At 40.4% G+C, this 72089-nt stretch overlaps 2 protein-coding genes across 13 annotated transcripts in view; both read right to left on the bottom strand.

The window, feature by feature from the left end:
• The window catches only part of LOC131233210 (serine/threonine-protein kinase Aurora-3-like), a 14405-nt gene extending 1760 nt beyond the window's left edge, over positions 1 to 12645 (bottom strand). The window contains exons 1-14 of one of the 9 annotated variants that reach the window (XR_009165122.1): positions 12594 to 12645; positions 12403 to 12501; positions 12086 to 12328; positions 11853 to 11948; positions 10519 to 10733; positions 10370 to 10442; positions 10039 to 10282; positions 8032 to 8127; positions 6167 to 6424; positions 6021 to 6096; positions 5869 to 5938; positions 5220 to 5759; positions 5031 to 5083; positions 4672 to 4825 (exon numbers count right to left, since the gene is read on the bottom strand). Coding sequence is in view for 1 of the 9 variants with exons in the window: in XM_058229849.1 (XP_058085832.1) it covers positions 10163 to 10282; positions 10370 to 10442; positions 10519 to 10733; positions 11853 to 11948; positions 12086 to 12328; positions 12403 to 12501; positions 12594 to 12620 (873 nt within the window). In the remaining 8 variants the exon portion in view is untranslated. Of the gene's footprint in view, positions 1 to 3672; positions 4826 to 5030; positions 5084 to 5219; positions 5760 to 5868; positions 5939 to 6020; positions 6097 to 6166; positions 6425 to 8031; positions 8128 to 9468; positions 9882 to 9935; positions 10283 to 10369; positions 10443 to 10518; positions 10734 to 11852; positions 11949 to 12085; positions 12329 to 12402; positions 12502 to 12593 lie in introns of those variants that run through there. The other 8 variants (XR_009165124.1, XR_009165123.1, XR_009165125.1 and 5 more) reach the window with 8 other exon arrangements.
• Positions 12646 to 14447: 1802 nt separating this feature from the next.
• Positions 14448 to 57788, bottom strand: LOC131232528 (uncharacterized). Of its 4 annotated transcripts, none has more exons than XM_058228823.1 (28): positions 57484 to 57787; positions 56772 to 56864; positions 45600 to 45775; positions 43749 to 43998; positions 43603 to 43670; positions 43449 to 43518; positions 42971 to 43336; positions 42795 to 42874; positions 42607 to 42658; positions 42271 to 42424; positions 41934 to 42021; positions 41482 to 41584; positions 40729 to 40819; positions 39028 to 39125; positions 36943 to 37140; positions 34615 to 34866; positions 27936 to 28031; positions 27736 to 27787; positions 27555 to 27613; positions 27358 to 27448; positions 27187 to 27263; positions 20400 to 20490; positions 20181 to 20248; positions 19950 to 20023; positions 19180 to 19286; positions 16647 to 16765; positions 16487 to 16564; positions 14508 to 15060 (listed from the first exon to the last, which is right to left on the bottom strand). In XM_058228823.1, exons 1-28 carry the CDS (start codon positions 57667 to 57669, stop codon positions 14818 to 14820), a joined length of 3480 nt encoding a protein of 1159 aa, XP_058084806.1. In that variant the 5' UTR covers positions 57670 to 57787; the 3' UTR covers positions 14508 to 14817. The 4 variants fall into 4 exon arrangements, with proteins under 4 accessions (XP_058084808.1, XP_058084806.1, XP_058084804.1 ...); XM_058228821.1 differs by having other exon boundaries at positions 27555 to 27618; positions 27736 to 27830; positions 57484 to 57786; XM_058228822.1 differs by having other exon boundaries at positions 27187 to 27260; positions 27555 to 27618; positions 27736 to 27830; positions 57484 to 57786.
• Positions 57789 to 72089: the final 14301 nt, after the last annotated feature.

The following is a 72089-nucleotide window of genomic DNA, read 5'->3' as shown; positions in this document are numbered from 1 at the left end:
AGCCATAGATTGTAATCCGAGGCCATCTATACTGTGGAATCAGAGGGGTGATTAGACCCATTTGCTCCAGTAGTGCTTAGGCGGACTGCTAGATCTGGACCGTTCATCTTCGGCTTTGTGGAGGTTCCATATTGTGTAGACTGTCAGATCTTGAGGGCTCACTCTTCCGCACAGATTTTCAGTAGTATCAGAGCAACTCAATGACAGATCTCCGATTTATTGTTTTCATCACGAAAGGTCCGTGACCCTTTTTATTATATTATATATTTTATTTTAATTATACATCGATCACTTATATATTCGTTTATTATTATTATTAATTATTTACTTCAATAGGTATAAGAATTAAATAATGATAATAATAATAATCATAATATCAAATATACGATATCTGGATTTACTTCCTATTGACCTGAGGAGAATATATATATATATATATAGGGAAAAGGTACTATGCGCTCGACCTCACAAGTCCGTCCCATGAGGTCGAGCTGTGTGGGCCCCACCGTGATGCGTTTCGAACATCTACCCCATCAGTCAGATGCACCATTCCATTATGGGCCTAGGTCTTAAAAATCAAGTCAATCCGTGACTTGTGTGGGCCACACCACATACAGAAGTGGGGAGGGGCCGTGCACCATTAAAACATTCATAATTATTTTTTGGGCCCACCAAGATGTGGTTTGCAAATCCAGCCCATCCATTATGCGTGTCCCACTTGGATGAGGGTTCAGACCAAGTTTTAGCAGCATTCAAAACTCAGGTGGGCCCCACCAAGTGCTTTTATATGTTTTAACGGTGTCTTCAAAATGATTTTAGATGGTATGGCCCACCTGAGTTCCGTATACAGCTGATTTTTGGCATAGCCCATAATTTAGAGGGGACCCATCAAATGCACGGTGTTGATAGTCGACACGCATCACGGTGGGGCCCACACAGCTCGACCTCACAGGAGCTTATCGTGAGGTCGAGCGCATAGTACCTTTTCCATATATATATATATATATATATAGGTTAATCCTAAAGATTAGTAAAATCAGACATAAGAGATTTGATAAAGCTCAAATTTAATGGGTAGCCTTTTTAACGGGTACCCTTTCTTTAACGGGTAGCCTTTCTTTAGCCTCTTTTAAAGGGAATCCTCTTTTAAAAGGAAGCCTCTTTAATAGTCACCTATATCCACTGTTTTAAATATTCACGATATCGGTCGATATATCCCACGATATATCTTGTATCCCACCAGTGCGATACGAAACGCACTAGTAGTGCGATATATCCCACATGTTCGATCTAGTAAGTATTTTCGAATTTCGATGCCCTTATTTTCTGTAAATCATGTCAAATCAGTGTCAAATTGTTACAAATTCATGATTTTTCATATTTTGCATACTTTGCATGAAAAATCATGGATTGAGAGCTACAATTTCGAGATTTGTAGGAGATGGGCCGAGTTGCGAAAAAAATAAAAATAAATCAAAATTTCCCAATTTCTCGCAAATTGTTTACTATCTTTGGGTTCAAACATCACATCAAACATGTCTATAACCTAATCTAGTGATTCTTATTTTGCTTTTGAATGTATTGATGCTTTTGTTTCCACACGTCTTTTTACATTTATAAATTATATGAATAGACATTGAATATACTTGCATCAATTCAATTAGACGATACATAAATTAGGACCTCATACAAAGAAAACATATTATGTATACTCGTTTTTTGTAATGTTTTGATTTATAAGTGTGTATTGATATCTTTTTTAACAATCTCCAAAGTTTCATCGAAAAATTTAAACAATTTCCCAATGTTTCCCCATGTTTCCAACAACAGCGATACATTACATGATACAACCGATATATCCCATGCGATAACCGATACGTAACCATATCTTAAGAATGCGATACCAATATTTCGAACACTGCCTATATCAAACATTAGAGATTTGATAAAGCTCAAATATAATGGCATACCATATATTGATTTGAGATAGAAATCAATGATAAGGGACATATTGAGAATCGAACAAAAAGAAGCCTTTTTTAATAGGCACCACCTATTAAGGGAATAATGACAGTGTGGGTTTATCATGTTCCTCTAATGAATATGTAACTGGAATATGCATTAATCTGCACTGTTATGATTGTGAGATCCTTTTTTTAATGGCCCAGAAAATTAGCTTATCAAATTGATGGATATGATATGGATGACCAAAAGTTAAATAATCAGTAATTAAGATTCATTTTTTGGTGACATTTTTAGGTCCCGTGTTTTGAATAATAAGGATTGAGGTATACATTTACTACTGTAGATAAATTACCACAAATTATTCCATAAATATTGAAAGCCTAAAATCCCATTAAGTGAAATCTATAGATAACAATTTTATCCAAATAATTGTTGTCTAAAGCCTCCTTAGACAAGTGGGCTCGTATCTGGACTAAGACAGGCATTGCAAAGCTTGAGTTATTGAGTACTAGTTAGGTGGTCACTTAGTACTTAAACACCTGTGAGAAGATTCCGGTGATCCAGCTGGTCCCACGCCTCTGATTCTTTTAATCACGATATTTGGTTTTAATTGTTATTAGGCGAGTTAAATGGACAATTTTATTTATTTTTACCTATCCCACAATGTGATTGAGTGGGAGATGTTGGACATAGGCCAGTGGGGCCCATTAGTGGGCAATCACTAGTGGATAGGTCCATGAGGTTAGGCCTCTTCCGCTAGAAGTTGGATTACAAATTCAATTTTGAATGAGGATTTAGATGAGGAGATAGTGATAAGAACGGATAATTTCTGGTCTCATCTAAACTCCTCATCCTTTTATATAAATAGGATGAGGCTCTCACGTGAAACACATATTAAGGAATAACGAGAGTAAAAAAAGGAAAGTGGTATATTGAAATTTGTCCGTTTAGCTTATCCTTAGGACGATCTAAGACATAGATCGTAATCCGAGGCCATCTATACCATAAAATCAGAGGGGTGATTAGACTCATCCGCTCTAGTATTGGTTACGCGGACCGCTAGATCTGGACCGTTCATCTACGGCTTTGTGGAGGTTCCATATCGTGTAGACCGTCAAATCATGAGGGCTCACTTTCCGCACAGACTTTCAAAAACTTGACTTGAACCAAGGTTTTTTGAGTATATGCACTAGACCTTGAACACCAGCAGAGAATGAGCTCCCATTATCTGCATTGAAAAGAAAAGGTAGCCACTCTTGTTCGGTTAGTGGGTAGGAATAAAGTATTCACAGTTGACAATTTGCGAAAAAGGAAAATGATCTTGCTTAAGGTGTGCCTTTTATGCTTACCAAGATGAGGAATCAGTAAATCACTTATTCATTAATTGTGTTTATGCAAGAAATCACTTATTCATTAATTGTGTTTATGCAAGAAAGATTTGGGAAGGTTTATTTCTCATGTTTGGTATTCGGTGGGTGTTGTCGGGTTCCATCAAAGCTTTTTTGCTGACATGGCATGGAGGGGTAAAGGGAAGATGCCTCGTGGGCCCCAAATCACATGGGTACCGCCTCACACGGGCCGCCTACCCCAAGTGTGCCCCTACATCTCACAGGCAACCTCACTCGAGCCCGGTGTGAAAATGTCCCAGCATTAATCACCCCTGGTGAGGAGTCTCAAACACAAGACCTTTCGCTCTGATACCAATTTGATGCAGGACAGTTAACCACTTGCTCTAAAAGCTTGAACTGTTAGATCATGGCGAATCAATCCCTTTATCTCATTGCACAGGCCCCGCATCTCATGGATTAGGACCTCGACTGAACCCCCCTTGTGGGCCCCAAATCACATGGGTACTGCCTCACACGAGCCACCCGCCTCACACGAGCCGCCCACCCCGAGTGTGCCCCTGCATCTCATAGGCAACCTCACTCGAGCCCGGTGTGAAAATGCCCTTGTATTACTGGGCTTTGGTCGTTATGGTTGGAAAGAAATCAATGTTGATTCAGGAATTGGAAAAGAGAGGCAGTAGAGGTGTCCATGCCAGCTAGAGATCTTGTCATAAGAAATCAATCCAATAGTAACACAAAAACCAGTCAATCATTTAAATCTCATTAAACCAATTAACAAGTAAACAAACATGTATAATGCATTCGTACATTATACATCCATGCATAAATAGTATATAAACACAATACATATGCATGATGATACAACCATCAATCCATCCATACCATGCAACCATCCATCAATCCCAAACATGAGAGGGTAACCTCTCTTCCTCTGAAAAGTGGAAATAGTGAATTTCTTTGCTGGATGTTCTTTGGAGCATATGATGGGAAAGGAACGAGAGGTGTTTCAAGGATAATAGACTCTCTTCAGCTTATGTTGTAAATAAGGTGTTTTCTTTTATTAGGATTGGACCCCTGGTCTGGGGTTGGGGTGTTGTATTTTTAGTTCTTTCCATTTTTTTCTTCGTGTTTTTCTGCTTTTGCCCCTTGGGCTTTGCTAATAAATTTCATCCTTCAAAAATAAATAAATAAATAAAGGCATTTTATTTCTATTCCTACAACTATGATGGACATATGTAAGAATCAATCTTTGATCAAGCCCATGGATCAATGAAAAGCACTTTCTGCTTCAACAATGATGACATGGGTTTGAGCCTATCTTTCCTAAAAAATCTAAAACATATTTCTTCTCATCTACCCATATGAAGCTGCAATAGAATTTCACCAAGGGAGCTCGAAAGAGTAGTAAATAATCCACATTTTATGCATTCTTTGTATTCTGATAGTTGCAGAAAAACAGACCAAGGACCATCCAACATGGCTGCTAAAGTTGATGCAGCTGCAATCCAAGTCTGCAGATGTGATGGGGGTAAGAACAGTTAAGTCTCATACAAGATACAAATAGTGGACTATGAAGATAATTAGCTGGTAAGAAAAGAACATACAAGGAAGAAGCAAAATATGTAACATGCTTTAAAGCAAGGCTGGCTAAAGAAAATATGATTTATACGTAAGGCACAAATGAAAAACATAAATAACCAAAATAAAAATCAAAACCTTTAAGATGGGATAAAAAAGCAAGCATGTCATTAGAGTTGCATGAATACTTCCTGTGGAAAGAAAATGTAGATTATAAAAAAAACTGCAAGCAAGTTATCTAAGAAGGATTTTCTTTTGAACTGATGACTAAAGGAAATAAGAACAAAAACTTCATACAAAAGATAAGATAGGATGAGGATGGTGCACCTTGGTTGTAGCACACCATTGGTTGGCAGAAGTATATTCCAATGAGAACTAAGTGATTTAGGATCAGCTGACAAGGATCCTTCTAGTTGAAATGCAGACGTCAAAATGCAGTAGTGAAAAAATATTTTGAGATCAATTACCTAAATAATAATAGCTTTTCCACATGTAGCATTACCTGCATGCAAAATAGCAGATATCCTAGCCTTCGAACACCTAAAGCGGTCTGCATCTTTTACTGATCCATTGCTATCACTGTGATCTGAATCTGATGATGCAAAACCAGGCGCAGAAGACTCACCAATCTGAACTTCTCTGAGAATCCCAGGCTTTAAATGGCTGTGTACACATCCCTTCTCTTTTGCGTAGATGTGGAGGTCTATATGGACCTTCATTGGTTTTGCAAGATTCCTCCAGTATTGAATTTAAATTCAAAGAAATAACTTCCTTCTCTTTACAGCTAGAATTTGGTAAAAGTAAAGGCCCTTTATTTGTAAGGCCATAGATGAAGAATATTTGCAATGATGCTACAAAACCTGCTACCTGCAGAAATACATATTTGAAAGAGTAAATGATTCAGCACTAGAAGTCATGCATTAACTGAAAATAAAGCTCTAAATGCTAATCTGGATGGTGGAAGTACGGAGATTACATGCTCTGATATAGAACCTTTTGGGCTGGAGAGAACCAAATGGAGACAATGCAGAAGAGAGCTATAAAACCTGCCAAATAAAAGGATGAATCTGTTTACTGTTGACACTAATTCTGGGAACTTTACAAGCAATCAAGTGATAGAAGAAGTACCTGGACATGACATTATCTTCTATAAGCAGACCCTTCGATGCCAAGACATCCGTCACTTTCCTCAAAACCCAGTTCACTGTAGGAAAATTTAATATGGATTTTTAAGAATTCACACAATATTCAAAAGAATATGCAATTACGCACACCTCAAGTGTAGATAGCCACAAATCCACTGAAACAGAAGACCCAACTCTTACGAATGCATCCCCTATCATGAGTCCATGACAAAAGCAAGGGTCTGAACCTCCCACAAATTGTTAAACATTGGGGTTCTGTTTCGATTATCAGCAGCATACCATTGATTGCCAATTGAATAAGATGAGGAAAACAGTTCAGCATGAGAGCATCAGATAATTTTGAGAAGGAGCTTGACTAGTTTTGTTCTCTCTAATTGTGAGCAGTTTCTGCACATCCGTTGACAAAAAGTTTGAAAAGAGTTACTGATTCACAGAATATCTTCCAAAAGTATTAACATAAATCATTGAAACTTGTAGTCGCCATGAACAAGAGCATTGACCGATACAAAACCATTTCAACCAAATAATACGGTGGATCTTACAATCTTAGCCATCTTTGGCATACGATAATCATTATTTCCTTCTGCTTCTAGCAATTAATAGAAGACACTCGCAATGAATCAGGGTCACCCCGTTTTCTAAAAGACAGTGCCAATCAACGCCCACATCAGACGTGTAACACAGGAAAATCCTTAATTTATCTTGTATTATTGTATCTTAGAATTATTTTTATGATATGAGGCATTTATGGTGTGAAACACAAACATAGAGTAACCGTAACCATTCTGCCAACATGGATTGAGCAGAACAAAACCTGAAAAGACAACTTAGAATAACTGAACGATTTTTAGAAGTTAGATCACCCAACCTTAGGGTGGTAAACAATACTGTTACTTCATCTGTGCTTCACACCATAGCAAAGCACATATACTATTTATGAGGAAAACTTCGACACTCTGGCAAAGTTTGATGGACGATATACAGGACTGTGAAATCATACATGGCACACAGTTAAATCAATCTGCAGTCTGCACTGGCCAAACTTCCCATTTTAGATGTATCACGCTCCGGCACTGCAAATTACAATTTTTTTTATTGGACGGTTCAAATGAAAAACCTACAACGGTCCTACTTCAACAAACAACTGCCCACTAATCAGACTTGGATAAGTTCAAATGGGATTCAGGACCCTTTTCTAATGATAATGGAATTTATGAGGAAAAGGGTCCTGAATCCCATTTGATGCCCGCAAATTACAAATTTTTTTATTGGACGGTTCAAATGAAAAAACTACAACGGTCCTACTTCAACAAACAACTGCCCACTAATCAGACTTGGATAAGTTCAAATGGGATTCAGGACCCTTTTCTAATGATAATGGAATTTTGACTTATTTACAGTGAGTTCTACAATTTAGGCAGTTTAACTTGAGTTAATGCACATCACATGTACAATTTCCGAGTGCCTTCATATGAAGTATCACACGCTGCCAAAGTATCAAATAACTCCCTACTATTTATATGGTTTGAATACAATCCATTTGTCCATGTTAGAGTGGAATGGTGGAACAGGATTTGTGTAGTTGCTTCAAATTCAACAAAAAGTTGAAAGCTGAAACAGTGAAATATCGATGCTTGGGGCAGCACAGCGAGACCCAAATGGCAGTTTTCATTTTTTCACCTTCCATCCCCAAATAACAAACAATTTCACTTCTTTCAAATATTGACGAACAGTTGAAAATTGAAACATTGAAATTTGAAAGAGCCTTCATGGAAAGAGCATTCTATTCGCTGCCAATTCCTGAGTCAGTACTGAATGTACCTAAAACAATTGCTGCTCACCTCTTGAAACGGCCCAACAATCAGACTACCATATGAGATTAACCCACATTGAAGTCTCACTATGGCCACCTCACAGCCAATATTCCCAATCTACCATTTTCTTCACAATACCAGGAATTTTCTACTTTTTGAAAGAAACATCCCTCTCATTACCTCTAAATCCAGCAACAAATTCTCAGGCTTGATGTCCCTGTGAATGACATGCTTGTCGTGACAGTAAGCCAATGGCTTGGCTAGACTCGCAATATTCTAAAGAAAAAAAAAAAAAAAAAAACCCATCAAAGCAAGAAAAGCAAACCAGACGTGTGTGTGTGTGTATTGATGGGGGCTGATTTCAGTATATAGACTATGGGAAACTAATGCCCTTATTGTGCCATCCTCTTTTAGAGGCATTGATGATCAAATCGACGATCTGAACTCTCCATCGGGTTTGCCCCACTTTTCATGGGCTGGCTAGGAAAATTCACATCAATAGTTTTTTTTTTTCTTTCCATTTGATCAATGCCATACAGAAATGGAGAGTTTGCAGTAGGGTAGGTATGGTCATTCGATAGAGTTCACGTAGTTAAGGTCTCAGAGGAACCATTTTTTTAAAATGTGAGAAACAGACACACACACACACACACACACACACAGAGGCCAATGTTTGGAAGGTTAGCAAGTTAGCATCTTCTTGTCAAGGTGATTTTTTTTTTCATGGTGGTTCATGAAAACTGGAGTCTACCACATAGGTGGTCCAGATTGATGATTCACCATCTATGTGTCATCTGTGACCATGAAACATTATGAGCTTCATTGTGTCGTGGCTGACATGAGCTTTTCCCTTTCTTCATTGCACTTTTTAGCTTGCTTTTGGGTGGATAAGTGCAGTGGTTGCCTGTTGGGTGTTTGCTCTTTCCTCAATAAATGCACTGGGGGGGGGGGGGGGTTTGATTGCCTGTTGGGTCCAGATTGATGATTCACCATAAAGAAACTAATTTCTTTCCTGCGAAATTTGGGGCACCATCCATCCAACAAGAGTATCATGGCCAAATTTTCTGAGTCATGAAAGCCTGGGCCCACTTTTGGAGACTAAGAACCCAGGAATATCCTATAATCCCTCTTGTCTCTGATCTATCAATGGATTAATAGACAAAAACTGCATGTCGTATGCATACAAACACATGCCTCATGCTTGGCTTTTGCTCAAAATTGATAATGCAACTAGATCAATGAAGAAACTAATTGCAGTAAGATTCAATGTGCCGGATTGAGGTTCACACCATGAAAGAGAAGAGAATGCAAGACTGTGAGCAAGCTCAACAGTCCTCTAGTCTTAAACTAGAGATCATGGCCATCGAACGAGACTATCATGGCAATATTTTCTGAGTCTATAATGCCTGGGCCAACTTTTGGAGACTGAGAACCCAGGAATATCCTATTATCCCTCTTGGCTCTGATCTTTCGATGGATTAATAGCCAAAAACTGCATGTGCATACAAATGCTTGATGCTCATGCTTGGCTTTTGCTCAAAATTGATAATGTAACTAGATCAATAAAGAAACTAATCCCCCCCCCCCCCCCAACAAAAAAAAAAAAAAACTACCATAGAGACGAGAATCTGCTAAAAAAGAATACCATTCAACTGTAATGAGTGCTTACAATCTTCAACGTAATCTATGAAATATAAAAATAGGATTTTTAGCTAGCTAAGATTTCCAATAGGAAAAATCTTTAAACATGAAAATCTAACAATGCTTATTACCTAACATAGAATCTCTAAAATAAGAAAGCACTTAAGCAAGAAAAATCTAAGATTACTTATTTCCTAGCATAGAGATATCAAAGAAAAAGAAATTATAAATAAGCTAAAAAAGGAAATTGGGCCTTTTCTTGTGCACGGGTGTGAAGCATGCACGTGTGGGCTGTGGACCTTCTTCATCAAATCTTGATCAATCGGCTTGTGTGGTCATTTGGTTGCATCAATTGAAATGCCAGAACCCATTTAGATTGTTTGGGTAACCTAGAGAAAAATAATAATATATACTAGTTTAATTGATGTTAGTGTTCTGCTCAATGCCTTGAAGATGATTTTCATTTCTTAAAATCTCGAGAGTTACAAAAGCCAGTCTCAGGAAAGAAAGAAGAAAAAGGAGCAGTTGCTGAGCTCTGCAGCTTACATGATACAATGGGCAGAAACTCATGGCTTGTCTACCTCAACATAAGAAGAACAAAACATTCATAATTTGACAACCTTTCTCCTCATCATACAGTCATCAGTTGTAAAATGGTGTTGCAATCTTGTCACTTTGACTCAATGCCCTTCTCAATGCAAGTACCAGAGGGGTCTGCATTCCTGATAATCCACGGATGATCTAGAATTTTCTCAAGGGAGAGTCTCTTGAAAGAATCCTTCACCAGAAGCTGCACATTTGCAACTAGAATGTTAACACATACATAGACGCTTATGCGTAATGATTTTCAATACATAGATGCTTCCGATCATCATACCCGACAGATCAGGTCCTTTGCTTCTGCAGACACATGAGCAGTGGGAGGAAAACTCAAGTCGATCTCCACAATCCTACACATAGATAGTAGTATTGTAAGCTCTGTGTAAACTTTGGGAAATGTAGAAAGGCAGATGAAGCTTTTCTAACCTTTTGAATGTATCTTCCTGGCTCTCGGCTTCAAAAGGTGGGACGCCGTAAAGGAACTCGTAGCAGAGGATGCCCAAGGTCCAGTTGTCAACTGTGTAGTCATGTGCTTTGTTTGTTACCATTTCTGGTGCTAGATAATCCAAAGTTCCACACATGGTGAGCCTCTTTGATCTGGATTGCACTGACCATCCAAAATCTGCAATTTTCAGTCGGCCCTGCAGGAGAGGTAATTGATTTATCAGCAGTGGTGGAATTCTTTGGTTTCCCTTCTTTCATGGAAGGTCAGAACAAAACCCAATAGTGGCATTCCTCTATGGTTGAATATCATCTTTGAATGATGATGGAAGTGGGCCCCACCTGCCTCCAGCACCTTTGGAGCCCCTATGAAATTTGGTCAAGCATTCGGGGCAGTGCAGTGAGACCCAAATAGAAATTATCAATTTTTTGTTTTTTATTTTTACCTTTCATCCCCAAATAAAAAACAGTTCCCCTCATTTCAAATTTCATCAAGCAGTTGAAAGTTGAAACAGCGAAACACTGATGTTTGGGGCAGGGCAGTGGGACCCAAATGGCAGTTATCATTTTTGGGGCAGGGCAGCAGGACCCAAATGGCACTTATCATTTTGGGGGCAGGGCGGCGAGACCCAAATGGCAATTATCATTTTTTCACTTTCCATCCCCAAATAACAAAAAAAGTTCACTTGTTTCAAATTTCAACAAACAGTTGAAATCTGAACAGCAAAACATTGATGCTTGAGGCAGCACAACAGGACCCAAATGGCGGTTATCATTTTTTCACCTTCTGTCCCCAAATAATAAACAATTTCACTTGTTTCAAATCTCAACGAGCAGTTGCGAGACCCAAATGGAAGTTATCATTTTTTATTTTTTTTTCCTTTTCCATCCCCAAATAACAAAAAAGTTCACTTGTTTCAAATTTCAACAAACAGTTGAAAGCTGAAACAGTGAAACATTGATGCTTGAGGCAGCGCAATGGGACCCAAATGGCAGTTATCATTTTTTCACATTCTGTCCCCAAATAATAAACAATTTCACTTGTTTCAAATCTCAACGAGCAGTTGAAATTTGAAAACGCAAAGCACTGCTACACAAAAAGAGCTTTCTGTCTGCCACCAATTCCTGAGTCAGTTATGAATGTACCTAAAAGAATTGCAGCCCACTTCTCGAAACAGCCCAACAACCAGACTGCTGTATGAGATCAACCCATAGAAGTCTCACTATGGGCATTTCACAACGGATATTTTCCCAATTTGTCATTTTCTTCACAATACCAGAAATTTTCTAGCTTTTGCAAGAAACATCCCTCTCATTACCTCCAAATCCAGCAACAAATTCTCAGGCTTGATGTCCCTGTGAATGACATGCTTCTCATGGCAGTAAGCCAATGCCTTGGCCAGACTCGCAATATACTACAGAAAAAAAAAAAAAAAGAACCCATCAAAGCAAGAAAAGCAAACCAGACCATTTTCTTTGTCATTCGTCACAGCAGAAAGATTTATTTTTATTTTTATTTTTTTAAAGAGCACAAAAGGGATTGCAGAATTACAGTGGCAGCCCGCTTTTCGGAAAGGTACTCTGACCTCCTAAGCTCTTTGAAGAGCTCTCCCCGGCCAGCATACTCAAGAATCAAGAAAATGCGGTGTTCGTCATGGAACCAACCGAAGAGGCGGAGAACGTTGGGGTGGCTGAGGCTGCTCTGGATCTCGATCTCCCGCCGCAGCTGGTGGTGGAGCCGGTACTTCGCCAGCTGTTCTTTGAATATGACCTTGAGGGCGACGATGTATTTGCTCTGGAAAAAATCGAAAAGAGTTACAATTGGAATTCGACGGATGTGATTTTTGAAATTTGCAGAGATAGGTGTACCTGTTTTTCTCGTGCGAGGTAAACTTTTCCAAATTTTCCTCGGCCTAGCGGCTTTCCAATCTCGAAATCTTGAAGGCGCCATGGTGGAAGAGCGGGGACCTGCAATTGGGAATATCAACAGTGGGAATGTATGGATCGACTGGTAAGAGACGGAAGATGGAGTGGGGTTAAAAACGGGAAGATGGACTTACGGATTTTTCTTCGGCGATTTCAACCATGGGAACTGTTCTTGGTTTTGATGGTTTGAAATGGAGGAAGGTAACGGAAGCGGACAGCGTGGTGGGGAGCGGATTGGGTGCGGCTCCGGCCTCACCCAAGAAGGTGCAGCCCTTGCCGTGGGGGCCACCTTGATGTATACATTCTATATCCACCCAGTCCAACCGTTTTTCCAGATCATCTTTACGGCATGAAAAATAAAATAAAAAATAAAAACTAATTAAAAAAAAAACTTGTTAGTGGATCCAAATCTCAGGTGAACCACACTGTAGGAAATTGGTGATTGAAGGCCTCCCCATTCAAAACTTTCTAAGGCCCACCGTCATGTCTCCGCAGTATTTATTCGACATCCAACTTGTTGATAAGGTCACCAAGAATATATATATATATATATATATATATATATATATATCAGCTTGATCCGTAACTTTTGTAGGCTATAATAAGTTTCTAATGGTCAACTTTTCCAATGGTATGGTCCAACTGAAATTTGGATCTACCTCATATTTTGTCTCATGACTGCAAATGATCTGTCAAAGCAGATAGACAACATTTATCCATAATGAATATTATCTTACTTGCTGAATCTCCAAGGGGTTGGATGCCAGTGAAGTTTTAAGTTGTAAATATATTACATCTAAACTTTACAGGTAAACAGATTGTATGTTTGGCTATCTGTTTAGCTTGTATAGTGTTTACAATGGATAAAATAAGTAGTCATACCATAGAATTGGGCAGTAAATCTTCCAAAACCTAAAATCACATAAGGACTTGGCTTTTTTTAGGAGCTCTAAAAGAGTATTAAAGCATGCACACACAAGATGGATTGGATGTCCTCCACCCATCTCAGTGGGTACCAAATGCAATTTGAAAATTTTTAACGGCAGGCATCCCATCCTTCCCTTGTGTGGTCCATTTGATAATCAACAAGCTTTTTTTTTTAAAGAACTATATAAGAGCATCAAAGGAAGCACGTGCTGGATAGATTGGATGCACTATACACATTATCGTGGGCCTCACATATCACGAGTATATATCAATCATTGTATTGTACTATATGTCATGTCTTTTTAGTTGTAAAGGCTATTTATAACATGAGGTTTCAGACTATGCCTAAAAGATGTAATATGTTTACAGCCCGTAAAGCTTTTACAGGCAAATACATAGATCTAAACAGTCCATGTAATCCCTTTACAACTTTGGACTTCACATCCATCCAAACAGCCCCTCTGAGAAACCCTAGCACTGGCGTGTGGATCGTGGAGCATATGCATCACATGTAGGATCTGCCTTGCAGTTTTCTTTTTTTTCTCCTCTTACATTACTTTTTTTTTTTTTTTTTTTGATGCCCTAAAACTTCCTCTAGAATCAGCTTATTTTATAGCAGAACCAGCCTCCCATGGAAATAATGAATATTATCTTGCTTGTTGAATCTCCCCCTTAAAAGGCGCTTGCTGGTTTTTGTGGGTTTTGGCTCCTGTTGGGTTGGTGCTGAGGAGATGGGGCTGATGGTGTTGAAGAGTTGAATGTGACTGAGACTTCATATTATGCGGAAGCTTATGGTGTTTCCATCAGCCCTCGGATGGTGAGCCTCACTCTTATTCAAGGAGCTTCTGCAAAAGGAGCTGTCTGTTTGGATGGAACACTACCTGCAATTTCTACACGCCAATGCTGCAGCTTCTCTTCAATATAAATTTACCTTCCATTAATGCTATAGAACACAACAGTTTCACGGAATGCTGTTGGATGGCCACTTGAGCCTGACATATCAGCTTGTATGGTGTGGGAATTGAATTAAGCAAGGATCCCTGAGTTTCTTGAGCCAAACAGTCCCTAAAAAACTGACTTGGTAAACATATTGAGCTACATTTGTATAGTGTGGAAGCCAATGAAATAAATAAACAGGGAAGCATAAAATTCAGTGAAGACGAGCAAACCGAAAGCAAAATCCTTTCACATATACAAGAGAGAATACAAGAGACTATGAGATAAGCCCTTTGTAACAACCTGTAGGCATTCCTGACAAGCACATCACCATCAACCAAAAAAAAAAAAGCCGACATGCCTTCCCAACCGATGCTTAAATTCAAAATCCCGAAATACTCCACAGGCCTCTGAAAATGGATGGAATCTCAAATACCCATTTGACCCAGGTTGCAGATCATTAGGTGGGCCCATGCTCGCATCCATGGCAAGTACTCATGATAAGCAGTCAACCAATTTCTCAAACCTCCGTGCAATGCTCTGGTGGTGATTGCTGCTTTCGTAGACCTGAAGTAATGATCTTATTGCTTTGGACACCATTGCTTTCTTCTGAATGGAAGATGTGGATCCACCCCTCTGATTCTCCGTGGAAGTAGCTTCCGTCTTGGGCTGATCGCAGACTTCATCGGCCAGTGACGAGCATAATGCCTTGAGCCACTCCTCTAGGAAAGATGCTTTCTACATAATACAAGATTTCTACCCATCAAATACAACATCTGACAAGCGTTTTGGCATTACCAAATTAATAAATCAAGACAAGAGCTTGTGAATCACATATTAGAAACCTTCATGCTTCCAACTTAAGATGACTTGGGACTCAAATGGGAAGTGGGCAATATGCAGAGACAGGAAAAGCACACTCCCATCTGACAGTGTCCGTTGTTGATCAAGGTTCATTCATATGGCCAGCCAGGGAGATACTAAAGCAGGAGGAAACATATAGTGGTTGATGAACTTCTGTTTGGCTCGATAAACGGTACATCTGGGGCCCAACTACCTGTGATCTGAACCATCCAAATGCTGGAGCTCACAGTTAGAGGGAGATTCAGCCAAAATATTGCCTATCAAATTATCCAAACCCCCAAGCTTGCCTTGAAGTGTTTCTTTCATCAAGCAATAATATAATGCCTCTTAAAGCAGTCGGCATTCTCAAAAGGGACTTACAGCTGAAAGGTAACATGCTATTCTTGTGATGTACATCCAGTGTTCAAAGTATCGGTATCGCTACAAGTTTCACCGGTCTGGGATACGAAAACAACATCGATATCTTCGATAACCGGAAATTTGGGGAAACATGGGGAGAACGGTGGATTTTTTTCAGTGAAACTTCAAAAGATGCTAAATACACATGCATATTTAAGAATAAAAAAATTGCAGAAGGAACACATACATAATAATTTTTCATTTAATGGAGGACTAAAAGAATGTGCTATCGAAAGAAACCAGTGCAACCATCCCTTCCATCCCATCTATTCATCCAACCTTCCATCCAAATATCTATTGATATTTCACAATATCCACAACAAACAAAATTTCACTGAGAAATCATCGATAACTAAAAAGGAAACAAAAGATTGTGGTCTCGATATCGCCCATGTTGCGATAACGATAATATTGTAATATGATCAATATTATTGTCGATAATTTTAACACGGCATATAACCATGTGCCTATACAAAAATTAAAATAAAATTTTTTTAATAAATAGATTTTTAGCTATATCGATGCATTGGGATATTATCGAAATATCACTGATGCAGTGGCTATACAAGCGATACCTGGAATTTACATAGTCGAAAATATTGGCGATATATTAGCGATATCAATACATTGGCAATACTTAGTGATACGTTGCCGATACTTGGAATTTCTGAGACTACCGGTGTTATCGGTATCGCCGAGCTGGAGAAAGGGACAATATCGGGGATATTTCAATAATATCGGGGATACTTTGAACAATGTGTACATCTAAGGTCAGATATGGCATTTTGACAATCATGTGAAGCCATATCCAAAGTCTTTCAAACATGGAACACATGATCACCTCACAAGACCAGATGATTTAGTCAATTTTCCTAAGAATCCCAAGATGAACCATCCTTACTTTAACAAGAAACTCTTTCAGAGGCTGTGGATCCTGGGATGAAGCCAGGCCGAGCACGTGCAAGGTTGTTGATGTTAACTGGGGAAAAAAAAGAAGCCTGATAAAAAACACATGAAAACTACAGAAATTCCTGGCTGCAGCTGGGTATCAGAAACCAGACCTGCTTCTCGAGTGTGGCCCTATACTTGAAACTTGATGGTGCGAAGACTTGATCTGAACCAAGGTTTTCCAGTATATGCACCAGACCTTGAACAACATCAGAGAACGAGCCCCCATAATCTGCATTGAAAAGAAAACGGTGAGAAAACAGTATGAAAGTGATATCTGAAAAAGTTATATGCTAGGGTAGATTCATAGTCTGAACAAGAACCATGTCATATAGTCTCAGATTATTCAACGATAGGTGTAACTGCTGCCAGCCTTACATTACCCTTTTCCATCAGATCAATTACATGACATTAGCTAGGGCTGTACACAAGCCAAGCTAGCTCGAAAAGCTCGCTTGGCTTGGCTCGATATAGCTCGACTTGACTCAGCTCGAACGACAACTGAGATGAGCCAAGCTTCAAATGACCCAGCTCGTTTTGAAAACAAGCCGAGTTTGATCACAGTGGATCTTGACTCGGCTCGATTCGAACTCGACTCGAAGCTCGAGCTCAAGCTCGGCTCAACTTGAATATATATTATATTATATATAATATATTATATTTAAAAATAAAAAATAAATATTTTATATATATTATTAATTGAATATTTGATTTGGGAGTTGGGTCAGTGTGGGTTGAGTTAGTTGGGTCGGATGGTTAGGTTGAATCGGGCGTCAATTGGGTCAAGTTGCTGGGTTGAGTTGGGTGCGAGTTGGGTCGGGTTGGGAGCAAGTTTGACTCGACACGACTCGAGGTAAGTTTGCCCTGACTCGATCCACTAGCTTGCCTTGAGCTCGACTCGAAAGGTTTGGCAAACAAGCCAAGCTCCAATGGTAAGCTCGAAGCCGAGCTCGAGCTCAAACTCGAACTCGAGGAGAGCATGAACGAGTCAAGCCAAGCTTGGCCCACCTCGACTCGACTTGGCTCGATGTACAACCCTAACATTAGCAAATGAACTTCATAATTAAAACAGCACAAGGAGAAAAGGGCAACATGGAATCTCAAGTAAAGGCTATTAGTGATTAAGGTGAGGCCACTAAGACATATTTCGCTGGTACTTCCATGCAGTGTGACGCTATCGAAGCGGAACCCAACCTCTTTGTGGAGAGTTAAAAAGTTCTCTTTGTCAGCTCTTTTGCCATTGAAGGAATTTCTAAGAACATTTCCCACTAGATTATTAATGTCATGACCGATCCTTGATGAGGTTGTTTCTGGATTAAACTTCTCGTTATCCATTATGCCTACAGAAGCCAACTGTTTAGCCAACTCCCTTACAAAACATGGGGCCCATCAAATCTATCTTTCTATTGGAGACTCCATCCCTTGATGTAACTTTCCGTTCCCTTATATAAAATACTTGTGATCCATAAAAATTAATTAAAAAGGGTCAGAGATAGGCAAGAGCAAAAAAAACAGCATGGTATATTATGCTACATTACCTAACTTTAGGTGCTAAGTACAGGCGTACAGCAGGGATTGGGTTTGGCGTAAAATCCAACTTGTACACTTGGGTTGTCAGAAGCATCAGTATAGTAGATATTATGAGCCTTTTTGAAGATTCCTAGACCAACAACCCAGGGTTTGAATGGAACATATCTCTCTAGGAGAGGCAAAGAACGATCGATAAAAGCAGCACCCTAGACAATATAACATATACATGTTGGCAAATTCTCCAACCGTAGTTGGTGATTCAATCAATCTGAGTCGGTGTCTTCTTTGCAACTAAATGTAGAGTTAGCTGCCATTGTCCACCCTAGCTGCCCTCTCATTATTGTTGCCCCTCATGCCTAGCCATGGGATGATCCGAATGTTCATTGAGCAGGTCCCACCATGATGGGCCCCGTGGCACGAGTTCATCTTATCACAGTCAGAGATCATCCATACAAATGACAGTTAATAAAAACAGTGCACATTTCACCACCTTTCTATTGATGGATCTCTGACCAATGGGATCTTTCTACATGGCCCATCAGCATTGCTGCTCGTGGCCTCACCCTCTCTCGCCACAATCCAGACCATCATCTAGTGCCACTGTGGATGGGCCACATGGAACAATTCCACTGATCAGAGATGTTCACATCCATCCAGAGAACAGTTAGAAACATCAGTCCACATTTGTATGAGAATGGATGGTGAGGATCTCAAGCATAGATATCTCAATGCCTACATAAGGTTTTTTATAAGCATCATGAATGAAAAACTAATTGGGAAGTCTCGGATGGTTGAACTACAATGGAATGAATCATTCCAATCATGAGATTACAAAGGATGATAATAATTGTTGGAAAGCTTTGAAGTTTAACAACGGCATATCGATACACATAGGTAGATAGACCAGTGAAATGAGCTTTAACCTAAGAAAATACATGTGGTGAAGTAGATGGTTAGCAAAAAATTGAAGCAAAGCAATTGAAACAATTCATTTTCAGCCATCAAAAGTACACACTAGAATTGGGAGTGCATGATCGATAAGGTTACCAAAATTATTATATAATATTTTAAAACATTGAATTCGAAAGAAAAAAATAAAAAATAAAAAAATCTTACCAATTCTTGATGTTGGCACAGCCAAGGCAATAGCAGCATGTATTCTGATCTTAAAATTAGTTGAATCACGAAGGAGAAGTAGAAGAATACTGTAAACAGAAGGAGCCCTGCCCAAGGAAGTAAAATGGGTCACTATTGCTTACATGAGCAACGTGAGAGAGAGAGAGAGAGAGAGAGAGAGAGAGAGAGAGAGAGAGAGAGAGAGGGAGGGAGGGAGCAAATAATAGAATATTCATTCCATGTACGAGATTTGAACTTGACATTGACTCATAAATTCATCAGATGCCTCAGGCAGTCATCTTGGCCAGCCAAATGAGGAAATAAACTCAGTTGAATGGTAAAGAATTGGTTAAAAATACTCAATGATTAGGAAAAGAAATTAAAAAAATAAATAAATAAATAAATAAATAAAAATACTCAATCAAGATAGGTGTTCTAGGACTAGAAAGAAGAGTGACAAGTTTGGAAAATGAAAGATGTAGATGTCTCAATATTTTTCAGCATACGCTGGAAATTTCCAATTTCCAGTTCAAGTATAAAACATTATTTCTTTATTTGATATCCAAAATGTTTATATGCATGACAAGTCCGTGCTTTAAATAGAAAGGTGAGGAGAAAAAGAAAAACAATCATCAAGCCATATTTCTTCACCAACACATCTTATGTTTGGGGGGGTATTATGTTTGATTGGAAACTCCAACAATTCAACTACTCTTTTCTCATTTTAAATGATCTTGAATCGAATGAGGAAGCCATTAGTATCTCCTCACCAAGCCATATCTTGCAGTCTCAATGTCTCATTCAGGAAAAGGTTGCCTAGAGCATGACAAACATTCCACTGGACCTGTCAAATCAACAAGAGCACAAAAGCACAAAAAAAAATAATAATAATAATAATAAGAGACGTTTCTCAGTAGACATGTCAATAGAAAATATAAAAGTTCACATAGCGAGTGACATCATTTATGCAAAATGTAAATTGCACATGAAAGAAAGAAGACCTTCACATTTCCAGTTGTTACACAAGAAACAAATGCTTGCACCATTCTCTCCAGCCAATTGCAATCTCCTAAGAAATCAATTTGGAAACATCATTCAAATATTCTGGATTACGATCACTTTTTGTGTCCTTAGCGAAGGAACTACTTATCAAAAAAGAAAAAGAATAAAAGAAGAAGGAAACAACGCAAAGCTGTCCGATGCCACGTGCGAATATTTACCCTCCTTTAGCCCATTTGACACAGTAGGTTGACTTGTAAATCTGACAAATCTCGCAAGATTCCCAAGAGCCCTCACTGCATTTGACTTGACCTGATAGGTGGCAGAAATCTAACTTTAGAAACATTAAATTGACATATGAAGAGTAATTTCGTGAAGACGAGATGGCTTGAGCACCATGATGCTTTTACATTTAAAACTTAAAAATACCTGAAAAAGTTCAAAATGCCAACAGACTCGCCCAAAATAAAATCAGGAAAAAAAAAACATGAGAACTAAAAAAGACCTTTTCTGGTCAGTAAGGAGACTTTGGCTTGTTTGGATAGGAAGATTTATTTATTATTACTATTTTTAATGGAAAACCCAGGTGGGATCCTATGGGTAGGGGAAACTGCAGACATGAATCCAATATATGTTGATTGTTTTGCACGTTGATTTCCATAAAAATGTTGAAAGATCAACGGTGTTAGCAGCGTCACTTATTACTGTGGAAATGGCCATGTATTAGCATTTCGGGGAGAAATCAATTCACTCATTTTCCAACGAAAAGTGTAAAAATGACAGTTGATTTTGGCAAATACTTCTTATAACACAAATGGAAGAAAACACATATTCATGGTAGATTTCATTCCCAGCCATTTCCAACTTTCCAAACAACCCCATGCCCCCTCTCATCTCTTTCAAACAATCATCTCTTTTTCTTCTTTTTCTTTTTTTGAAAGATAACGAAATTAATTATTCATTAAACTCAAAATACAGCAAACAAGAAAGAGGGACAAGGACACTGAGACAGTGACCCAGCTAAATGGCTAAGAAATCCAAATTACAGCCGATTTCAGCCCCTGAGTTTGGAGGCAGAAACAGCCCATTCACAAAACAACAATCTGGCTCTAAGGGAGATACTATCTACTGACTTTTTGGTGTTGTTGAAACACCTAGCATTCTTTTCCCCCCAAACTGCCCTCCAAATAGCGATTAAAGACATTCTCCAGAGAATCTTCTTGTGATTTGGAAGACTCATGCCATGCCAAGACAACAAGCAACGATCCACCGAACTTGGCATGATCCACTAGATTTGAAAACGGCCGAAGATATCCGTCCAGATCAGATTCAGAAAGGGGCAATGCAAAAATAGGTGATCCATAGACTCCCCATCTTGCATGCACATTCAACAAACGTTCGGGATAACCATAGCCCTGTTTCTCAAGTTATCAATAGTAAGGACTTTCCTTCTACCCACCAGCCACCCGAATGTGGCTATCTTCGGGGGAACGGAATAGGACCAGATAAATCTAGTGCAACCCTCCTCAACGGGATGCACTGACCTGCCCAAAAAGGTGAATAAGGATTTCACCGAGAAATGACCAGAACTATCAACTTTCCATACCCATTTGTTTGCTTCGGTTTCATTAGGGACGCAAAATTGGATACACTCCAAGAGGGCAGCATCGTCTTCCACTTCCTCATCTCGGCGAAAAACACCTTCAAGGAGGTTCCCATAATATTGCCCCTCCAATGTGAGAGAAACAATTTGCCACAAAAACAGACGGATCCTGTGCCAAGTTAAGGAGGGAAATTCACTTTTTAATGCGTAAGAGCCCACCACTCATCCTCCCAAAATCTAATTGTTTTCACCATTTGCCTAAATAGAACCCAACTCCTTGCAAGAAAGCCTCCATGATTGACGAAACACCTTTCCACAATGCAAAAGTCCTATAAAGCAACGATTCTCGTCCCCCATCCCCACCTTGAGAGGCCGTATTTGCAAATAAGAACCTCTTTTCTAAGGACCCTGTCCTCCTTCCCAAACCTCCAAAGCCATTTCCCGAGTAATGCAGTATTTCATGGACCTAAGGTCCTTAATTCCGACCACTCCCGCCTCATATGGTTTGCAAATTTCGTCCCACCTAAGAAGATGAAACTTCTTCTTATCCTCTACACCTTGCCAAAAAAACATTTGCCTAAGCTTCTCGAGTGTTGAAATCACTAACGTCAGGCATCTAAAAAGCGACATGAAGTAAATAGGGAAATTGGACAAAGCCGCTTCAATCAAAGTGATGTGACCGCCAAGGGATAGATATCTACTTCTCCATCTAGCTAGCATCCACTCAACTCTTTCCACCACCTTATCCCACAAGTGCTTTGGCAGTTTACCCACACAAAGCAGAAGCCTCACATAAGTAGTCGGAAGCGTGCTGGTTGCGCACCTGAAGATCTCAGCCAACCGCTCAACTTCAGACGACTCCATCCGAACACCAAACATCTTGCTTTTGGACAAATTAACTTTTAAGGCTCGACACAACTTCGAAGCACTTAAACAATTATGCACAAGTTTTCCACCATGTTGGATGAAGCATCGCAGAATAGAAGGGTATCATCCGCAAATTGAAGGTAAGATATGGGAGAGGGCATACCTTCAATCAAGAAACCTCTAGTAAAGCCTTCCTCTTGGCCCTTCCAATGCATAGTACTTAACGCCTCCACTATCATGAGGAATAGGAAAGGAGACAAAGGGTCTCCTTGTCGCAGACCTTGAAAACTTCTAAAGAAACCTTTTGAGGAGACATCAATAAGAATCGAAAAGCGAGCCGAGCTTACACATTCCCAAATCTAGCGCCTCCATTTCAATCCACATCCCAACCGAAGCATCATGTAATCAAGGATTGAAGCTGACCATGGCTTTGGTCGATCAAACCATTAGCACCTAGTTGATTGAAGTCCAATAGCTGCTAGCGTGAATTTGGGATCTATTTCTGCCACATCAACATATGAAACAGAGACCATAGGACTTCTAAACACATCTTTGATGGGATGCCAAACATGCGTACCCATACAATCTCAAACTCCATACCACTCATACTAACATTGGATATTGCTTATCAGGCCCATCCACAGGGAGGATCCATCCTCTGAGAGCCCATCCGTCGGGATCTTAGGGTGCACTGGAAGCGATTTGATGGGGACATCACGCGCACGCACACGCACGCACGCCGCCCCACTACGCATGTAGGCAAGGAAAAGGAGGGCCCCACCATCGATTTGGCTCGATGACGACGTCTAGGGAGGGCCTCCTAGTTAGAAAACAAAGTTTTCATTCAAAAGAATGAGCCCGATAGTCAAGAAAAGCCCATCATGGGATCTCATGATCGTGGTCCACTAGTCAGATTAAGTTCATACTTTAGGTTTTGCTTATTTATATTAGTTAGAACATCATGAACGCTTTAGATTTCTTTGATTAGTTTTTATTTTAGTTTACTTCATCGGCGAGTAATAGGTTGCGCACATGACGCGAGTTTTGGGGTATAAGGTTTTCCCTATAAATAGGCACCCCTTGTAGTTCTTTTGATTCATTTAAGTTTAATAAAAATTCCTGCTTTATTTTTTTCTGTTCTCTTCGTGAGTTGTGGAAGAATTCAAAAGTGGGTGCGAAGTCCTCCTTTTTCAAAGGGTTAACTATCGTGGTGCGAAGCCACATCAATCCCGATTCACCACATCTTTCATCATCTCTTTTTTCCCATCTTCTACCACCATCCGTGGTTTGAATTCATCCTTTGTTGCATCAGTTTTCTTTGTTACAGCAAATTTCCAAATTTCGGCCCTGCAGGAGGTCAGAAACTTTGACGGAGTACTACGCACAAACCGCCACTCGGATCGACTCGAAACTTCGAGGTTTTGAAGCCTACCCCTAGCCGATCAGTGCCAAGGAGGGCTTTCTCGAAATCGACACCCCCTTGCACGTGCGGCCAGGCACCTACGCACGTACAAGCGCCCCAGGCCCGCTGTCCACACACGGGAATCGTCTTTAGTTCAGGTTTTATTCATCTTTGCCTCCTCATACATGTTTTCTTCATAAACCCTAAACCTAGATTGCGTTTTCCCTAATTTGTTTGCTGTTTTCATCACCCTAGGGTTCCGTGAATTGAAATTAGGGAATCCCTTGGATTAGGGACTGATTTTTATGCATGTGTGATTGATTTCTATTTCCTTTTGACATCGTTTGGTTTATAATTTTTATTGGTCCAGTCCTAGCCTGTGTCGGCTTGGACCCGCATAGATTCCCCTTTTAATTGAATGATTTGGACTGTCATGTGGGATGTGGAATTTGTGTAACTATTTTTGAATTGGTATGATCTAAGCCTGAATTCTTGTATCTCATCCTTAAATTTCATGTCCTGCATCACGATTGATACCGCCTATGAAGAGAATAGATATAAAAATCACTGAGCTGCAACTCCCGTCTAAGCCCAATCCATTCAACCACTTCATTTTTCGAACATCTCTGATCTGACCTTGAGGTCGAAATACACCAAGAATCTTCCTATCGAGAACTACCACTGATGGATTCACCAATACTACCTTCAACTCACCTTATCAGCATCAACTAAGCATGAACCAGAGGCTCTTCCTTGCCTTGATTCAAGTCCAAAACCATAACAACATTGTGGAAAGATCTTCCTCATTTCTGTTTCTAAGTTGCATCCGCCAAATATGCCTCTTCCTGATCAGCCTATTGGGAGCGATTGGGAACTTTGCCTTCTCATTACCTATGGATGTTGTATAATTGTATTTGACTTTGCAAAACTCTTAGGTTTATACGTGAAAACCTTCATGCACATACTTGGCCACTTTTACCATCATCTTTTTTTGCGACGATACATCCATCCAGCCCAGCACTAGTATCGTCTGCCTCCTTTTTGCTTGCAAACTTGACAGAAGCAAACCCTCTAGCTTTCCCTGTCTTTCGATCCATTGGCATCACTACATTTACCAACTCCCCATACTTTCCAAACTGGTACCTAAGCTCCCGGGGGGTTCAAGTCGATAGGGAAGTAATAGATGAATATCATCACCATCAAAGTGTGTTCGGTGCCTCACTTGAAGGTCTCCATTGCACCATTATCCCCTCTCCTTATTCCATCCTTTAGGTAATTAAAATGAAATCTTGTTTTTAGCTTTCCAGCAAGCTAAATTCAATGAAATTGTTAATGTGTACAAAATTTATACAGTAAAGCTTTTAACACCATGCCTTTCTAGGCCTATATGGATTGATGGAAACTAGAACAAAAACATGGATATGGAAAACCAAACCTCACATCAAAGGAAAGGGAATTGTGTAGAAAAGAATCCATATTAACCTGTTTGTTTTAGTACACCTGATTTGCATGGAAATGTGAAAAAGTCAATGGTCAAAACGTGAGAGATGTATCTCCTAATCATGGAATCTAGATTTATAAGTTTTAAAGTGGAATTGGAAAACATATTTTTTTATGAAATCGTAATTTTTTAGGAAATGGAAATCAATTTCAACACCTAAATTTGTTTTGGCAACCAAGGGAAAAACATGACATCTGTGGAAAATGGAAATCTATATCATTTACACAGTTTCCCAGAGGATTCCAGCAATCAAACAGCTTTATACAACAAACCCATTGCAACAACCTTAGTTAAAACCCATAATATATGTGTCCTATGAATATCCGGTATTAGTACTAGCATCCTTTCATGTAGAGCACATATAAATATATGGCATCTTAGGTCAAGCAGGCCTCAATGAATTCTAGACAAAATGGCAAAGAATTACGTGGCATCAACAATGTTCCGAGATTCTAATGAGGACGCGGATTGTCTAATGTTGATAATTGGCCTAATGTACTTGCCGAGGAGTTTTGGGATGGATTAGAGCATGGAAAGAGGCACAAATATCTTAAATAATGGACCAAATCCATATACACATCAATGGACCATGCACTGTGGCACTTGTGGTACACTTTTGGGTCCACAAAATGGTCGTTTGGTGGCATTTTCTTTAAGTTACAAATTTTTGTTTATTTTTGGACGAATTTTATTTTATTTTTTTGCTCGTAGATAGGGGTATTTTAGTCTTTTCCTATTAAAAAAAAAAAGATTGTAGGGTTGTGATTAAAACATCTAGCCCATACTTATGATTGATGGAAGGCCCAAATAAGTGCTAGGGCTTCTCTTTTGTTTTCCTTCGTATAAAAACTCAATAAACAGAAAATGTGTAGCAGCTTTTGGTAAAAAAAATTATTATTCTCTACAAGCCTTAGGCTAGGATTTGTGCAATTGCTTGTTTTCACATGTGAGGCATATGCTCTAGGCCATTAAAACTAGTGGGAGCTTTGATTATTCGTTGGCTTTGCATTGTTTTTACCTTTCTTTACAAGTGGAAGAATCTCTATTCTTCAATTGGGTGTGTTTGGGCATGATTTGGTACCATGGTTTAATATAACTGTGTGCGGTTAATGATTCTCATTCGTTAGCTACACCAAATTCTTTTAGTTAACAGGACTTGAAAAGCATCATTGAAGGAAGATTATTGGCCATTTTACTCCAAGATAATTTGGGAATCCAACTTCACCTTCCGTTATTCAATCCAAAGAGGACAGCAATCATAGAATATCGCTGAGCTTTAGCGAGGGGCTAGTGTTCAAAGGGGTTGGCATTTTTGATGATATTTAAGAAAATGCATGATTACTTAGAATCCAAATTTTTGACATGTTTGGGTTTTACAATCCTAAAGGGTCTCCTCAAAGAAAACTATCCTATAAACTAAGCTTCACAGTGATGGCAGTCCTCTACCAATGGTACCACTGCTTCCTCTCGAAGCTGCTCATTAGATGCATAGAGGGAGATATCAAATTATAGGGGTCTTGCACCACTTCAAAAATAAAAAGTATAGCGAAAGTGAAACGAACATATAGAATCACAAGCTCCTAACGATTTTTGCCATGACAGAACCTGGACCTTGAGGGAAATCAATCTCTTTACCTTGTCACCATCTTTTGTTAACCGCAGAGCGCATTCAGCTAAAAGGGATACTGGGCTGTTACCAGACTTTGGAGCTACTGTTGAGAACATTAAATGAAGTAAGCAACCAACCAAGGTTGAACAAAACAAACTAATTACAAACAAAATCATGCTCAAGACCACTAAATATACCTGCAGAAAACATTTCCAAAGGCAAATTGCTTGCACTGTGACGAATAGAATCACATATATTTGCTATAGCCCAGGAGGCCGTTATTCTCACCTGGACACAGAATTACTCATGAGAAATGTGTATATTTTGGAGATCCACAGACAAATTAACTCATTGAGTAGGGCCAAAAGAATGCAATGGAAAAATAAGAACGTACCGAGACCAAGGTATCATGTGTGTTAATCTCAACAGCACGGATAAACTCATCCAGAATCTCTGCACTACAACATTGGAAATTTTTCTATGTTATTCCGTCTGAATGTATGTTAGAAATAAGTAGATATAAAAATGGAATGATGAAACTTCCTGGTATCTCATAATACGAACGATTGAATCACCTGCAAAAAATTTGTGGGAAACACGCAATGACCCCAACGGCTCGACAAGCAGCTGACCTGACAGAAGGAATCTCATCATTCAATGCTGCACTGATCTACAAAGGATGTTCACAGGAACAAATGTACAGGATAATCAGAGATTAGATGCTTTGTTTCACATATACGGACAGAGCTAAGTCAATCAATCAGACTAAACTTACAGCAGAATAAAGTACGAAGTCCTGTTTCTCCTTTGGGAGAGAAAAGAAAACAGAAGATGTTATCCCGGCAAAACAAGTAACTGATGCTGCCCTTACCTACCACAGAAACAAAGAACAAGCTTCAATAGTGGAGCAACTAATCTAGATATGCAACAAAAGGTATTGCTCATTCCACATTCAATTGCAAGTATGCAACTTCCTCTCAAGCATAAGATGGGCTACCATATTGCTTTGTTGTGGAAGCAATTGCGAATGATGACATATAACGACACATACACTCAATTGTCTACTATACTGCTATTGTGGAAACTTAGTATGGACATTTTTTCGGAAGGTACAATTTTTCGGAATGCTTTTGTTTTCTTTTTTTTACCCTTTTATTTATTTTACTTTTGCGGGCAATAATATAATGAGACACATGCGCAGTTGTCTGACAAAGATGGAAAAGTTAGGTTTTGTATACAGGTTAGTGTTTTTTTTTTTCCGTCTTTAAAGGAAATTAGGGGAAAAAAAAAGATACTAGTAACCTCTCAAAAAAGGAAAATAAAAAAGAAAAGAAACTTACATCAGGTCAGATGTCTTGCTCCTTTAGAACAACATGTAGACATCTTGGTGTCAAAGCAAAAGGAGGGGTATGGTCAGAGCTGGTTCAATCGCCACTTCATTTGATTTGGACCGTGGAGTCATGGTCAGAAAATTTAATGGGTGAAAACACACCTTTAGATCATCCAACCAATCTGACGATCAGGCTATGTATGCTCCATCTTTAATGGCCCCCACAACTTGGGAGACCCAAAATTGGTGTTTCATGCATAGCAAGTGGACAACAGATGATGTGCTGTTCCTGCAGTAAGGGGGAGAGTGAGAATGGGGAGGGACCACTATTTGAGCTGGTGACTACAAAGAAAAAAGGTTAGAGATTTGGGATAAAATCTAGGGTTTCTAAAAAAAAACAAAAAGAGGGAGAGAGTACCTAAGAGATTAGATTGAGATGAGGAGGGGAACAAAGTACTGTAGAAATAAGATGGAGGGGAGAAATGAACTCAGAGGAGGGCTTCTTTTGGGTTTAAAAAGGGTTCAGAGAGGTGTTGGAGAAGGATCGTCAGAGAGGGTTTCATAGAATCTTAGGAGTCTTTCCATGTCTCGCGTGGATTTAGAGACATGCCTGAACCAAGTGGTTCACTAAAAACCATTGGCTCATCTCATCAGACAGTTGAACTGTTCAAACTAGATGGTTTAGACGGTTTTCAGTTTTAAAGGTCCAGATGCAAATGGACTGGAAAGATCTTGGGTTATGCTCTGATCTAGTCAACCAGATGATGTGGTGCAGTTTTTTTAAAACATTGGTCCATTTTGTTTATTTGGGTGATGCTTTCTTAACAGGGATATTTACAGCAAAATTCCTCAAGAATCTGAATTTTTAACCAAATAATGTCTCAATAAAACAAACTTCCTGGGTGGTGCTTTTCAAGGGGAGAAATTACCAAAATGCCTCATTCTTTTTTCTATAAAAAGTGATAAAGTCAAGAATTGTGGGGCCCACATGGTATGCATATGAAATCCAGTCCATCCAATATACCAAAAATTTGGCCTAAACCCACAGGACAATAATAAGATGATAACTAACATTGTAATAACGGTAAAAGAATATTGAGCTTGTATAAATAACACTGAACATCATAGATGGCCAACAAGGCATTATTCCTGGAGGTTGTACCTTTGAATTACCTTCTTCTTCTTCTTTTTTTTTTTTTTACTTTTATCTGGATTACATCAATCAATTCCCTTTTTTTTTACACACACACACCCCACATGGGTACTCGAACCCAGGATTTCGGTGTTCAAACACAGAGCATCTACCACTCGGGCAAGAAAGAAACGAGTACATCAGCAGGACTAGAACCCAGGTCTCCCCTCAAGCAGGGGCAAGCAATTAGCAACTCGCCTAGAGACCTGGATTCAAACCAGGTAAGAAAAGAAAAGAAAATTGATAAAGCAAATCCAAGATTGAGTTTCGAAATAGAGACTCGACTGTTGAAGCTTTGGTTTAGTCCAAACAAGTTCAAATGCCTATTTATAAAGGCAAAAAAAAAAAAAAAATAGTTCAAATGCCAGTTCAAACCAGTTTGAACCATGCATCATGTCATTATGTAACATACGTTTTTTTATAGAAATGGTTCAAATCTGTTCCACCATTGGCCCATGGCAATTCAACCAAATTAACAGCTTTTTAGCCCTCAAATGGTTTGACTCAAACTGAAAGGAGTAAGCTCGGGTCTGATCTGGTTCTGAAACGTTGGTCAAAATACATTTATTGACTTATTTAAATAGCTGTGTACCTCCTCAAAAGATAAATGACAATCAAATCAATAAACATGCATTGAAAGTACTAAGGTAAAGACATTTGCTCCCACTCTCTGAGGTGGAGACTAGAAGGAGAAGGGTTAGATGTTCGAAATAAAATCGGGATTCCAAAAAAAAAAATTGAGGAAGAGAGGACCTAAGAGATGAGAGAGATGAGAGAGATGAGAAAAGGATTGGGAAAGAGGGAAACATAGCACCGTAGAGATAGGATAGAAGGGAGAAATGAATTGAGATCATTCGGGCTTAAAAGGGGTTGAAAGAGAGTTGGGAGAGAAGGATCATGAGAGGGGGCTTCATACGATTTTAGGAGTCTTTTGATGTCTCACTTGCGTGGATCTAGAAACATGCTTGAACCAGGTGGTTCACTAAAAACCATCCGGCTCATCTGTTCGGACACTCAAACCATTCAAACTAGATGGTTTCAATGGTTTTCAGCAATTTGAAAGGTCCAAATGTAAATGGACCGGAAAGACCTCTGGTTATAGGCTGACCTAGTTAACCAGATGGTCTGGTGCAGTTTTTAAAATATTGGTAAACTTTGTTTATTTTGGTGATGCTTTCATAATATTTCCATTTTGTGCACAAAGATATCACATGTTTTCAAGATATGGACAAGAAGTAGAGGACTTGCGCACGTTAATATAGATCAGAGTACCACTTTCTACAACATAGGCTAAACCCACAAGACAATGACATAATGATAATTGATACTTTTGAAGATCATTACAAGCAAGGTATACAAAAACGGCTACATAACGGTAACGGCCAAAACCATTATGCGTTATGGGGCCGAAACGGCCGTTACAGAAAAATTGCCTATAATGGCCCCGTTATGGTCCCATAAGGGTGTCCCATAACGGTCAAGAAACATGTTTTTTCAACCAAAAAAAAACGCAGCAGCCGTTATGGCCATTATCGTAGAGGTAACGCCAGTAGCTGTTACGGCCACTGTTACCGTTATTGAACACCTTGGTTACAAGGAAAACAATATGTCATGCCAATCTGCATGCATGTGCATATTAAAATTGCAAACATGGGCTAGACAACTGTATGTTCCACCATTTCACGAAAGGTGATAACTCATCTAATTCATCCACCATCCATTCCACAAGGCATAAGTAAATCCAGTGCTTGAATACTGGACCTCATTTTTCGATGGAGCGTACAATGATCTTAATATCCAGTACTAATTGAAACTGGAGTATCAACCATTTTCTTTCTAAGAATGAAAAAAGAAAGAAAATAAGAAGAATATGAGAGAGAGAGAGAGAGAGAGAGAGAGAGTAGGGCAAGAGAACGAATTGGTAGTCAAGTGACTAACACTATTATTTTAATAATAGGAGTCAATTATAGTACTCTGCAAGATTACACAATAAAATGCAAGGATAATCCACGTGACTACATATATGATTCTCTACACTCCCACCTCAAGCTAGAGCATGAATATCAATCATGCCTGGCTTGCGACATATTTGACAAAGAGCATGACTACCAATTCCTTTTAGTGAGAGGAATATGAAAGCTAATCTTTGGACTTCTGCTATGGCATATGAATTTCCTCGGAAATCACCTTTTCTTGAAGAACATAGCAGTCAACTTCGATTAACTTCAAGGTAGACAGGATTAGATGAAATATGAGCAGCTAAGTTGTCACAATGAAGAATCATCTGAAGAGCAATAGGAACTCCAAACTCTATCAACAAATCTTCAACCAAAGCAGCTCACAAACCCCATTGGCATACTCAACCTCTGCACTTGACTGAGAAACAATAGGTTACGTACTCACTCTTCAAAGTAACCAAATTACCACCAACCATAGCACAATAACCAATTTTAAACCTTTTGTCTGTATGAGAACCTGCCCAGTCAACATCTGTATAAGCTTCAGCGTCCAGATGACCATGGTTGAATATAAAAAGACCTCAACCTAAGGATTTCTTCAAAAACTTCAAGATATGGAAGACGGCATCTAATGAAGATGTAAAAGTCAGGCATAAATTGATTGCAACACTGACAGCATAAGAAATGTCTGCCTGAGTAATAGTCAAATAGATTAGTTTACTAACCAACCGTTTATAAAAACCTACATAATAGTCACCACCATCAAACTAAAGGCAATGATTTTGCTCAATTGGAGTATCCACCAGCCACACTCCTAGTTGACCCAAGTCCCAAAACAAATCTAGGACATATTTCCATTGAAAAATCACAACGCTTTGTCATGATCAAGCACCTCAATTTCTAAGGAGTACCTCAATGTACCAAGGTTTTTATGTCAAACTCTTGACTCAGAAACATTTTTAAAAGTTGAATCTCCTTGGGGTCATCTCCTATGATGGTTCTATCATCGACATAGATAATCACAACGGTGATGCCCATAGTGAACTAAACGAAAAGGTTTTGTCCACATGGCAATGGTAGCAACGAATTTCAACATAGCATGACTAAAGCATTCAAACCGAGCACAGGGTGATTCTTTCAAGCCATGAATAGCCTTTTTGAGCTTACAAACAGTACCTGCACCCGTAGACGGGACAAACCTTGGAGGAGGAGCTATATGTACTTCCTGTAGTTCTCCATGAAAAAAGGGATTCTTGACATCTCATTAAGGCGAAGGCTAAGAACTGTTTGCAGCAATAGAAAACAATACATGCATGGAGTTCAATTTAGAAACAGGAGTGAACGTCCTATGAAAGTCCACACCATGAGTTTGGGTAAAGCCTCTCATCACCAACAATGCCTTATAACGCTCTAATGATCCATCTGGTTCATATTTCACTTAAATACCCAGTCACAGGCTAACGGATGCATCCTTCATCTGCAAGATGAGGAAAACATGGACCACCTCTTCTTGCATTGCACACTTTCCAGGAAAGTGCAGTGCAGGTTCAATCGGGCTGTTGGAAGTTAATTACGTCATGCTTCGTCAGCTTGTAGATTTGTTAGCTATGTGGCACTTTGCTAGGAAGGGAAGGTTGGTTATGGAATGGGCTAGGGCTGATAGCATTTTCCCTGGGAGACTGGCATAAGCTTTTCAGGGTAGCTGGGGGATTCCACTTCTTTCAATTAGCTGGATAACTTCTCATCATCCTTTTTCTATCCCCTTGTTGTTTTTATCCAGTTACCGAGAGAGAGAGAGAGAGGGAGAGATTGGGTTGTTAGTCAAATGACTTACTCCTATTATTAATAATACGAGTCTAGTATAGTAGTCCACAAGACCACATGACATAATAACTACAAGGATACTCACATGGCTGCATATACGATTCTCTACAAGAATATGCTCCATCCACTAACGGAGCTGAACATTTGGATAGACTGGATTGCCATGTATTTATGGCACATGCAGTGGATGAATCACCACCATTTAAGAAATGGTGGAAATGCACATGTTAGTCTAGACCCTCAATCATGTTTCTAAATGATTGTATATGAATACATATGCCTGTAACATAACAGACATTGAAAAAATACATTCAAATTGATCTTGCAAACTGACAAACCAACAAATTCTCCGGAATTCCTTTCCAGATAGAAAATACTGAATGAAAGTTAATTGCTAATTGCAAACGCTATGAGCAACCACTGGAGCAGTGTACAATAAAGTCGGAGGAAGATGCTTCTCACTTCTAAGTGGCTTCATGCCACTGCTTGATACCTGACAAATGCAGTGAGGTGAATTAACATGTGTTATGGCACGTGTGGTGGAAGCCACCACCATTTAAGAAATGGTGGAAATGCACATCTTAGTGACTTAGTCTAGCCCTTCAATCACATTTCTAAATGTATATGAATGCTTGTTCCAGTAACATAACAGACATTACACCAAATAAAAAGACATTCAAATTGATCTCGCAAACTGACAAACCACCAAATTTTCTGGAATTCCCTTCAAGATTATATATATATGCTGAATGAAAGTTAGTTGATGTTTGCAAACGCTATGACCAACCATTGCAGCAGTGTGCAATAAAGTCAGATGCATCTCAGTAGCTACATACCACTGCTTGATTCCTGATGAATGCAATGCAGTGGATTAACATGTTTTATGACACGTGTGGTGGATCAGTCACCAACATTTAAAAAATGGTGTAAATGCACATGTTAGTCTAGCACTTCAATCATATTTCTACAAGTATACGAATGCCTGTGCCAGTAACATAAAAGACATTGAAAAAAAATATATTTCAAATTGACATCACAATCTGACAAACCAAAAAAAAAAAAAAAATTCTGGAATTCCTTTCAGGATAAAATAATAATAATAATAATAATGAATGAAAGTTAAATGATGTTTGCGAATGTTATGACCAACCATTGGAGCAGTGTGCAATAAAGTCAGAGGAAGATGCTTCTCAATAGCCTCGCACCACTGCTTGATTCCTGATGAATGCGACACGGAGTTGCCTTTTGAGACTTCTGGACCATCTAATACATATAATGGAGCTGATGACACTTCTGCCCTTCTTGCACAATCAGATGCAAATGGGGTGTCCAGTACTTTATCATCTAAAAGGTCATCTGTTCCTTTAAATCCAGATGATGCGCGAAGGCATTCATCCAAAACCTGAATCATAACTAAAGCTCTTAAAATGGAATAGAATATTGATGGATGAAATGAAAGTAGACAATAGCATCAAGAAGTTAACGAGCAAAATTCCACCAGATTACATCTTGGCAATCATCAGCAAGCAAAGCTTCTCTGGAGAAATGAAAACAGTGAACTGTTTACTAATGTTTAAAGAAGAAATAACTAATAGGTTGTTTATAGCATCACACTATCATCATCATCATAGCCTTGTCCTGATATTTTGGCATGTATTCCAAAAGTTATATGAAGCTTTAACCGGCAAGCAAAAAAGGACAATGGGGTTTTCGCAGATGGGATTCATTAAACTGATATATATCTTGGCAATCATCAGGTGCATGACACAATTTTAGTTCCAGAGTTTAAAAATAAGCTCCATCAGTGATTCAGGTGGACCACATGATTGGAAACACTGGGCAACGCCCACCCTCCAAAAATTTTCCTTTGTTATTGGGCCCCAAGGCTAATTTTTTGTGCAGCATCTAATGTTTGCTTTTTTTTAGAAGAGCTAATGAAAATCTCATTGATATATCCTAGCAATAGAATTATGAAGTAGAAAGATTTTTTCCAAAACCCATAAGCATCAGATTCGTTAATTTGGGTGGATCAGTGGATGGGCTGGGGGGAAGAGAGTCTACAAAATGTGGAGAGAGCCTCAATCAAAATTTTGCTATGACTCAGTGAGACTTCACATATTCTTGCACAATATGAAGACCCTCGGATTCCTCTCCATAATCCTTGACAACAACACAGGAGCCCACCACCTTCCAAGACGTCCCCTCCGAGTCGATCTTGCAAAGTCCTGCCTCCTCGCCTAGAGTTTTAGCACTCGGCACCAATATCAAGTTTACATTATGATCAACGCAAAGGGCTCAAACCAGTTTGACATACTTTGGCTGGTTACAATCCTCAGCAAATAGACATAGCTGCACAGCATGCTTTCCAATCACCTATTCACCTTGGCACCTTCATGAAGCCCACAAGCGGCCTATCATGGGCCAAGGATCTCTTCAATACCAGCTGCAAAGCTGTCATTATGTCCATGGGATCACCTAGAGCGGGACCAAATGTCTCAGCTGCAATGTTGGAACCGTCTTCGCCGCCTGACATATTTTTCTCGTTGAAGATTGTTCCGACGACTGTCTTCTGACTCTGCGTTGCATCTAATGCTTCATGTGGATTTCACATGATAATTATGGTGGACCATGTAAAAAATCAATGGTGCACGCCTCTCTCCAACCATTTCCTTTGATGTCGTCCACCTGAATCACAAGTCGGCGTGATTTTTGGGCCCTACGCCTAATGGCAGATGACACAACTGTTGGTCAGAGTGAATTGTGCATACAAGTCATGGTGGCACCCATAAAAAATCAGGGCGGGCATCTCCCTTCCAACCGTTTCCCCTGGTCTGGCCCACCTGAATCATGGATGTGGCTGATTTTTAGGCCTTGGGCCTAACATGAGTTGATGCATCTGATGGTCAGGGTAGATTGCATAAACACATTATGGTGAGGCCCACCCAGGCCAAGAGCCAACCACCCATTTGCTCACACGAAGTATGGTCTGATTTGCAAGAGACCGTTGTCCTCTGTGTGTGTGTGTGTGTGTGTGTGTGTGTGGTGTGATATTCTTTCTCCAAAACAAACTGGAAAAGGATGCCAAAGATCATAATAGCAGTTTTTTGTACATAAAAACAGCATAAAAGAACACATTTTTCCAAATAATGAATAGCTAAAAATTAAAGGCATTTTATTGCCATTCCTACAAGGCTACAACTAGATGAACATATGTAAGAATCAATCTTTGAGGTAGTGATAATCTTTCTCAATCAAGGTAGTCAAAGAAGATAACAATTGAAAGGCACTTTATCCCAAGCTACTGAAGACAATTTAGAGTAAAGAAAAGCTATAGATATAATTGGTGAATGAGAAAGGTTCAACTACATAAATATTTCCATGATATTTCACCAAAATATCAATGATGCAGCACAATTGTAATCTCACTCATTTTTAACCAACACTATCATTCATTAACTAAGAAAAGTTTTTTGTTTACCTTAACGGCAGCCATAATGCATTTTTCTACAACTGATCCAAAAGTATTTCCAGTATCTCCCTTCCATGGCCAAGCTAGAACTTCATGGCTAGGACAAGCAGGGCTGCCCACTTGCATCAATGCATAAACAGTATCAGAAACTTGCTCCCAGCATGCAGACATTATACCTGGGTAGTTGTGTGATACTGCTCTTAGAGCCTGCACAAGTAACGAAAAGGCTAAGCTACCTAGTTCAAGTATCAAATCAAATTTGCAACACAAGCATCAATGATACAATTGTAACAAAAAGAAAAGTTACATTTAATTGCAAGTCATCATCATGAACAGGAAATTGTCTGTTGGCAACATTTTGTGTGAGCATTTAATTGCAAGTCATTACAGCCAGGGACTAGAGCCAAAGTGCCTGCAGAGGGATGGGAGGCGTAGTGCATCCATGTTTTTGCTGCATGCATGACATACATGGACTAATTAAAACCATTCATTTGATAGGGTAACAGTCATACTATCTGCACAATCATAACCCTCTAATCAGTGACATGACATAGATACTAAAAGAGAAAAGTCACCAATGACCCACATTCAGAAACAAAAGGTCCATCTATTAAATTATTAGGATAGTCCAACCAAAGCAATTGTTTTTATCAGTGGTTAATCAATTGCGGAACCATCGCAGTGCCTAGTGCAGATCATCATAACATGTGCCATGACCATGATACACGGTATGGGAGGTGCAAAAATGCATGATTCCGGAGAAGTGGATCACCTCCCTTTGCAATAATATGAAAAAAGACCATGGAAAGAAATGTTTGAAATCTCTAGCTCGTTAGATGAGCTACTAGAGAGTGTAATGTGTGTGAATGATCCACGGTTCGATCTCTGTTGTTACCTTATAAACCTTACTACTACCAAAAAAAATGAAGAAGAAGGAAAATATAAAAAAAGGAAGAAAAGAAAGTGTTCAACCATGCAGATTATTTTTGGTTCAAGTCTATTAGGCTTCTTAAAATGCATTTTTTTTGTATACATAAACCATAGCAAACCACGAACAAAATTCAAATGATTAGATGAAGTAATCATACTATAAGATTATATTTCTCACGGATGTCAATATGGTCTATTAAGACTCCAACTACTTCTGCTTTGAAATAAATGAAAATATGGCTGAGAGTACTTGAGGAGCCAGCATGAGATCACTTCAGTGAAGCCCACTCAATGCCAGAAGTAGAAAAATGAATCCACAGCAACATCTTTCAATGAAATGGTTAATTCCTCCCTTCAAATGATGAACTTCAAAATGCAATATACAGAGTCAACTTTGAATGAACCAGTACTGATCTTTCAGCTCCATGGGATCAATTGGATGGTCCTCAAATTCATAGGATTTATTTACCTTGATGAGTTGTTATGGTTAGAGGGAGTCATGACTTATTCAATAAGTTTCCCTGTTGTATTTTCGCCACTTATTGGGTACCCGGTGTTAAGACAAAATGACGTTTTGTTTTGGTTTAGGGATTAGAACACATGCACTCTGGTGAATAGCAAAGGGAATTTGGAAGGAAGAATGTTCATCGTCAAATATTTCATTCATTTGAGTTCTTGTTACATTCCTTGCATTACCCTTGATTCTAAATCAAGATACATATAAATGTAATAACATCAAATAACAGTTGAAAATAATAATTTCGGCAGCATTCTGGCCCCTTCTGAATGTCCATCCAAACCCTTTCTTTGCACTAAGCATTTGACAGCATACAATGAATGTGGACCACCGGTAATGTTCTTTAAGCCATCCATTGCTTTTGTATATGTGGCTCTACTGACAATTAACCAGCCAATTTTTGAACCAGGTTATCTACATGGTAGGGCCCATCTGCTACACAGTTCGAATACCCGTGCGCGTCTAGAGGTGTGTGGCGAGGTGAATGTGGACTTAGCTAAGCTCCCCTTGCATATTAAATAGCTCCTTTAAGCCATAGTACTAACTGATCTTAAAATAAAAGATACACTAAAGATGCATCAAGTTCTAATATAACAAAATACACTGCTCTTATGAAAGTAACAGTGTAACACTCCTTATAAAATTACCTGGAGAGCCTCAAAACTTGTAGCAGGATGTATTGCTTGTTGGGAAAACTGAAATAAAACATGAAGTGTGTTTGACTTTGCCTGGGTTCCAGCAACACCTGGAAGAGAGAGAGAGAGAGAGAGAGAGAGAGAGAAATTAGCTCTGATTGTATTGATCTAAGAAAAAACGCATCAATTTATAAAATTTCAGCGGCAAGGGAACTCCTTCGCAGAAGTGATAGGAATTGCTAAGCATAAAATAGTAAAATAAAATAATTTCACGGGATTACATTATCATACATGAAGGATTGGACAAAAGTAGTTTATAGTGAGGGTAGGACAAAACAGAAGAACAGTAGAACAAGCCACCTAACGGCTGCCAGGCATTGGAAACTGAATATTTATGTGCCTCAAGCGGCAATCAAGATCCTCCAGAGTGGGGTGTACCTGATATAATCAAAATCGCTATTTCCAGACCAGCATGTTTGGGGATTCGAACATGGCAGAGGTAAAGACACTTAGAGAGGGCTGAGAAAATTTTCATCACTGTTTCCAGAAATTCAATGATTAAGGGTGGGCATCCAACATCCATTTGGGCCATTGATATTGTCCTTCATTTTCAATGACATCCAGGATATGTGTGAGGGGGTCAACACTTCATTTGCCCATATCAAAGAGGGACAAATGAAATAGCTGGAACTTTAGCAAAAGAGAGCATCAGAAGCTAGCCTCTGTGTGGGTAATTCTTTCACTCCATGATGCATTTGCCTTTTTATCAGATTTGGAATCGTCACCCTCTTGTTCGACGTATTTTCCTTTCAGTTTCACACACCATCAATGTCCTCCCTCATATTGAGTTAATTCCCATTTCCCAATAACAAATATGCAATTAGAAATTAATTGCAAACATCAGTTCGCAATGTTGGGAACATCATATCCAAAAATAAAATCATTGCATGTAAACATCAGAGGCAAATAACAATAATTCCAACAACAACTTAAAGCCAGAGTTAAATGGAAATCCCACTATAACCGTGCTGGTGAAACTGGGTAAACTCTACGCAACAATTTCTGGCATAAAAACCAAGAAAGACCCATCTACTGATAATTCCCATAAGTTAGTGGAATAAAAGGCTAAGTCTACTTGCAAGTAAGACAGATACGACACGGAACATGTCTGCAAGAAGCAAGTTGTTCATCAAACAGGCTCCACCACATTAGCACTCGCTGAAAAAACAGGCTAGTGGACAACACATTGTATGTGGACCATTGGTCAATCTCTTCAACAGTATTTATTCCGTACATGTGGCTCACATCACATACAAGTGAGCAGGCTGATTTCAGGCCAAGAACACACTGCATGGAGCACATCTGATGAACAGCCTGGATCTCAAACGTGAGCCACTCTGGCATGTATGCTGGTGGATACAAATCTGATCCAATGCATGCTTAGTAAAGCTACACAGTTTAGCTAGGGCTTGTTCCGTTGACTAGCATCAAGAAATAAATTTGCCGGCCTTGTGCCAAGTATCAGCTGAAATCACACCAACAGTAGCAGTCACCGGCATCACTTCTGAATGATGACAAAAAGACAAGAATGCCCAAGGCTTCCAACCTACCAAACCTGGCAAATGTAAATGGAACCTCAGACTGAGGATCATCGAATTTTGCTAATGTGTTTCCAACCTCCCCTCTGATAAAAAGAAGAAGAAGAAGACAAACCTCTTGGTGTTCCTTCTTGAAGCATTTCTGCCACCCGTGTGGAGGGAGGCGATGTAGACAGAGCAGCAACCAAACAACTAAGAGCAGTGGCCTGCCAACAGGACATCAGATATAATCAGTGTTTGAAATATCGATGTCGCATTACGTATTGCATCCTTGGGATACGGATATGTATCGGTTATCACATGGGATATATCATTTGTATTGCGTAATGTATCGTTGTTGTTGGAAACATAGGGAAACATTAGGAAACAAGTGCACATAATAGGTTTTCTTTGTATGGGGTCGTAATCTATGCGTTGTCTAACTGAATTGCTGCAAGTAGATTCAAAGTCTATTCATATAATTTATAAATGTAAGAAGATGTGTGGAAAATGTGTGGAAACACAAGCAATGCATTCAAAAGCAAGAGAAGAATCACTAGATCAGGTTACATACATGTTTGATTTTATGTTTGGACACAGATTGCAACCGATTTGCGAGAAATTGAGAAATTTTGATTTTCTTAAAATTTTCCACAACTCAGCCCAACCGATTTGTAATAAATTAACACTGATTGAATATGATTTACGAAGGAAAAAAAAAAAAGATTGAACATGTGGGATATATCCCACTACTTGTGCGTTTTGTATCGCACAAGTGGGATACAAGATAAATAGTGGGAAGTATCGGCCGATATCATCAATACTTAAAACACTAGATATAATATGGCATTTATATAACCATTCAAGGCAAAAGTTAAACATAACTAACCAGAAGACTAGACTGTTCAGTTTTAAATGACAAGTCCTCTAAAATCCTCATCTGCACAGTAGAAATAACAGCAGGCAACAGCTCTCCAGGCATTCGAGCATATCTGTTCCATGAACATAGCCACAAAACAAACAAAAGATTAACCAATTTTAAATGAAAATATGAATTGAAGCATGATACCTCTTTCAACATGGGAGGGAGAAAAGGGTGAGTAGTGAGTACTCATGTGTTGGATAAGCAAGACTATAGTGACTGGGAATGTACAGTGCAGTAGGTAGTTCAATGAGTAAATAAAAGATGCTAACTAAATACAAGAGAAAAATAATCGAAAATGATAGGGTGCCAAAAACATAAACATGACAAAATCCAATACAAATCTGCCAAGTAGTGTGTACGGATGATAAGAGAAACTTCAATCAAAACAAAAATATCATTTAAAGACGAAACCATACGGAGTAGCAGCAATCAGAAGCATGAGAACTTTGAATGAGGATGCCAACAATCCACTATGTGTTTCATGATGAATCAAGTGTAGTAAGCCTGCATGGTAAGAAGCCAGAAAACTGTAACACATAAGCACACAGAAGCAAACTGGTATATGAATAAACGAATGGCCAACTCCAACTGCAAGCACACCCAATAGTTTAGTTTGTAAAGAACGAGTAGCTCTACAACATATTTGTTCAAGCCCATGGATCAATGAAAAGCACTTTGTGCTTCAACAATCATGTCATGGGTTTGAGATGAGCTTTACCTAAAAAATCTAAAAAATAATTACTTCTCCTCTACCTGTATGAAGCTGCATTAGAATTTCACCGAGGGAGCTTGAAAGAGTAGTAAACGGTCCACGTTTTGTGGATTCTTTGTATTCAGCTACTTGCAGAAAAACGGATGAAGGACCATCCAACATGGCAGCTAAAGTTGAGGCAGCTGCAATCCGTGTCTGCAGATGTGATGGGGTAGGAACAGTCAGTCACAAGACACAACTACTGGACTCTGTTAGCTGGTAAGAAAAGAACATACAAGGAAGAAGCAAATTATGTAACAGGCCTTAAAGCAAAGCTGACTAAAGAAAATATGATTTAACAAATGAAAAAAATAAAGAACCAAAATAAAAATCAAAACCTTTAAGATGGGATCAAAAAGCAAGCATGTCATTAGAGTTGCCTGATACTTCCTGTGAAAAGAAAAGGTATATTGTAAAAAACTGAAAGCAAGTGATCTAAGAAGGATTTTCTTTTGAACTGATGACAATAAAGGAAATGAGAACAAAAAATTCATACAAAAGATAAGATAGGATCGGGATGGCTCACCTTGGTTGTAGCACATCACTGGTTGGCAAAAGTATCTTCCAATGAGCACTAACCGATTTAGGATCAGCTTGACAAAGATCCTTCAAGTTGAAATGCAGATGGAAAAATGCAGTAATGTCAAAATATTTCGAGACCAATTACCCTAGATAATAATAGCTTTCCACATGTAGCATTACCTGTATGCAAATAATGGCAGATATCCTAGCCTTGGAGCACCGAAAGCGATCTGCATCTTTTACTGATCCATCGCTATCACTGTGCTCTGAATCTGATGATGCAAAACCAGGCGCAGAAGATTCACGATCTGGACTTTTCCAAGAATCCCAGGCTTTAAATGGCTGTGTACTCATCCCTTCCCTTTTGCGTAGATGTGGAGGTCTATAAGGACCTTTATCAGTGCTGCTAGATTCCTCCAGTCTTGAATTTATATTCAAAGAGACAACTTCCTTCTCTTTACTGCTGGAATTTGGTAAAAGCAAAAGCCCTTTATTAGTTAGGCCATATATGAAGAATATTTGCAATGATGCTACAAAACCTGCTACCTGCAGAAATACACATTTGAAAGACTAAATGAGAAAACAGAACTAGAAACTGTGCATTAACTGAAAATAAAGCTCTAAAGGCTAATCTGGATAGTAGAAGTTAGGAGATTACATGGTCCGATATAGAACCTTTTGGGTTGGAGAGAACCAAATGGAGACAATGCAGAAGAGAGGTATAAAACCTGCCAAATAATAGGTTGAATGTCTGTTTACTGTTGATACTAATTCCGGGGACTTTACAAGCAATCAAGCGATTGATGCAGTACCTGGACATGACATTATCTTCTATAAGCAGGCCCTTTGATGCCAAGACATCCATCACTTTCCTCAAAACCTAGTTCACCACACACAAATTTAATATATATTTTTGAGAATTCACACAATATTCAAAAGAATATGCAATTATGCACACCTCAAGTGTAGATCGCCACATATCCCCTGAAACAGAAGACCCAACTCTTGCAAATGCATCCCCTATCATGGCGAAAGCAAGGGTCTGAACCTCCCACAAATTGTTAAACTTGGGGGTTCTGGTTCCATTATCAGCAGCATACCGTTGATTGCCAATTGAATAAGATGAGGAAAACAGCTCAGCATGCGAGCATGAAACAATTTTGAGAACGAGCTTGACTAGTTTTGTGCTCTCTAATTGTGAGCAGTTTCTGCACATCCATTGACAAAAAAAAAAAAAACTGAAAAGAGTTACTAACTGATTCCCAGAATATCTTCCAAAAGTATTGACATAAATCATTGAAACTTGTAGTCACCATGAACATGAGCATTGACTGATACAAAACCAATTCAACCAAATAATATGGTTGGTCTTACAATCTTAGCTGTCTTTGCCATAAGATAATTATTCTTTCCTTCTGCTTCTAGCAATTAATAGAAGACACTTGCACCAATAATTAACAGGCGCATGTGGTCCAAGAATGAATCAGGGTCACCCCATTTTCTAAAAGACTGTGCCGTTCAATACCCATATCGACGTGTAATACACGTGGTAATAGCTATTAGGAAAAACCTGAATTTATCTCGTATTATTGTATTTTAGCATTATTTGTATGATATGAGGCATGCATGGCGTGAAACACAAATAAAGAGTAACTGTGACCATTCTGCCAACTTGGATCGATCAGAACTGAACCTAAAATGATCACTTAGAATAACTGAATGATTTTTAGAAGTTAGATCACCCCAACCCCAGTGTGGTAAACAATACTGTTACTTCATCTGTGTTTCACACCATAGCAAAGCACATATAAGATTTATGAGGAAAACTTTGATACTCTGGCAGAGTCTGATGGACAATACACAGGACTGAGAAATCATACATGGCACACAGTTAAATCAATTTTAACTGGCCAAACTTCCCAGTTTAGATGTATCAGACACTGCAAATCACAATTTTTTACTACATAACACTATTGGATTGTTGGAGATTTATTGGACGGTTCAAATGAAAAACCTCCAATGGTGCTATTTTAGGAAACTGTCTGCTACTCGGACTTGGATAAGTTCAAATGGGATTGTAGAACCTTTTTTTTAATGGTAATGGGATTTTGACTTATTTACAGTGGGTTCTACAATTTGGGCAGTTTAGTTTGAGTTAATGCATATCATGTGTACGATTTCCAAGTGCCTTCGTATGAAGCATCATAAGCTGCCAAAGTATCAAAAAACTCCCCAGTATATATATGGTTCTAATATATTCCATTTTATGTTGATAAATTTTATTTCATCTTTTTTCTTAATGGTAAATTTTACTACAGTATATTCATTTTTCCATGATAGAGTGGACAGGTGGAACAGGATTCATGTAGCTGACCCCAGTTGGTTGGGATAAGGCTAAGATGATGAAGATGTGCATTCATAAGAAACAAAATTTATATGATATTTCAGTACTGTTGTATATTTTCACAGATATGACAGAATCTCCAAGGCTCCCTATGCCCGATACCCCATTTCAGTGTTCATTTACAATACCAGCACATGCGTGTGTCCTAAATACACAAAGAAAAAAAAAACAAAAAAAAAAAAAAAAAAAACAAAACAAAAAAACTAAAAGATTTTTGCCAAGAAAAACTTCATTGTTTCATATTTGAAGTCAACCGTCTTAAAAGTTGAAAAGAGTTATTACCTAGTTGCACAAAAAAACACCCAGCCATGCAAAATAACAGTGTTGCATTTATCATGTTCTCAGGAGCTGGAGAGGCAGAAAAGGCTCCATCAAAAGTAAAAAAGAAAAAAGAAAAACCATAACCTGATAGTCTCTAAAATCTCCCTTACGGCTTTTATTCTAGCAGCATTCCCGGATAAAACTGTCTTTGTATCAGCTCTGCAAAGAAACCATTCTACCATCTTTTCAAGAAAGTCCAACAAAGTGGTCCAAGAAGAAGACTTCATTTCCAGGCAGACTCGGCAGCTAATACCATGGATCTTCACCAAAAAACAAACGACAAGATCCATTAGAAGGAAATGGACACTTGAATACAGAAACAAACACTGTTGTGCAAAAGAAAAATGCATGGTAAACAGAAGTAGTCTAGCAGAATGCATTAACAGGAAATAAATTACATCTCCACTATTGAGAAACTAATATAGAAGAATGACCATGGCCAGGCTATATGCTTTGTAGTAGATCATACCATGAACAGCAGACATGGCACAGCACAAACCAACCAATCATAATACATGTCATCAGCAACTTGTATACTAACAAAAATTTACACATCAGTTCTGTATGATCCCCATACTATTCAAAAAGGATGAAGTGGAGATGTGGGATGTTTCCAATAGAACTAGAGCTGGGTGGATGAAGTGGATATGGGCCTTTGGAGTTTTGTGTTCATCACATGTCTATGAAACTTAAGGCAATTTTTATAAGAGAGGCATTCAACCAGCTATATGGGTTAGTGTTGGGCAGTTAGAAAACAACATGAGCAAAGACCATTGCACAGTTGAGGATGTTGAGATGGACATGTTTAGAGACCGTGAAGGATAGAATTGATAATGAGATCATCCAAAGCAGACTAGCAGTAGTCCCAATAAGAGATAAAATGATATAGAAGTATAGAACAGACTGATGGTTCTGTCATGTACAAATATTTCAAGATATGGCTCCAGAAAGGAGGGGAATATTAATTAGGATTCGAAGTCCTGAAAAGAGGAAGACCTAAGCAGATTTGGACCCAGGTAGAACAACGTGCGTAATCAAAGAATTTGTTGGCATCATGTGAGTAGCTAAGCTATGCTTCACACCTTTGACCAAGACCACAATCAGTTTATCCAGATGCATGATGTTGGAGATGATTTTAAGAACTTACGTTCTCAAAAAAACACCAGGTGTCAACAGGACTTGACCAAGCTCTAAGTGCAACTTGGCATTTTTAAAACCCCCTATGGAGGTTTGTAATTCTCTTGCGGACTTCTTTGGTTGTAAGGTAGGTCTGCTTCCTACCCTATACCTAGGTCTTCCTCTATGCGTAGGTAAGCCTCCTCTCTATTTGTGGGACAACATTTTAGAAAGAACGGAAAGGAAGCTCTCTTCTTGGAAACTGAATGTTCTTTCCCTAGGGGGAAGGCTCAATCTGATAAAGGCCTCTTTGTCTAGTATGCCCATCTATGCCTCTTTGTCTAGTATGCCCATCTATTACTTATCGTTGTTCCTCTGCCCTAAATCTATTATTCTCAAGATTGACAAATTACCTAGGAAAATTCTTTGGCAAGGGAATTGTGTTTCTTCTAAGTTCCCTCTCCTTCAATGGAATGAGGTCAACACCCCTTATGGAGGAGGTGCGAATATTAAAAACCTTGAAATCATGAATAAGGCTCTTCTTGGAAAATGGATTTGGAGGTACGGGAAAGAAACTAACAGTCTTTGGAGGCAAATTATTGCAGCTAAATATGGTACGTCTACTACGGGATGGTGGCTGAAGGAGACCTCTTTCTATTGGACATCCTCTCTTTGGAAAGGAATAGTTAAATTGACCTCTCTTGTTCGTGAGAGAGTTTGTTTCTCTCTTGGTAATGGAGATGGAATCAGATTTTGGTTAGACTATGGTCTGGCAGGTCTACTCTGGCCGAATCTTTTCCATCATTGTTTGCTCTTACCCCGAATCAGAATATTCTGGTCACATAATGTTTTGATGACAATGAGGGAGATGGTATTTGAATTCCTCTCTTTAGAAGAAACCTCTCCGACGACGAATTTCAAGATTTCTTACTGCTTCTTACTCGAATGCAGGATACTAGCCCCTCTCCTTCAATGGAGGATTCCATCTGCTGGATGTTTTCTTCAGGTTCCTTTACTGTCAAATCTTTTTACAATCATCTGATGTCTTCGGCGAATCCTTCATCGTGCTGTCGCACAGGTGTGCAATGGTTCTATGGGCTTCCTCCAAAGGTGGCGGCATTTGGTTGGCTTGCAGGAAGGAACAATTGACAATTTGATAGCGAGAGGAATGGTCCTGCCTAATGTATGTCTTCTTTGCTACCAAAATGAAGAAACAGTTGACCATCTCCTCATCCACTGCCAGTTCACTTCTGAATGATCTGTGGTGGAGTGTCCTTCGTTTGACAGGTATCTCTTGGTTCATGCCTTCGTCCATCGACAACCTGCTCTGTTGCTGGCATGCAAACTCTGGAGGGGCGCTTGGTAAAAGAAAATGGCGGATCATCCTTTTCGCAGTTCTTTGGGCAGTGTGGGCTGAGAGAAATAACCGGTGCTTTAGAAGTCTGAGTGGTTCCTCTGCTGTTGTGTTCTCTAGAGTTCTTGCCCTGTTTAGAGATTAGGCACCTTTAAGAGTTTCAGTTTTGTCTAGGGGAGGGCTTTCGTATTTTTATTTTCTTTTTCTTCTTTTTTCTTTTCTTTTTTCTTCTCCTTTTCTTCCTTGTAGTTTTGCCTCTTTGGCTTCTGTTCTACTCAATAAAGTTTCTCATCTTTCCAAAAAACAAAAATAGTATACATTATTGGAAAGTGAAAAGGAAAAGTCCAATAAAAAACTATTAGTTCTTATAGACTCAATCAAGTTTCTCAAGAGCAGAACCTGAAGGAGACACTTTCAAAGATATCATCCACATCTTCCAAGTATTTAAAGACTGTAATTGCTCATTCTAAAGTCCAAACCACTCCAGACCCTTTATGTCCCTTTTCCTATTGAAAATGTAACAGTTTTAAATTGATTTTCTCAAGGATTCAACAACAAAAACCTCCACTATAGAATAGAAGGGGCATCAACCAAGCAGGCTTCGCTGGCATATTCTCCAACAACGAAGAGAGAGATTGCAAGTAATCCCAGGCCAGCATCTCAACTCTTCAGAAAAAAAGGGTCAAGTCTTTATTCCTATAATGATTCAAAATGAAGATAATGGACTAGATGCATGATGATGACCCAAAAAGGAGCTTCCTCCTACATGATGAATCTCTTCAAAAGTTCCAAAATGTTAAACAAACCCTAAGGCTTGTTATTCATCTATTCAAATTCAGATTCTTGGTCTTGGGGAGGACAAAGGTGTTTGGGAAGGGACACTATCGGGCTAGTTTTGATCCTGTTCCTTCTTCCAATCAGTGAGTGATGTCTGGGAGATTTCCGCCTTCGCTTCTCAATACTCTCCTAGCAGAATAACATCTTCTCTCAAAAACCCTCATCATTGAAATTTTTGTAAAGGAACATTTGCTTGAAGCAGATATCACTGCAGATTTGAGGAATATGACATTAAGATTCTTTTTTGTGATGCAGACTTATCGACGGTTGATAACCTTCGAAAGATTGTTATTTGCTTCGAAGCAGTCTCAGGCCTAAATGTTAATGCGGCCAAATGCGAAGTGCAGGGAATTCATGTGGAGCGAGAGGATCTTTCTCTTTTTGCGGATCACTTTGGTTGTAAAAGTGGAGTTTTCCCCTCTGCCTATCATGGGTTGCCTCTTTGTATAGGGAAGCCGGCGAAGCATCTTTGGGATAAGGTCATTGAAAGAATTGAAAGGAGGTTGTCTTTTTGGAAGGGTCGCTATCTCTCCTTGGGTGGGCAGTTTACTCTTATTAAAACAGCTTTCTCTAACATGCCTATCTATTTTATATCCCTCTTCAAATGCCCTATATCAGTGACAGATAGGCTTGATGAGCTAAGAAGAGATCTCCTTTGGAAAGGGGCTGACGAAAAAAGAAAGTTTAATCTTCTCAAATGGGATCAAGTTTGCAAGCCTTTAAGCAAGGGAGGTGCTGGCCTGAAAGATCTTCATCTTATGAATGATGCCCTTCTTGAAAATTGGCATTGGAGGTTCAGGTTGGAGACAAGAAAATTATGGAGAGAGCTTCTTGTGTCCAAATACATACTTATACGGGAAATTGGAGTATAAAATCTCCATCTCTCTACCACACTTCTGACGTTTGGAAGACAATTGTTGCCACGGAACATAAGTTTCATCAAGGAATTTCTTTTCATCTTAGAAAAGGAAATTGTATTTGCTTCTGGGTAGACGAACGGTGTGGGGAAAGACCGTTACAAGATCTTTTTCCGGGAATTGTTGGTATCGCCATGGATCGCTCCATCCTTGTGGATCGTTGCTACTCCATAGAGGGAGAGTCCATTGTTTGGTCTCCTCCCTGTCAGAGAAATTTGTTGGATGCCGAGGTTGAGGAGCTCATTACTCTTCTCAATCACCTGAAATTCGTTGTGCCATCGTTGCAAGAAGAAGACTCGATGATCTGGAAAGAACATAGCTCCAGTCAATGTTTTAAATATTGACGAAATCGGCCAATATATCCCACGATATATCTTGTATCCCACCTGTGCGATATGAAACACACAGGTAGTACCGATACTTGTTTGATCCGGTGAGCATTTTCAATTTCTGACCCCTTTTTTAAATGAAATTATGTTAAATCAATGTCAAATACTTATAAATACATTGGTTCTTCATGTTTTGCATGAAAAATCATGGAGTTGGAGCTTTGATTTCGATATTCATTAGTTCTTCATGTTCTCCATTTTTTTTAAAAAAATTTGTCCTTCAACTAGTTGTCAATTAAGATTAATTTTGAAGTATTTAGGAATATTTGATGAAATTATCATCACATACACTCTAATTTCAAAATTTGAGTGTAGGAAATCCGATTTGGGGGAAATTGAATTTCCCCAATTTCTCCCAAATTACTTGCAATGTTGCACTACAAACATGAAATCAAGCATGTATGAGAGTTGATCTACTGTTTGTTAAGTCCTTGTCAATTTTCAAAAAATAAAAATATTTTTTTATAAAAAAATTATTAAAATATTTTTTTTTTTCAAAATTTTCCTTCAACCAGCTGTCAATTGAGACTAATTTCGAAGTATTTAGGAATGTTTGATGAAATGATCATCACATACACTCTTAAATGTTATGCATTCAATTTGAATATAGTTGCGTTAGTTCAATCGGACAACGCACGGCTTAGGACCCTATACAAAGGAAACCTATTATGTGCACTTATGTTTTGAGATGTTATGATTTAAAAGTATGTATTAGGGCCTGTTTGGCTGGACCAATCCCATGGGATTAGGAGGGATGGAATTGTTTTTAAGGTAATGATGGTGGTGTCAGTGGATGTCCTGTAATTCCATGGGATTGGTCGAATTCCAGGATGGAATCCAGGCGCGTTGGGGATGGCGGTGGGGTTTGGTGTAATACTCCAATTTCAGCCTGGCAGTGTTTGGGTATGGCATGGACTCGTGCTAATCCCATGACAACACTCATTTCCCTTTGCAAGATCAACACCCACGTTCTCCATATAAACCAGTAAATCAAATGAACAGAATCAACGCAGACGCAAACAAGACAAAGATCAGGTCAATGCAACAAAAATAAAATAAAAAAGATTTTTTTTCCAGAGAAAACAGCAGTCCTTCAAAGATCTGTTGAAAACCAAGAAACAATGAGAAACCCAATTCCTTTCAAGAGCTGAGGAGGATATTTCAACAGTCGAAAATGTGAGGAAGGGAAGAAAGAAAAACCCACAGAGGGATTAAGATGCAGAGAGGCATTTTAATGGCGGAAAAAGAAGGATTTTGGAGGGAGGAGAAGATGAAAAGAGGGATTTGGGGATGTGAGAGAGCGCCAAAGCTCCTTCCATGAGATTTCCCATTCTAGCCCCCTCTCCCTTGAAAAATTATGAAATTCTCCTCCCTCTCTGCCCCTTCGCTTTCTCTTTCCTAGGATGGCGGTGGGATATGGAATAATCCTTCGATGCTGGCGTCGTTTACAAGGGCTACGGCAGATGAAGTATGCCCGCCATCCCCAAACATGACGCGGGATGGGATTGTTGTTGATAACCCACCTAATCCCTCTTAATTCCACTTCCACCGACTGGCCAAACACGCCCTTAAGGTCTTTTTTAACAATGCCTGAAGTTTCATTGAAAAATTCAATAATTTTTCCAATGTTTCCCAAAAAGTGCAATAAATTACCTGATACAAACGATATATCCCGTGCGATAACCGATCCATATATATATATATATATATATATATATATATATATATATATATATATCTATCTCCCAAGGATGCAATACGTAACACGATATCGATATTTCGAACACTGGCTTTGGTGTCTTCTCAATGCGATCATTTAAAAATCTGATTTCTAAGCCGACTACCCCACTATCCTTTTCGTTTCATTTTTGGTCCCATGGGGACCATTCGAGGATTGCAGCATTTGCATGGCTTATGGGTAGGAAAAGAGTTCTAGCCATTGATAACGTTCAAAAGCGATCCCTTATTCTACCCAAGTATGCTTCATGTGTATGGGTGATTTGGAGTCCATCTACCATCTCTTCATCCATTGCCCTTTCGCAAGTAAAGTTTGTGTCCACTTCATCTTGCTTTTCCATATGTCGTGGGTGATGCCGCTTTCTATTGACCAACTTTTATGGGCTTGCCGTGAAGCGGCAATGGGCAAGTCTCGGAAAGCCATTTGGAGGCTAGTGGCAATGGAGATTTGTTGCTTTATATGGAAAGGCCAAAATAGTTGATGTTTTCAAGACAAGGATCCTCCTATCGAAGAAATCATTCACTTAGTGAAACTTGTTGTTGGCCTGTTTCACATGGGCTCCGTATGTTAAAGCAGCTGCATCTGCTAATCATTCAGCTTGGTTTTTGGCCTAGCGTCAGGTTGTATTCTTTTCCTGTCTTTTGGTGGGTGCTTTTAATAAAATTGTAATAATCTCAGGAAAAAAAAAAGATTCGCAAGAGATGGATCCAGGTTTCACCAAGAAATTCAATGAATTTTCTGAACAAGAAGAGCAATCCATGGTCTGTTTGTTTTCAATATTGATCCTGGGTGGGGAGGGGAAGGTGCCATTTTAGTCGCAATTGTAATCCGAGATATCACATATCCAGGCTTCTGAGGAAGTTTGCATTTCAGGTACAAAGATGAAGCTCAAAAGGCAGTTGATGTTCTTGATGGTCAAATGGTGGATGGCTTAAGAAAGTCAATCTTGCAAAATATGGGCGAGAGAAAAACGGCAGAAAGGATATTGTTGACGGCTCAGAACAGAGATTTCTATATCAGATTGTCGGCAAGGTAGGTAAATTCAACATTAATCAAAGAAAGAGACAGTAATGGCTCAGTGAATGCCAAAAAAGGCAAAGATATGGAAGGACCAAAAGAATTCCTGGACAGAAAAGTAAAGAGTGATTCAGCGATACAATTGCTGGTGAGAAGAGAGCTGTGTTGAAGTCCCTTACCATAGCAAAACATAGATTTCTCGGCCGTCACTTGTTACCATCGGTATTGGAGATGGACCGGATCCTGGGTGAGCATCAATGTGCAGAAGAAGAGCCATTCCTTTCTCTACGCAGATGGGACGTGATGTTTGGGTGCTCCACAAGATTTGCTTGGGGGGGGGGGGGGCAGGGAGCAACTTCTCAAAAGAGCCGGGGAGAGAGGGGACATTGGCATGTAAAAGACGATGCTGACGTGGCGAAATACAAGTCCAGTGTAGCACTAATGAAGGCTCTTCCTGTGGAGAGGAGGACGCATAAGCAGATCAGGCAGTGGGGACCTAAGGTTATTGCTGATGTGTATAGGACTCAAAGGCATGATGATAATATGAAAGGGGGTATTAATGTCTCATAGGGCAAACCAATATGGTAGGGAAAAGGCAACAGGTGTCAACATGGGGTGGACAGCCTAAACTCTTAAGGGGAAGGGATAATGTGTTCATCCTCCATATTAACAGCTATCTCATTTAAAGCGAGATTGTCTAATCCCAACATGCTGGCACCAGATAACAGCAATTTCAGCAGAAAGTTATTTCAAAAGTTTTAAGCTTGCACTCGTCGGAACTGGATAGGGATAGCTTTGAGACTTTGGAAAGGGGCAAGGGCATATCTATTTTTTTTCTAAGAGAGGTCTCATTTTGAATCAGATATATAGATGGGCAACTAATATAATGGGAGGGGCTAATCCTAATTCACAGACAGGGGAGAGGGGAAAATTGAAGATCATTCTGATGATGCAAGACTGGGTACAAAGAAAACAGACAATCCTTCACCAGAAATCAACAACGGCAGACGGTCGGAAGTTGAAAACAGCTTGATCAAGCCAGGAGGCAGCTAGTGAAAATGTAAAATGCCGGAGTCGATCTTTTTTCAAATGGACCCTAATCAATCGCAAAATCAAGCATGATTTGGTGGAGTATGGCCCATTAAATTGAAATACCATAAAAACAAGGAAAAAACAAAAAGAGGATAACAGCTTACGCCTTTTCCATTTTTTCATGAAATGGTTCGTTGCACTTGGATTCATCGAAATCTTCCAATTCAATCCCCAAGAGAGGCATGGATCTAGTCCAAACTGAGTTTCTAAGTTTCCTCCAAAGTTGGAATGAAGAGAAAAAGTGGGAAAACAAGAGAAAATTCAAATTTTAAAATAGGGGGCATTATGGGTGTATCAACTCATTTCGCCCTGTATTGGCCAATTCTTTTAGTTTGGCCGATTCATCATCATATTGCATACAAGGGTGTCTGATATGGATACGATACAACCAAATTGTATTCAATATTTAGAGCCATGGCGAGTAGTCCTTCTGATGACCAGGATCATAATTTCACAATGTCAATAAGAATTCCACTGAATTCTAACTTTTAGTAGCACAATCCTTCTAATCAGGTAGCACTCCCATTTCGTCCTCACACTCCTTCATAGTTGCTAATACTTGCTAACATTCTGAAACGGAAGCTTCGTGCAACCGTACTAGCTATAGTTCAGATTCTCCACAGAATCTGAGTCCCATACCAAGTTCACCCCCAAGATCATTATGTGCCCCATCAAAAGATACTCCTCATCCACAGGCACGTTCATTTCGCTCTGTGACTTGGTCAACCAAATTTCAACCAAGAACAAGGTCCCACTCAAAGGTTAAGACCAGAAATATCGGCATTGGTTGAAGACACAGGGAAGTTGGTAAAGAGGAGGATGACTCTCATATAGCAAGGGTCAACCAAATTAAACATGTGGTGAGATAAGCGGGGAATTAGACTATTCACACGAAGCGGAGAGGAAGGGCTGGGCAATTATTCAAGAACCTAGAAGAAATGGACGAAAGGATGTTGCAAGTGGGAAGTTGATACCTTTATGACCTCTCAATGCCATCCATTATCTCTATGCCCATACTTACCAAAACTAACTTTATGACCATAGGGCATTTGGTTCTTTACCGAACCTCCACCACCACTAGCTATTGATGCACAATTCCTCTCCTTTAATCACCAATTCATGGGCCGCAATCTTTTTCAGATTCGTGAGCCTTGTTTTTCTTTATTAAATGCCTGTCATCCCTTACTTGTCATTGGAAGTCCCTTTGGAGTTTCTCCAATCTTTTGCTACCATACTCGAATTTTGAACAACAAAAGGTAGAAAATCAAAAGGTTCAGTAATCATCACTCTCTAAGAGTGAGCCCTAACAGAGGATAGTTGCATTTCGAAGAGACGCGACCTTTCAAACCTAGACAGTATAGTTCTGCAATACCTTCTAATGAGAATCTGCACCAAGGGATCATCTGAGATAGAGGATAGGACACTTGACAGTATTACAACTCAATAACCTGCAGAGAAACTTTTCATAATCCACATCCAATGCTAACCACGCCACACCATGGTTAACTCTAAGACCCAAGACCTTCTCAAAACAACCAAGTTGTCCTTGTAAATTCAAATTTCTTCTTCTGCTGAAGGCATTCATGCCTAGGGTGGCTAACGACCAGGCTTGGTTTCATTTGGACCCATAATTTGAAGTGATAAGGCCACACCTTTTCAAAATACTGATTCCTATCAACCCAGCCTAACCCATTTGACACCCTAAATCCTGCCCACAATGAACAAGGGCGGCAATATGTTGGAAAGCCCAATGGGTTACTGAGAACAGCCTGTCAACTCCAAGGCATGTTGAGTTGGGTCTTAAAAGTTCAAGCCTGATTAGGAATCACTGTGGGCTCCAAGGTATTCAAAAATGGCTACATAATGGCCGTTATGTAACTGTAATAGTGGTAACTTTTACGTGATACAGGATCTTAGTAGGAAAAATTCCTTATAATGGCCGTTACAGCCCATATCATAATGTTAACAGCGGTAGCTACTATGGCCACCGATACTGTTATGGAATACCTTGGTGTGCTCTGATCAAGTTCATTGGTCCATTGGATTGCATCTAGTCCATTGTCATCTAAGCCTTATTCCAATTCCCAACTAACTGGGGCATTGCGATGATGACACTAATGTATACTAGTTGAATATGTGCATTCCTTACCATTAACATACATGCATAATTTGCTTAATGGGATGGGCTCAGGCTTCACAAACTTTTAATGAGATCATGCCCAAGCCTTACAAAAAACTAGCTTATTTTGGGCAAGCACAGGCTCAGCTCCTGCATTGTATTTTCAGGTCAAGCTCATGCTGACCCTGACCCATACATTGCCCTGTCCATTAACATCCCTAATAAGGAACCATATACATACAGAAAACAAATTATATGATCCTCAACACAGGGATAGGCAAAGTATCCACAGGCCCTCAGTTTGTAAAGGTGGGGCACATGGTTGGGTGATTTAGACTATTTATTTGATAGGCCCAATCACGGATGAACCATGCCCCTAACATCCTCCACATCAAAAGATCCCCACCATCCAGTCCATGTCATTTTTACCATCAAGCATGGTCAGTCACTGCACTTTCTTCCTGAAACTCTGTTTCCAGGTCACGGTTCAAAAGATTAAACTTGCCCCATCAAGGGGATTTTTATGTCATTATCCATCCAGAGTGTGGCCTATCAGATCAATGATCTGGACCACAAAAACATGGTCCCACTTGTACAGACAGAGAGCCAAGTATACAATACTGGATCATGTAATCCCCCTACATACTACACTAAATTTCCAAGTACAGAACTAGTACCAGGTGACAGGTGTGTATAAAGGTGTCCACTACTTCCTCGCCTTCAGGAATAGATGCCACTATCTCCACCAGAAACATCACATCCGACGCCACCTGAAACCGTAAACATTCACAGCTTTAGAAATTGAAATATATATTAAAAAAAATAAAAAAATAAAAAAATCTTAACTTCCAGAAATTCATGATAAAGTTCTAGTCCAAAATAATAACAATGCACGCAGTGAACACCAACAGTCAGCACGCAAATTATCTCCCACCGCTGAAAAACGGTTGGCAGGAGTTCTGCAAGCATCTCAAAATGCAAGTTTCCGAATGCACATTTTGAAAAGGGTGGTAAGATTCCCACCCACTCTTATTGGGTAGTTGGACATAGTAAGCACCTACTCTCAGTGCACACTGCGTGAACGATCTTTCCCAGCAACGATTCCAGATTATCGTTTCTGATGAACTGATGACATTTAAATGAAGCTAAGCAACTGCACGGTACACATGAATACGCGTCCGTCTGGATAATCCAAACCGTGGGCCCCACTGCCGCTGGACCATATCCCAAAAAATCATTCTGATGGGACAATCCTCGGCATCCCATCAGCGGTCACTGGTCCAGATTCAACGAATAGCAGAAGATGGGTAGGATCATACGATCTACACTCAGCGCTGGGGCCCACGACTTGGGGGATCTGGATTGCCGTACGTTCGACTCTTCTTTTACCTCGTGAGGGGGCAAATCTTGTGCGGCGCATATGAAGATTTCAGAATGAGAGAAGATGATGTTGCGGATTAGATTTGGAACGGAAGTGAGAGGTGGAGGTGTTAGGGTTTCGTCTCTTAAGGTCAGAAACGCTGTCCTCCATGACTTAATGGACGGAGATGATTGTGCTGGTGATGACGATGCCATTGAAAGGATCTGACAGCTAAAAATACTGCGAAGAGGATGAATGCTGAGGAAGAGGCATGGTTACTGGTTCGGGAAGTTTAGCGAGGGAGAGTGGGTGACGGATAAGGAAGTGCGCAGGTAGAGCTGGGCACGGGGTGACTCGACTCGTCCGACTCGACCTGAGCCGAATGTATGAGTCGGTCCGAACCGAGTAGGCTTGGCCCAATCCGAACTCAAACCGAGTCGAGTTCGAGTTACCCACTAACTCGACCCGAAACTCAATCCAGTTACGCTCAACTCAATCTGAAACCAACTCAACTTGAATTCGAGTGTGTATATATAATAAAAAACCCTCATTGTCATACTCGACTCGGGTTTAGGTATATAAATAAATAAACTCTAATGTTTAAGTATTTCTAACCCTACCCACTCCACCCAACCATATCCTAACCCAATCCCACTCTCCCTCCCTCCCTCATCCTCCTCTTCCAAATCCGGCAGCCACCCACCACCATCACCACCCTCCTCCTCCTCCTCCTCTCTCTCTCTCTCTCTCTCTCTCTCTCTCTCTCTCTCTCAAATCCTCCAACTCGAACCGACTCGATACTTTTTACCGGGTCGGAGTCCGGATTAGTCTAGGCCGGACCCAAATTTGGATGATCACCGAACTAGATCGATCCGAGTTGAGTCGAGTTTGGGTCGCCTATTTCAAAACCGAATCAAATCGGGTTACCCCTAACTCGATTCGACTCGACTCGATGCCCAACTCACTCCTCTGCGTTTCGCCTATCGTGGGATGCGCATCACACGTCTTTACAAATTATATATGCGCTTTTCAATTCGATATAAGAATTAGGACTCTTGGTTCAGAGAAGCGGCTTGGATGGTGTCCGAATCACCGGAGTATGGGAAGTGGATTGGGCAGCCTTGCCAATGGTAACATCGGCATAGGTGATAGGATTTGATCTGATAGCAGATTGTTATTAAAGTGAGAATCTTGAGTAACTTCCAAACAAATGTAGATTAAGTATTGTCGTTGCCTGACCTCACATACTTTAATAGGATGGGAAGCCAGTGTCAAATGAAGCCCCCTATAAAGCTTGTTTGAAAGTTATTCAGTATGGAGATATTTTTAAAGGTAATGCTTAGTGCAATAAGTACTTTATGACCGACCCACCTCTTGCATTAAGCAATACCTTTTTTAAAGGTATTGCTTAGTACAGTAAGTACTTTACGACCGACCCACCTCTTACATTAGAATGTTGTGGGGCAGTAAATATCCAATCAACATCTCTTTCAAACATACTTTGAGCGGTCCCATCTCAACTAATGGCTTGCCATTCAATTAAATATCTCACAACGTTGTGCCTATACTAAAATTCAGTACTAGCAACACTTTGATCCATAGCTCAAGTGGTAGACTGAGTGAAAGATACCTCGTTTCAACGTTGAGGTACTGGTATCGATCCCTAGTGGGGGTGGCTAACAGTAAAGTGTCAACTGACAGTGAGGTCTGCTTATAAACTAATAAAAAAAATCATTACTAGCAAGGTAGCGCACAATCCACATCCAATGAGTTGGCACGAAGTATCGCAAGCCTCGTGGGGCCCACCTTCGAGTAGCGAGACTTGGAGTGGCATTCGAGTAGCAATCCCTGAGCGATTTCTGAGTATCGAGGCCTAAAGAAATGTCCAAGAGATGAAGTCTAGTAAGGTTATACTTTGCTCGGCATCAATTCCGAGGTGTGACATCATCATTGGTCCTCGGGTTTAGTTAGAAGGGTAAAGGCGACTAATATCATGTCCCAATATCACACGATATGTGGGATAACTGCACAACTGCCAACATTTACACGTTCATCAGACGTGGTTAGTGGCTAAAATTGTGCCAAGAAATGTGGACACGTCTATCCCAGTTAAAAGGTATAAATAGCCATCCAATGCAGACAAACAAGTGCAATATCTGATACCCTAACCCCCAGCAATAATACTTAGACCCAGATTCCTAGCCTGACTTTGGCATCGGAGGGTCCCCTACTCTAGCCAGGGTCTCCTTTGTTCATCTCCTGTGCAGGCTTACAGGGCTCGGCGGGAGTTCTCGGATCTCGAATAGGGTGGACCAGATTTTTGCATCAACATTTTGGTGCCGTCTATGGGAATTTAGACAAAAAGTCTTTTATAACTCCACCGAAAATGGCTAAGGGAAAAAGGAGAGCACTTGAAGCACAAGCAGCGGATCCCGAACCCACTGAACAACAACACTTGTCCTCGGTACTCCATGCTGATTCAGCCCTAACGGGGTCGTCTCAACAAACTCGGAGTCGAGGTGACAAGTATCAAGCGTTACAAAACTAGGTGCAAATATTGGTCGATGAAATCAATCAACTGAAGTGGCAACAAGTAACAAGTCACCATCTGTTTCCCGATCAGGGGAAGGCCGCTCTGGTTACTACAGAACAACTCATCCTCACAGGCTCACATGCAGGAACATCTCGAAGCATGTCAGCCCGAGCCCCAACTCATGTATGAGATGCAGCGGCCCGAGTTCCGACAAACATGTCTGAGACCTCGACCCTGGCTCCGACTAACTTCCGCCATGAATTATAGAGGCGAAAAAGGGATAGGACACCTAAGGTCAACGCTCCTCTCGAAGCCGTTGCAGAGAACAGAGATCCGTGGGAAACTCAGCTCAAAGAGCTTCGAAATCAGATTAAAACTCTACAATGAAATCAACAAACCTTCGTTCCAACTATAGTAGAAGCAATGATGGCTGTGACATCACGAGCGAGATGATGCCTCCGATGTTCAGGATGTCACCTGTTATTCAGTACTCAGGGTCCGGGGACCCAACAGAGCATTTGGAGTCTTATCACTCGTGGATGCAAATCCAGTCAGCATCGGAGGCAATGATGTGCAGAGCCTTCTCGATAACCTTGACTAGGGCCACAAGGAATTGGTATCAACAGCTGAAGCCGAGGACAATCAGCACTTCGCCAAGCTCAGCAGATCATTCCTAACAGAGCTCATTGTCAGAAAGAACAGCCGGAAGTCGTAAACCCATCTGCTGACCCTTAAACAAAAGAGCAGGGAATCGTTGAAAGATTACATATCCCACTTCAACCAGGAGGCTCTGCAGGTGGTAATTATGATGACAAAATGGCATTGTCTACAATGATTAGCGGACTCAAGGAAGGAAAATTCCTCTTCTCGATAGGGAAGAATCTGTCGACCACCCTTGGTGAGCTCATCTATCGTGCACAGAAATACACGAATGCTGAAGCACTCTTTAACTAACGCAAGGGCAATTAGGCCCCGAAGTCTTCTTTCAAAGAGAAGAAGTGGAAGGATGAAGCGCCTCAGCAAGCAAACAAAAGAAGATCGACCATAATACGTCCCAAGATTTGAGGCCAAGTAGGAGGCTCGAGAGCAAGTTCAGCTCGTACACTCCTCTCAACATGTCTCCAGAGCAAATCTTGCTTGACATTCGATACCAGAAGCTACTGCATTGGCCGAGTTGCATGAAGATAGAGGCCGACCAACAGGACAAGCACAAATATTGCCGCTTCCATCGCGATTACGGACACAACACCAGCAATTGTGTTGATCTTAAGGAAGATATTGAGACCCTCATTCGAAAGGGTCATTTGCATCAATATATAAAGGAAGAGAAGTCAACAAAGAAAGAGAATCAGCCGAGCAGAGTTGCAATAATAAGTCACAAATGCATATAGTTAATCAGGTATTAGCAAGCAATGATAAATTAGACTAAACATGTTTAATTGCTAATTTGATAATTAAATTCCAAGTACTACTAGCCAAATAAAGTTCCATCGTAAATTCATATCCAACATAGTAACTTAATAAATTCAAATAACAGTCATTCAAGGATCCAATCACATACGGTCATCATACCTCAAAATGATTTGGGCTCTGCCCCAGTCCCTCCGTCATCCACCTGGTTAATATGGCCCGCCAAACTCCTAGTAATTTGCTCGCTCCTCATCGTCGTCGGCACCAACATCGTCCAAAGTGTGCTGCTTCAAGGTACCTGCATCTGTATCAGATTCTGATTAGTGTTTTAAAACACCGTCCCAAAGTGGGAGTGAGTGATCAACTCAGTGATACCATTAGCAATAGGTATGCGAATTATCATGCATATGATACATTAATGAACAACAAGTAGTATGGAATCCTAATCAGTTAATGTAAATGCATGGTTATGATATGATGCATGCTCCTCACTACCAACACTCCCTCAAGCGACGACATCTAACGTTCGCAATGAAACAACACTCCCTCAAAAGTGACCTCGATTGCATAATCGCCACAAGTATAATGCAATGTCGTGAAATATGTTAGCCTGGTTGATTAGTTAAGTTCATTCGTCCGGTAGGTAGGGGAAACTGGAATACCCTTAATGGAGTTATTGCCCTAATCCGATCGCACGGCTCGAGGGCCATGGCCATGTGACTCTCGTGACCCTTAACCCTATCTTGGGGTCGTATATCCCGAAAGGTAGTATAAACATAGACGAAATAGATTGAGACTTAAATGTCCTACTTGCGATCACTGTAGGGAGGTCATCACCCCAACACATGCCGACAGCACGGGTACAGTGTCTCATCCCACCGTTCTCGGCTCATGAGTTTAAGTGCTTAACGGACACTACAGGGAGGCCCGTCACCCCAGCATAGGCCGACAGCATGGGTATAGTGTCCCATACTACCATCCCCGGCTCATGAGACTTTGTGGGCTATAAGTTTATAATTAACAGTGGGCGTAAAAGTCTTGGGGTACTTCAGGTTCATACAGGTGTGATCAAACAAGGTTAACATATAAGGATGGTCAACTAGTAGTCAATGTGCCCCGACGGGCTAAACCATAACTAATCGGCCTGAGAACAGTGCCTCATATAGTCCAACTACGGCTAACAACCTACAGTTCAACTATTCAGATTCACTCATGGACAGGTCCAACAAAGACTGCCCAAGGAATTCTGGGTAATCGGCCAATCCAAAGGGTGATTATGCACAATACACATCAACATGAACATACAATTCACCCATGCATAGAATTGTTAGGTAAGTATCACGACATTTATCAAGTCTCAACACTCCATATTTCCACACAAGCATGGTTATTCACATGAGCAAGAAAATCAATTAATATTTATCATTTTCAGCAATCCAAAACATCAAGCTAAGCATAGTTATCACCAAACAGGGGACTTAACAATCAACAAGCAGTAAATTGAAAAATTTAGGTAAATGCAACCTACATGAATATGTAAAGGCATGGAACACAAATTGGGATATTGGGGCTAAACCCTTTCCCGACATTTTGTTAATTCTTAGTCCATTCACCTAGATTTACAATCCAATTGAAAATTCAGCTACATGCACTAACAATCCACTATTCACGTTTATTAAATCTATGCTAGGCGCGATGATTGACCACCTAAGGTAATGGTCCTTACCTATTCTTAGTTGGAGGTTGCTGAGATGGTTCTAGTGACACCGGGTCCGCAAGCTTGAGGTGTCAAGTCCTTACAATTTATAAAACGGTCAACAATTGCATGCATGTTGTGTAAAACTAAGGAAATAGAGTGTATGATCCTAGCTTACCTTAGATGGGTTGGAATTTCTCTTCCAACAGCGGAGAACAACCAAGATTACCAGCGGAGGAGGGGAGAGGACGTTGAGATTTCTCAAATTTGAGCACCGGGACCACATGCAAGCACAATGGACCCCTTCTCTCTCCTCTTCTCTCTCTCTCTCTCTCTCTCTCTCTCTTAGCTCCTAAGAATGGGGTTTGAGAGAGGATTGAGCTTTTATAGGCTCAAGATTATTTCAGTTGACCCAGGCTTTTGGATAATTCCCCAAATAGCCAAGTGGGGCCCATTTTAGATAATGGGGACTACTGTGATGGACCACTGGCCTATCTGATACATGGGATAGGTGCCTCATGGCCCAATAAAGGGTTGGGCAAAGTTTAATCGTAAATGGATACGGGGTTTTGCTGCAGCGGTCCGATTTGCGATCAACGGTCACCATTCCACCATCAACGGCCAAATTTTGTGGGTAAGGGTAATGAATTATTTCCAACCTTCGATGTGAATTTAGAAGAGATCCGACGGCTGGAACACCGAGATTCGCTGACACCAGCAGAAAGGCCAATTGGTTTAATTTCAGGTTTTTAACTTTTTAAGCCAGGTAACTCGCAGTTTGTAAGTGCCGGTAGGGCAACATTTTTCAACCATTTCTGGGTATCTTCGAGGCCTGGCGTCAGTGTGGGACCACAAACCCAGTCAGCCCAAAGGTCTGACAAAGTTTTGAGATTTTTGGACCTTCCTCGGGTGATACACAGCCCGTATGGACAGTCGCCAAGTATGGCTCGGCCGAATGGCTCTACGGCCTGTGCTCGGCCCGATCATAATTTAATTTAAATCATACAGAAGGGCAATTTAGATTAATTAACCCATCTTAGGCCCACACGTGTGATGGAATCTTCGGTCCTAAGTCAGTTCACATGTGAGTGTCTTAGGACACTGTTCCCTTTTTGGACGGGGCATTACAATCTACCCCCCTTACAAAAAAAAAATGTTCTCAAAATTTGTACCTGCTCGTATTGCTTACGAAGGTTGGGGTAGTGTTTGTGAACTTTGACTTAAGGGAGACACTCATCCCAACTATCCAAGAAATCCAATGCACACACTCTTAACATATCTTCTAATATTCGATTCACCCGTTCTGTCTATCCATCAGTTTGAGGGTGGAAAGCGGTACTAAACTTCAACTTAACTCCCATGGCATCTTGCATTCGGGTCCATAGCATTGCAGTGAATTGTGTATCTCGGTCCGACACAATTTCCAAAGGAACACTATGAAGTTGAACTATCTCTTTAATATATAATTTGGCTAAGTCGTCCGGGGAGTATGAAGTTCGGATAGGGAGGAAGTGAGCCGATTTAGTCAACCGGTCCACAATCACTCAAATTGAATCATGCCCTTTCTTTATTCTAGGCAAACCCAAAATGAAATCCATGGAAATGTAGTTCCATTTCCATGGAAATGTAGTCCTATTTCCATTCAGCAAGTGGCATGGGCTGTAGGAGACCTGGCGGTCGACAATGCTCTGCCTTAACTTGCTGACATGTAAGGCACCGAGATACAAAGCCAGCTATCTCAAATCCATGAAAATGTAGTCCCATTTTCATTCGACAAGTGGCATGGGCTGTAGGAGACCTACGGTCAATGATGCTCTGCCTTGACTTGCTAACATGTAAGGTAGCGAGATACAAAGCCAGCTATCTCTCTCTTCATGTTGTGCCACCAGTAATTGATCTTGAGGTCCTAGTACATCTTGGTACTTCTGGGGTGCATGGCTAGCTTAGAGTTATGGCCTCAACTAGCATTGCTTCCTTTAGCTTGGGATGATCTAGGACATAGAGACGGCCTTGAAAGCATAAGCCTCCATCAGTGCCGATTCTCCATTTGGAATCACTTCGAATGGCCGCAAGTTCTCTCGTCTTTAATAACAATTCATCGCCCCTTTGGGCCTCAATGATTTGACTGTCGATCATAGGTTGGGCGTGAACTGTGCAATGACTTCATACGATTTTTATATTCTTAATTTCATTTCGAAGTCTCGCACGAACTCTACCATATTCCACTCTTCTACCATAAATGGGGCTGCGAATTCTACAGTCTTCTTTCGGCTCAAGGCGTCTGCCACTAGATTGGCTTTACTAGGATGGTAAGAAACCTTGAATTTGAAGTCCTTCAAGGTCTCCATCCAACTTTGTTGCCTCATATTTAAATCTCTCTGGGTGAAGATGTACTTGAGGCTCTTATGGTCACAAAAGAGCTCAAATTCTTCCCCATACAGATAGTGTCTCCATATATCAGGGCAAATATGACTGCAGCCAGTTCAAGATCATGAGCGGGGCAATTTTTTTCATGCTTTCTCAATTGTCGAGAAGCATAAGCAATAACTCTGTCCCTTTACAGAAGGATGCAGCCTAGACCCACGCAAGATGTATCGATAAAAATGGTGTACATAACCCCTTGCTCAGGCAAAACGATGATTGGGGCTGAGGTTAACCTTTCCTTCAACTCTTTGAAGGTTGCTTCCGCCTTCTCATTCTAGGCGAACTTAAGGTCCTTTCTGGTGAGCTGGGATAACGGTCGGGCTATCTTTGAGAAATCTTTGATGAATCGGCGGTAGTATCTCGCCAATCCCAAGAAGCTTCTGACTTCTTTAACTGAGCTCGGTCGTTTCCAGTCTTGTATTGTCGTCACTTTGGCCAAGTCCATGGACATACCTCCTTTAGACACTACGTGGCCCAAAAATTTCACTTCTTCTTTCCATAAGTCATATTTTCAGAACTGAGCGTACAACTTGTTCCGTTTGAGCGTTTCTAGGACTGTTCGCAGATGTTCTTGGTGTTCCTTGTGACTCTTGGAATAAATAAGGTTATCATCTATGAACATGATGATAAACCAGTACAGAAAAGGTCTGAAGACTCTATTTATTGGGTCCATGAACATGGACGGCGCATTAGTGAGTTTAAAAGGCATGTCCCAGAACTCCTAATGCCCAAAACTGGTCCTGAATGTCGTCTTTGGCACATCTTCAGCTTTAATATGTAGTTGATGGTATCCAGATTGCAGGTAGATCTTCAAGAAGTATTGGGCACCTCTCAAATGGTCGAACAAATCATCGATCTAAGGCAAAGGGTACTTGTTCTTTATAGTGACCTAATTTAGCCTTCAATAATTAATGCATAACCGTAGGGAGCCATCCTTCTTTCTTGCAAACACATCTAGGACTCATAATAGGGATACTCTAGGTCGGATAAAAGCCGCTTCCAACACGCCATTACTTTAAAGTCGGAGCTCCTCCATAGCCATCGTGGTCCTTTTACAACCATGCACGTGCACACACAATGATCACCATCAAATGCAGGATAAACGACAGGAAGATTTGATCCCTTGGGTCACACCAAACTCGAGCAAAACCGTCCATTCCTACCTGAAATTTTGCCACGAATCCAATGGACGGAGTGAATTTCTTTTTTGATGCGTACCAGGGGCCCACCGCACATATATGGTCACCGTTCGGTCCTCGTAATCAATCTCGGCTCTCATTGTGGAGAGTCAATTCATTCCCAGGATTATGTCATAGTGAAAGATTTTCGTGACTATGAGATCTACGTGTATCCTCTTTCTTCCAAAGTATACGAGACATCATCGGCAGATGGATGTAGCTTCAGTGAATGTTCCAGCTGCCACTATAATTCTTACCCCCAACATGGGAGTAGTTGGTAGACGTAGACTCTTGATAATTGTGGACGATATAAGTGAAGTTGTGGACCCAGTGTCCACAAGAAGAAATATGGGAGTACCTTGAACATGGGTCATGACCCTAAATGCTGCAGGAGTAATCATGGCGGCATCAACGCCCTCTGCAATCAAAGCGTGAACTTGTGCTTGCTGAGGTCGATTGGGCTGATATGTGGTCGAGGCGGTGGCCTAGCCTGAGGGGTAGGCGACCTACGTGGTTGCTGAGATGGGCCTGCAGCACGTTGAGGGGGTGCAGGTGATGCTGGCTGCAGCGGATGGCTCATGCGCTGTGGGGGTATATAACCATGATCTCTCATTCTTGAAAAACAGTAGGCCTTTGAATGGCCTACCTTCTGATAATACCTACACACACGGTCGGGACGAGCGTACGCGGGTGGAAGAGGCATGTGTTGGGGAGGCGGATTGGGTGGCACTCTCCTTCTTGATGAGGACGAGGATTGTCCTCCAGTTCTTCCTCGTGACTTGGCTTATATACGTGCCCAAGAAACCCTTTTGTCATCCTGCTCTGACTGTAGGGACATTTCCACCAGTTTTGCATAAGTACGAATATTTGCATAGCACATTTTCATGCGAATCCCGGCTCTCAAACTCTTAGCAAAGCGCCTCATGTGTGTTTCTTCATCGGCCACGAACTTCGAAGCATATTAAGATAATTTGGTAAACTAATTTTCATATTCAACCACCGACATACCTCCCTATTAGAGGCATAAGAATTCATTCTCTTTTTCTATACGGTAGGTGCGTGGGAAGTATTTTTGGAAGAACCACGTCTTGAAGTCCTCCCACATCCATACAAAGTTTTTGGGGACCATTCTCAATACGTTATACCACCAAACTTCAGCTTTCTTCTCGAACAAGTAAGATATCAACTCCACCTGCTCAGCTTCCCAGCAATGAAAAGGCCGGATTGCTTTTGTAACCCAGTTTAGCCAACTCTTGGCCTCCCTGGGTTTGTGAGTACTGACAAAAGTAGGTGGTCTTAACCTTTGGAAGTACTCGAAAAGATTGTATCGCGTGGCTGACATTTCGACTTGACCTGGTGATGGTGCATTCATATGATGGGCCATTACTCCCACCAAGGTATGCAGTGACTGTTGTTGTTATTACATCACATGCAACATTTGCTTCATAGTGCCCCCAACTGGGGTTGCTCAATGCGCAGAGGTCTCGCCCTAGATTTGTGGTGCCTCTAGGAGTTGGTTTGGCATCTCATTTCCATGTCAATTTGACTGGCTTCGCCCTGACTAGGAGGCAGTTAATTTGGGGCAAGCCACTCACGGTCGTGTCTCTCGCCCAAGGCTAGGCGGACAAGACGACTGTCACCTTGGAGCCTCATCATCCTGAAAGCCAATGTCTTAATATTTAGATACCAAACACCCATAGACGTAGGGTACGTATGCATAGAGTTAGAGCGGTATCATACATACATCATCAATTCTCCAAACATTCCACACATTACTTAACAAAAGCAGTTTCATGCATTTCATTAAACAAAATTTGTCACTATTACATATGCTATGACATTATATATACAATGACAAAGAATGCATGATTATTAACCAAACAAAAGAACTTCAACATTTACAACCTGAAACAACTAAACTAAGCCTATCCAAGGCTATTACAAAAAGGAAAACAAGCGCATCCTGAAACTCCTATTCCTCTGATTCTGATGACGGAGGAGGCGATCCCTTGTCCTGCGTGCAACACAAGATCTCCTTTAAGGTATGGGATACCTTCTTCAGCTTCTTCTTTATGTATGCCCGATCCTCTTTTAGCTTAGCCAGACGGTCATCGCGAGTGACCCGATCCTGGCGTTCAACATGAGTTGGCGTTTAGCGTGAGTTGTAGGAGGCTCCCAGTTGGAGTCCTGAGCCTCCACTTCTTCTTCCTGCTCTTCATCCTCGCTTTCTTCTTCCTCTTCAGTCTCTTCCTCTATCTCGTCCCCCAGCTCCTCCAGTTGGGCCATACGCTACTTGGGGCCCATCTTCATATTGTTGAGGGTGTTTTTGTTAATGAAGCAGATAGGGGCGAGATCATCCATGTGTAGTCTGAACCCAAAACTACAGGTAATTTTGTAAATTAGTCGGCCAAATGGGAGGGACTGATCCTCCCGAACAGATTGTGCGCCGCCTTCACAATATGGGTCAAGACAAGAGTGGGCAGGCACACCTTATCTCATTGTCCTACCCGATACAGGAAGTCCACCATGAATCTAGTGCACTCCGTGCGGTTGCTCGACCTACGATACACGTTATACGTGCATATATGGTGGAGCAGGCGATAGTAAGGGGTCATGTATGTTATTTTGAGGCTGTTCTCTCGCCTCCATTCAACGACTCGGCCACACAGGAAACACGTGTAGCGATCTCTCTCCTGTCTCTCAGTGAAATTGGTCTCACTTGCATGAGCAATGCCACGCTCCACTACTATAATGTGGGCAATAACATCTACATCAACCATGGTTTCTTGTTTGCCTAGGGGATGATAAACTGGAGAGGTTCAAGGGTTGGGTCCTTCATGTGTGCGTAAAAGGCTCGCATAAAGTCCCTACTAGCGTGAGAATTTCCTTCAAATATAGGACCCCAACCATTCACCAAAAGGTGGTCGATCATCGGATATTCTCCAAATAGCCTCTCATTCACATGAGCTTTAAAAACAACCTTGCGTTGACAGAACTTACTGAGTTCAATACCCACCGGTAGAGACCTCTCTATTGGGATTTGGGTATCAAGGTCCCGCTTTGACCTTCGCTCGGTGCTCGAACTCATACTGACACTCATCTTCTTCTTGGAACCGCTCGAGTGGCTTGGTCCGGCTTCGTTCGGGGCTGCTCGCTTCTTTCCCATGAGGGAAAGGAGCATAGAAATGGAGAAAATGGTGGCTACTACCTCAAAGAAGGCCATGGAGGTGGAAAGGTGTATGGAATGGAGAGATTTCAAGGAGATGGAGGTTATAGGACCTTAGAAAGGGGATTTTATGTCCTAATTAGAGAAGTTTGGGATGTGTAGGGAGGATTTATGAAGGTTGAAAGTAATTGGAGGTTAAAAGGGAAGCATTCAAGGAAGAAAAAGGCCCTACAAGCATGAAGAAGGAGATTTGAGAGTGAAGGAAGGTTTAGGAGTGTTTTGTAGGAGTGAAAATGGTTGGAAAAGGAGGAGAAATGGTTTTAAAGGTGTAGGGCCATAAAAGGAGGCCCCCGCACATGGGAGGGACCCACATGATCGGGCCAGCGGTGGGGCGCCGCCATCATGGCGGTGCCGCCACGGTCCTCTGGAGCCTGCAGCGATGCGTCATCGATCTGACGGCGCCACCACGGTCCTTTACAGGTTCTGGTGGCAGCGTTGTTATTTTGCGATGGCCACCCCCCTTGGGTCGCTTTGTATGTACTGTGGGACCCCCTTGTGTCCCTCTGATTGCATCTATTTGGCCTTTGGATTAAGTGCGGCCCACATACTGCATTCCAGGGGCTATTTTTTTCCTAAATGGGTCCTTCAACTGAGCATACTGACTCAAATAAATCTGAGTTCGTTACAAGTAAGTCCTTAGTTCATTCTAGTTAAGGCTAAATTGATCCACGCTCAGTCCAATTAGACTCATAAACCAGTCTAAGGAAGTCCCTCGAACTACTCGGACTGCTCGAACTTGTGTTGTTCATTCTGGTCAGTTCAGGTCATTAATTCTCTAATTAGAAGTGATTTGATCACTTTATCTATCCTAATTTCTTCTATTAGTACCCTAACTAGGTTACAAGGACCAATTTCGCCATCTAGGTGAAACCCTAGGATCCTAACATTTATTTCTAGATTCCTGTAACTCCCTCCTAAGTCAGAGTACGTCGTGTTAAACCTGTTATCCTAGGCCCAGTTTAATCCAAATCATGCTATGATACCAAGTCTGTAGCGCCCCAAAATTCAAGGATCGAGTAACTACTCGGCTCTTAAATTCTCGAGTGCCACGTGCGCAATAATGAGTCACAAATGCATATAGTTAATCAAGAATTAGCAAGCAACAAATTCAAATAATAGTCATCCAAGGATCTAATCACATACGCTTATCACACCCCAAAATGATCTGGGCTCTGCCCCAGTACCTCCATCATCCACTTGGCTAATCTGGCCCGCCAAACTCCTAGTAATACATTCGCTCCTCATCATCTTTGGCACCAACATCGTCCAAAGCGTGCTGCTCCAAGGTACCTACATCTATATCGGGTTCTGGTTGGTGTTTTAAAATACCATCGCAGAGTGGGAGTGAGTGATCAACTCAGTGGTACCATTGACAATAGGCATACGAATTATCATGCATAGGATACATTTAATGAAAAAAAAGTAGTATGGAATCCTAATCACTGTTGTTAATGTAAATGCATGGTTATGATATGTTGTATGCTCCTCACTACCAACACTCCCTCAAGCGACGACATCTCACATTCGCAATGAAATAACACTCCCTCAAAAGCAACCTTGACTACATAATCGCCAACAATTATAATGCAATGTTTTAAAATATGTTAACCTAGTTAATTAGTTAAGTTCATTCATCCAGCAGGTTGAAAAAATCGGAATACCCTCAGTGGAGTTATTGCCTTAACTGAATCGCGTGACTCAAGGACCGTGGTCATATGACTCTTACGACCTTTAGCCCTATATTAGGGTTGTCAATCCCAAAAAAAGTATAAACACGGATGAAATCAATTAGGACATAAATGTCCTACTTGCGATCACTGTAGGGAGGTCGTCACCCCAACATAGGCCGACAGCACGGGTACAGTATCCCATACCACCATTCTCGGCTCACGAGTCTAAGTGCTCAATGGACACTACAGGGAGGCTCGTCACCCCAATATAGGCCGACAGGATGGGCATAGTATCCCATACCACCATCCCTGGTTCATGAGACTTTGTGGGCCTTAAGTTTATAGTTAACAATGGATGCAAAGGTCTTGGGGTACTTTGAGTTCATACAGGCGTGATTAAACAAGGTTAACATACAAAGATGGTCGACTAGTAGTCAATGTGCCCTGACGGGCTGAACCATTACTAATCGGCCTGAAAACACTGTCTCGTGTAGTCCA

The sequence above is a fragment of the Magnolia sinica genome, chromosome 18, assembly GCF_029962835.1.
Source record: "Magnolia sinica isolate HGM2019 chromosome 18, MsV1, whole genome shotgun sequence".
Classification (NCBI taxonomy): domain Eukaryota; kingdom Viridiplantae; phylum Streptophyta; class Magnoliopsida; order Magnoliales; family Magnoliaceae; genus Magnolia; species Magnolia sinica.
This window is presented reverse-complemented; position numbering and strand designations above follow the sequence as displayed.

Excerpts from the sequence above, each read along its gene's own strand:
- LOC131232528 (XM_058228821.1), bottom strand. The coding sequence starts at position 57,669 with ATGGCATCGTCATCACCAGCACAATCATCTCCGTCCATTAAGTCATGG. Across the intron at positions 42,875-42,970 it reads CTGCCATTATTTGCATACAG|GATCTTTGTCAAGCTGATCC; the intron begins GTAATGCTACAT and ends TTCAACTTGAAG. Across the intron at positions 42,659-42,794 it reads AGTGATGTGCTACAACCAAG|GAAGTATCAGGCAACTCTAA; the intron begins GTGAGCCATCCC and ends TTCTTTTCACAG.